Source organism: Psittacula echo (assembly GCF_963264785.1).
Source record: "Psittacula echo genome assembly, chromosome: 2".
NCBI classification, from domain to species: domain Eukaryota; kingdom Metazoa; phylum Chordata; class Aves; order Psittaciformes; family Psittacidae; genus Psittacula; species Psittacula echo.
In genome coordinates this window covers 86,861,490-86,933,578 of record NC_137737.1, presented here as the reverse complement: position 1 = coordinate 86,933,578, position 72,089 = coordinate 86,861,490, and the positions used below count along the sequence as shown (strand labels likewise).

General features: G+C 41.8%; 2 protein-coding genes across 3 annotated transcripts; one reads left to right on the top strand and one right to left on the bottom strand.

Annotated features, from left to right (window-relative positions):
- Positions 1-32,019: 32,019 nt before the first annotated feature.
- Positions 32,020-35,833, bottom strand: MED10 (mediator complex subunit 10). 2 transcript variants are annotated; one of them, XM_080611799.1, is made up of 4 exons: positions 35,687-35,833; positions 35,367-35,450; positions 34,179-34,281; positions 32,020-33,061 (listed from the first exon to the last, which is right to left on the bottom strand). In XM_080611799.1, exons 1-4 carry the CDS (start codon positions 35,812-35,814, stop codon positions 32,966-32,968), a joined length of 411 nt encoding a protein of 136 aa, XP_080467925.1. In that variant the 5' UTR covers positions 35,815-35,833; the 3' UTR covers positions 32,020-32,965. The 2 variants fall into 2 exon arrangements, with proteins under 2 accessions (XP_080467925.1, XP_080467926.1); XM_080611800.1 differs by having other exon boundaries at positions 32,971-33,092.
- An 18,420-nt stretch (positions 35,834-54,253) lies between these two features.
- UBE2QL1 (ubiquitin conjugating enzyme E2 QL1) lies at positions 54,254-70,576 on the top strand (the record flags this gene model as incomplete). The annotated part of the gene is made up of 2 exons (XM_080611078.1): positions 54,254-54,607; positions 70,445-70,576. The coding sequence occupies 2 exons, from the start codon at positions 54,254-54,256 to the stop codon at positions 70,574-70,576; spliced, it is 486 nt and encodes a 161-aa protein (XP_080467204.1).
- Positions 70,577-72,089: the final 1,513 nt, after the last annotated feature.

The window sequence follows — 72,089 nt, the reverse complement described above, 5'->3', positions numbered from 1 at the left end:
GGAGTATGAGATGGATCCACTATTAAACACATTCAAGCAATTTAGTTTGAGCTCATCAAACCAGAGTGCTCTTGATTTACTTCACCTTACTGTTACAATAACTTGAATGTGCCACAAACTATTAATATCTCAGAGGTTCATCTTACCTCCATAATAAAACTTTTCTAGAAATTAACCATCATTTTCTTACTTTTAATACAATAAACTATGATTGTTCAAGTGTTAGAACCTGAAATTTAGTCCATATCTACCGTGCAAATGAAACCTACACTTGTTGACTGCCTCCAGCGACTCTCTTGAGTTGACCACTGGAAGCTATCAAGCTGCTCTAATATTTTAGTGTGTGAGCACTTCTCTTCACCTTCTTTGATGCATTTATAGATTACTTTCCTGTGTGCTGCAATTAAGCACATGGAGTCTACGGACAGAAATCCTGTTATCTGTTTTTCCTAACTCCTGGTAAGACCCCATATCTCACATGCTTTTTCTTGATTGTTGATAGAAAACCACAGTGTGCAAAGACAAGTGGTTTGCATTCTGATTTACAGCTGGGATAAAGTGACTGACAGGAACTTGAAAGACACTTGAAGTCTCTAAGCATCAAGCAACAAAATGAGAACAGCAGTGGTTAGACTGAAAGGTAGGACATAGATGAAAAACAGCAGTTCATACTCCAGTTAACCCTAAGCCTCCATGAAGAGAGTATCTGGATTTCAGTAGTCTGTAAGGACGTTCCTTCTTGTTTCAGAAAACTCAGTCTGAACCTTTCAGTTCCCAGGAACACTACAAAGACCTCAGCCTTCCTGCAAAGAATAAAAGGTAGTCACGGACCTCGGACTTGAGTGTATCAGGGCAGGTTAGCTAGTTCTCCAACACTATATCAGCTTGGCATGTCTATTTCCTTGATTCAGTGTTGCAGGTACAGTGAATGTTTGGGGTAATTTTCATTCAGTAAATGAAAATTAAGTTAATAAAACATAACCACGTAGCTGGTGTGAGAATAAATGTTATTCCGATCTGTAATTCTGTGATGAAAACAACTGTTAAAAAAAAAAATCCCAAAACTAAAAGACATCACTAAAATCATATTGTTCTTCAAATCTAGTACCAGAATTGTAGTCTAGTATTGAATCTAGTACCACTGGGGTTCTGTCTTCCAAACTAATCTTATTTTCTTCTCCCTTATCTAAATTTGCTGCTGAAGAGCTAATGCTCAGACAGCAAAATAGGGAACTGGGACTTCTACAGGTATTCAGAAATTGTTTATAAACATACCCATGGAATACAGCTTTTACCATAATAGTTATCTTGGACTGTGATGGCTACTTGAACTTTTTTTCTTAGATTTTTTTTGCTAAGTTTTTCCACTCCTTCATTTTTAACGCAGAAAACCAAGCAATTTTACTCCATCTTTCTATTGCTTTGGTCTATTGCAGCAATCACTGCTTGTCTTTCACAACGTTTTATCATATTTTTTTCTTTTCTTGGCTGGCCCTCGTTGTGTGTCATTCTCTCCGAAGTGCTGAGTCTCTTAGAACTCATTAGCTTTCTCCTTGGCTGCAAACCTCTTCTGGCTTTCTTTACATGCCCTGGCCTCTGAGCTCCTCTTAGAATATATATACTTTGGTGACGGGGTATCACATTGGCCAGATCCTTGGGATAGCTCTGCTTGCACCTTTCCTAAAATAAACCTACCAAAAATATCCACAGGTCTTTCAATCTCTAAAGTTAGGTCTTGCGAGAACACAAACTGGAACCCAATAATTGTGCTGACATTGAAGGTTCAGCTGGTTTAGATAAGATAATTCAGAACAACTGTTTTGTAAGCAACTTTCCTCCGTTGATTGTCCAAGCAAATTTATGCCAGAAACTACAGCTATAGCAAGCAGCACCCTGTGCTCCTGGATCTGTAAGAAAACCTGATCTGCCAGACTCTTCCCGTGACACCCTGGCTCTGCCCACCCTAATGGGAGCCCCAGGACCTTTCTCTACCTCAGTGCTCACAGAAGATACTGGCAGCCCTTTCCCACCAGGGCTCCACCTGCAGCAGAGTGACAGCTGCCAGAACAAAGCAGATAGGCACTCTCTCAGCCTCCCTGCCTGCCTGCTATCCTGCCTCAGCCTTTTCCACACAAGTACCCACAGAGCAAACAGGGAGCCAGAAGGAAGTGATATTGACTGCCACGGTCTGCTTTCCCAGACATTTAACTCTCCCATGGGCAAGGGTCACATTTTTCTATATGCCTGATGAAAGGCCTCATACATGTTATTCAGAGGAGACAATTTTACATCTAAACAGATGACTTAGGGGAGAGGGTTGGCCAGCTGCTTCCAGGCTCCAGTCTCAGGGGAACAATGAAATTTGGCTGCTGCCCCTGAGCCATGCCAGGGACTGTGCTGACGATTTAGGGGTACAGATGACTATGGGTCAGTGCTTGAGTATGTGCATGGGCTCCAGTTTATTTGCAGATATAGAGGTAGTAACAGACTCTTTCTGGCAATAACAATATATAAATACATAATGGTCTCCTTATTTGTCGCTCTGCCTATGCCAGGAAATTAAACAGCAACAGGACACAAGCCTGAATGAAAGTAAATGGCAACAAAGCTCACTGGATATATGCTTTGCAGAGAATAACGAGCCTCTGTGGGACAAAGAAGGAAGGATATTGTAGTTCTCTATCTCTATCACAGGTAGACCTCAAAGAACTTCTCTCAGTTGTTGTCTTTAGTGATGTACCCCACAAACAGGTTATTGGTAAGAAAATCACCAGGAAATCTGTGCTGCCTGCTCTGGGCCAGGAGTGCTCATAAAGAGTGGGAGAATGGCTGCAATCACACTTACTTGCTGAGGCAGCCTGTCAGGGGCTGATGAATGCAGTCAGGGCCTTATCAGCCCCTGACCCAGCACTGGCTGGAGTGCTTGTGGGATGTAAACCTGGGCTGCTTTTTTTGTGGTGTCTTTCACCATGATGCCAGGACACAACATACACAGAGAGGAATTTAAAACTGCTGCCACCCCTGGATCATGCAAGCAGCTGGTACAGAGACTAAATTGGTGCTTTCTGACTCCAAGCAAGAACGTCAGAAAGAGAGACCATTCTGAACAACTTTCAGATAAGTTTTTCAACTGAGTTATGTGCATGTCTGGATTATCCCTTTTAGGAAGGTGGGACAGAAATACCTAGATTTTCAGTTTTACCTTAGTCCACTTGCTCTCAGCTGCGTGGGACCAGCCTTTCTTAGTTCCAATTATACAACCCACGACGAGGCAGACAGGTGAAATGAATGTAGAAGGACAACGTTGTGGGTGAAATCTACGACATTTAAGCAGTTCCAGCAATATGAGAACAAGCAAGTATTTCATATAAAGACTGCAGATTGACCTATATCAAATGAAAACTGTATGCAGAGGTTTTACAGAATCTTGCTGTGATGCACAGAAAGCCTTAGTCACAGCTGCCAGTGCCCATAACTCTCAGTTACACTGATGAAAGCGTGATTTGCTTATCAAACTGAGAGCAGAACCTTTAGTTCTTATAATCAATCCTAATTACTGATGGTCAAGTGTTTCGTCCTTCTTCAAACATTTAATTTTTGCTTCCTCTTGTTCACTTTAAATTTGGTTTGCAAAACACAGGATGTGTCTGAATATGCTTTTATATTAACTCATAAAATCACACAACTATTGAGGCTGGAAGGGACCACTGGAGGTCATCTAGTCCAACTCTCCCCGTGGAAAAACGGTAAACTGGAGCAGGTTGCTCAGAGCCCGATCAGCCAGATTTCATTATCTCCAAGGCTGGAGACTGTACAATCTCCCTGGGCAACCTGTCTCACCATCTTCGCAGAAAAATGTTTTTCTCGCATTTAAGTGGAATTTTCCATATTTTAATTTGTGCCAATTGTCTCTTGTCCTGTTACTGGATGCCACTCAGAAAAGCACAGTCTTCTTTACTCCCTCCTATCCAGTATTTGTACACACTGATAAGATCCCCCTGAACCTTCTCTTCCCTGGGCTGGACAGCCCCAGCTTTCTCAGCCTTTCCTGATGCTGAAAATGTTCCAGTTCTTTCATCATCTTTGTGGCATTCTGCTGGACTTGCTCCAGTAAGTCCGAACCTTTTTTATACTAGGGAGCCCAAAGCTGGACACAGCAGTGCAGACGTGTCTCACCAGTACTGAGCAGAGAGAAAGGACCATCTCAATAAACCTGCTGGTAATACTACTCCTAATGCAGCCCAGTATGCTGTTGGCCTTAGCAGGGCCCATCACCTCCACACTGGGACAAATTTGAGCTCTCCTGAACCGTATTCATCACGGTTCATGTTATCTAATGTTTTGAAGGCAAAGATTTGTCCATTCACAGCAATGCTCCTTCTGCAGTCTGCTCTACTCATTGAAAATTCCTTACAAGTTTCAGCTACCATGAAGAAGGGCTGTAAACAACATATGATGTGAATATTTTCACAGCAACACACCTCACCTTCCAGAAAAACAGTTTATCTGACAGCTAAATTTACTTTACATTTTCCGCTGCTAATGATGGCAGTTGCAAATCTGTATCATATTCATTGTTGTGACATACAAAGCAGTCAACACATCAATTTGGCAAAAGCAGTCTCATGAAATATATAGAATATGCATATACTTTGCTGATTATTACTAAGGAAGTCCCCCGCTCACAAAGAGGTTTTTTCTTATTATCATTATTATGATGATGGTAAGATTAGCTTGTGCAGTACTCTATGTCACTGTTGCATTTCTCTTGAGCATTCCTAATGATGCAATCAGATATGTGCAGTTCAGGCAGAGGATTTTTTTATATGACATTTCTTACAATGAGGAGTACAATCATGACAAAATTTTGGAGATAAATTGTTATCCTCACTGAAAAAGTAGTGGAACTAATGGAAGAAAAGACTGGTTCACACAGGTGCATCTTGACCTGCAAAACATTCTGTACATCTTCCATTCTCAAATTACAGAAACAAATTTAAGAGTGTATTAGCACACAAGAGATAGAAACAAAGCGACGTGAAAACTGGAGAATCAAAAGATACCAGGAAGCAAAAAGCACTTACTGATTATTTCTTTTTTCTTGTTCTGCCTAGGTGTTGCAGTCTGTTTAAGCTAGTTAGAGCTTCCTGCACTAACCCAAACAGCACATGCTTAAAAGAGGACTCAAATGGCTTTGCCCTATTGGGTACATTTGCACTATCACCAAGAAATAGTGACATATTCATGTTAGTTGTAAACAAGACAACTCACCTAAAAAGTAAGGTCAGATAACTGGATACATTGGTACAAAAAAGAGTTCTTGAAACTGCTGTAGGGACCCGCTGCTGACACCAGATTCAAGTGATTTATATTTGCATCTGGCCTGAGTGCAGACAAGTGCTGGGAGAAGGGGATGCATGTTTATATTAGCTTTTAAAAGTAACAAGTATTTGGACAGATTAGACATGGTTCTGACTCAATGCTTCCTCACACTTAAAAAGTTGTGGGTTTTTACTCTTGTCCTGGGACCAAAAACCTCCACTGTACTCCATTCAGAGAGTGTGGATACTTCAGGATAGACAAACCCTTATGTATCACATGTCTGCATGGGGCTCAGCTCTTCTGTTTGTTGGGGTTTTTTTTCTGTAATCTATTTGCAGTTCCTCTAAAGCCTTCATGTTCATTATTCTATTTCTTCAGGTTGTCATAATTGATCTCTTAAATTCTTTTCCTGGCTAAGGTTTCGCTTTGGCATTTAATCACGTTGGTCCAGACTTCGGGTTTCATTTTTACTTTGTTACTAAACAGTAGTATGATCTGATCAACAGATCAGTTTATGAAAATGGCTGTGGTAGATTGGAGTCCATTCTGCTCTCAAGTTTGTGAGACTCTTTCATACAGAAAACATTTTTGCAGTGGCTAAGATTAAAAAACTGTGTAAATGTCCCAGGATCCCTTCTGTGAAAATAAACCAAGACAAAAATCCTAGAAGGCTAAATGGAGATTTTATACAGCTTTGGCATTAGCTGAATTATTATGGGTATGCTATAAATCCCTGAAATCACAGAGATTAGGATGAAGATGGTGGCTTATTCCCAGCAACATGGACAGAGTGGAATACTGTATCATTTAATGATTTTGATCTACTACAATGAAGTACCTTATTTCATGCAGATTCATCAAAATCAGTGTCTAACACACAGAGATTCTTCATCTCACTTTGCTGCTCCACAATACTTGTCCTCAACTTCATCATTATGCAAGACAATGTATGAAAAAGAAATAAATGGATTGCGATCTAAATATTGTTTGAAGTGACAAAATCTTTTTTATTCTCTTTGTCTGAAGAAACTCACTGTGTATTGGGTGGTTACCTTTTTCCTTCTGCTTTAGTTGGCTGCTTGATTAAGATCCTATTTTACAATGCTGAATAATGCATATTGATTAACAGCTTTCACAAAAACTGCAAGAGTAAGATTGGCATCTGGTGGACTTGACATATGCATGAGCTACTCACAATGATTTTCTGTCAGGCAATTCAGTCCCAGAAAGGAAGACTGCATGACTAATGAGTTTTGCACCTCCTCTTCATGTGCTCATCTGCTTTCCCATTGATGTGATTTATTAGGCACTTATATGAGTCATGGTTAGCACACTGAAGTGGGAGTGGTTGGTGGCTGCCATTATAATAACCATAAAGCAAATAAAACAGAAATCAGGAAAGTGGGAAATGATGTCTAAGAAGTAGAGGACACCTGCTTTCCATTTATGCCTGCACTAAATACTTGAATTTGATTCAATAGCTACAATCAGAGTTTGCTTCTGTATTTACACTCAACTATTTTTACAAACCAGCATTCTTGCATCATTGCTGGATTTTTGAAGAGCAGAGTTCATGCATCTCTACTAAATGAAAACTTTCATAAAGACTCATTATGATGAACAGAGTAGTTTGTGTGACATCTTCACTTTAGTAAAACTTTTGACACTCACATGACCATCTGACAAACACAACAGAAAGTATTTCTAGGTTGTCACAGAGAGGCACTTCTGGGGCCTCCACACATCTAACCAAGTAGAAGTTAGGGCTCAAAATAAACTTTATGTGTTTGAGACATAGTTGAGCCATGAAGAGACACTTTGAACTGAGGACCAAAAGTCTTTGGGAAAGCAGTCATAAAAGTCTTTGGGAAAACAGTCAGAAAACTGCTCCTGTCTTCAAGGGTCAATAGGGAGCTGTTTAGTTTGTTCTTTGGAAGTGTATCAGTACAAGTGCAGTACATCACAGGTTTTTTTCTGCTTAGTCCATTGGTATTTGAAACGAACAGGAACACTGTGTTTCATGCAAATAAAACAGACTAGGGAAGAGACACTCCAGTGAGGAACACAGATTTGAGCTAGCTCAAGGCAAATAGTAGTGATGTAATTATACATAGGATTTATCCTGACAAGAATATAGAAGTAGGGTTGTCTAAGGTTGTTTAAGTGCAAGTCAGTAAGACAAGTCATGAATTTCTATTAGCATCCCAAAAGCTTTATTGCTAGAAACCCAGAAAGCTGAAGAATGCTTGTATGCATGTCATAAAAGATGGCATAATAAAGTGAATGTGTTCAGCAAGTTGTTAGGTATTTCTGTAAAAGGAGATATTTTGCTGACTGTGACAAATGTCTAGCACTTCAACACTGAGCTAATCATTAAGGAGGACAGAAACATGAAGTCCAATAAGAAGTGCAAAATACTGAATCGGCATTGGAACTGACTGCATGAACAGCAGTCCTGCTGAAGAGGACCTGGAGATAACAGGAGATGGCAGGCTGAATATAAGCTGACAGTGCAGTTTTATTGAAAATAAAGCAGATTATGTACTATGCCACATTAAGATCATAGCGAGCAAACTGAGGGAAGTTATGTTTCCTTTACTTGGTATTACGGATGAATCCCCATCTGTATGCAGATATGGGCCCCTAAGTTTAAAAGGGCTATGGAGAAACTGGAGAGGGTCCAGCAGAGAACAGCCAAGATGGTCTGGGACCATATGAGAAGAGCCAGACTTTGTTCACCTAGTGAAGAGGTGATCTAATATCAGCCTACAGCTATATAAATGGCAGTTAAAAGCTGACATACCACACTCCTCTTTGCGGAAGCTGCTGATAAAACAAGCAGTGATTGACTCGTGTTGTAGCCTGGGAAGCTTCAGGTGAACATTAGTAAAAGACATGTTCATCAGGAGGGTAGTGCAGCACTGAAACAGGTTATTCATAGAGCAACTGGAACCTCTGATTTTAAGAGGTTTACAAGACTTCATTACGTAAGACCATGTCTGACCTAACCTGGCATACCCACAGTCCTGCTTCAAGCAGGAGGTTGGAATACAGACCACAAGAGGTCCCTTTCAAACAACATTTTTACAGGTTTTGGATGGTTTTCCTATTCAAGCTGCCCCACATGACCTTGTAAGCATTCTGAAAACAGGTAGAAAGACTGAAGCCATATCAACACCACACAACTGAAAAGGCTATCTTAGAACTGAAGTCAAGGATCTGTAGAGGTTGCTTGCAAAGGTACCAAAAGAGAAGAGAGAAAATAATTTAGAACTCTGAGACAAGGCAATCTGACACAAACAGAGCTGAAAAAAACTGTTGAGAGGAAAGAGCATCTTAAGCCACTTTTTAAAGGATAAGAAGGTGAGCTGGTGTATAACAGTACTAAAGTAAAAAGCTACATTTCTAACACCATTTGCACACAGTATTCACTACAGTATAACAATAAACAATCACACTCAAAGAAGAAACAAAGGTCCTGGAGAAGAAAAGTAACTTCCTCTCTCTTCCTCAAAGACCTATAAAGCCCCAAGCCTTTCTTTGCTTGTGAAAGTCTGGCAAAGAGAGAGGAGATTAAAGACTTGAGTTATTGGAGGCACATATTTCAACTACCAGAAGCTCAACAAGGCAGACCGCATCGTTTTTCTTCCAAGCTTTGGTGAAGTACTTTCCACTTGTTAAAGGTAATAAATTAGAAGTAGAGGAATGGCTTAGGGTTCATCAATTTTCTAGAGGTAAACTTGGTGTTTAAAAAGCCAATGTAGCCATTGGTTTGAAAGCAGTTTTACTTGAAACCTGTTTCAGTTTATGCCTACATTATGTATGCACAAACTGTGTATAGACCACCATGCCAAAGTTCTGTGTGTAGAAACTAATAATTTCTTGTAAGATAGAGCTTAAATGCTGTACCTAACATGATTTCAGAAGTGGAGGAAAGCGAGCCAAGCATTTTTGACAGTAGCACAGCTGTTTACTGATATAAATCAACCAAGACACACTGTCTAAGTGGCGAAAGAAATCTATCTGCAATTATCCGAGACAAGACCGGCACAACACAGTCTTCGTGGTTCACTGGTTGAGTCAATTGTTTGATGCATTTGAATGGTACTTGATTAACTGAAACTGCTGATCTATGGATTATATTTAAATTTTTACTTTTTTAATTTGGTTACTGGGCTCATTGATGCATTGCCATTTTAGTTAAATCATAGTAACTTAGCTTAGCGTTAGTTAAGTATGATCAGTTAAGCAAATACTGTTCTGTTCAACACAGGAGAGTTGCATGGAACTAACACTGAGTCCTTAAGTAACCTTAGACAAGAAATTTGCAAGTCACTTGTCTCTGTACAGGTTCATTTCCTCTCAGCAGCAATTCAAAAAGAATTAATCCACTGCAGAATTAGCTCTTTCTGAAGTGCAAATCTTCTTCAGCAGAACAGCAGAATAAGCAGTTTTATTGGTCAAGCAATTGGGGATGACTTCTGCTTGGAAATGCTTGGAGAATTTTTAAAGTGTGAAAGTTATAACAACTTGCAACCACAGTACAGAAAGAGATCCAAGAAAACAGGAACCTGAACTGTATGGGAAGAAGCCAATGATATCTTATGACTTTTATCATTATGTTTTTAGTTATAACCTTCTCAGCTGCTGCCTCTGTTCCACTTCTGTTATTACAAATTTGAAGTTCTTAATATTCTTTGCATTTACATTTTCTCCATATTTCTGAATCATGACATTCTCTTGAAATAAAAAGATGGAGTCTCACAGCCCAATATCCTGCACTGTTGCAGTCAATCTTACGGCTTTGATAATCTTTTGAAAACATAGTTAACACCCTTTAAAAAAAAATAAAAAAAAGAGTCGTTTTCTTGCCTTGGAATGTAAAAAGCACAGAAATTGTAAAGACAAGGACCTCTCTGAAGAAGCAGCAAAACGGCAGCAAACAACAACAGAAAAAAAAAACACACTGAGAAGTATTCCAGCCTTCTTCAAGAACAGTAGATAGAAAATTTCCCTCATAATTCAGTACTCAGCCTCATTCCTTCTTCTGCTTGAAGGTGCAAGAATCAGGGAGTAGATGAACCCTGAGCTCCCTTCCAGTTCAGTACTCTAAGATTCTATGTAGCTTCTTGTCTGCTCAGAAAGTTTCCTAATCATTAGGCCTCAGGCTGTTTGGGACATAGCATCTAGGAGACAGTGACCAGGAGGAAAGGTTTGCATTAGAAGTGCCACCTCCCATCTTTGCCTTCTGGAAACGTGCACTGTTTAAAGTGGAACTGCAGACTGCTTGGAAGGCAGATGGAAGAGAGCACACTGACACATGCTCTTCCTAGCTCTGGTTGCTGCATGCAGAGACATAAGGGCCCCTGTGACCCATGCCAATACCCCAGCTGCTACACACAGACCCCCATGCATACACAGAGAGAGTAAGGAGCCCTGCATCCAGGAAAAGAGTAAGAAATGGAGTTTAATGGGAAGACAGGACAGACCACACTGGTCAGGCAGCAGGCATGGCTTCCCCACAGAACCTAATGCACTGTAAACATCATTTGTTATCGAAGGTCCCTTGTACAAACATGATTATAATGCTAGACACAGCGTCTGTATGTTGCCAGCATACAACCAGCAGCAGAACTGGATGTGGCTGCTGTGCATGGGGCATGACTGTACCAGCCCTGTTCCCTCAATAAAATATTGCACCTGCCTTAGCGGGAAGAGAACTGTTTGAGGGTTTGTACACTCTGTTTGCAGTAATAGACATTAATTATATGGAAGGCCCATAAATCTGGTGTCATGGTTTTAAAAATCATAAAACACTCTATAAGCTCAGCAATATCTTTTTGTTGTTGCTCATGTGGTACTACAAAATGGAAGATATGTCTCGTGTATTCGCTGTAAGTTTATCCCATGTTTAACCAGACTCAAAAGATTTTCTTGCAAGTCACAGCCCCACATCCCGGAAGGTGGGGCTGTAAGTCTTGCAACCCCCTTCTTGCAGCCCCACATCATGGGATCCAAATTAAGATTTTCCTTATTCATTTAGTGAGGAACATAAATGTGTGAAAAGCCCTTAAAAGCAGGTATAAGACATTAACACAGTAGTCCACAAATATTTCATTGTGCAGTTAGTTTGTAGCAACTAAATTTAAAGTAAAAAAAAAAAAAAAAAAAAAAAAAATAAATAAAAAATCCCTAAATTTCACAAACTCGTTTTAATGGAAAAGTGCAGGTGCAAGAGCAATCAGATTTGTACTAGCCCTTAAGATGATTCCTTGCATTCTTAAAAGGGATTCAGAGCCTTCTTACTGCAGGAGAGAACAAATCATCAGTTTTAGACCCTGTACTGCCTAGAATAATCTTCCTCCTCCTCCACAATCCTAATGCAGGAGACAGAAAAGCATTTAGCTAAGAATTTGCATGTATTTTGGGAGACTGGAGACTGACTTTCTTATCATTAATTGACTGAAGAATCAAGACTGGCCGCAAGTAGCAGTGCAGCATAAATGCATGAGTCTATTCTTCGTAATATGAAACATCAACGGGAAAGACAATTAAGCAAGAATCTTTATTGAATTAAATGTAATTGACTCACCTAACCTAACTCCTGACACGTGGAAGATCGCTCCTTCTCCACTTGCAGATCTAAAGCTGCAGAACACGTTCAGTGCCGTGGTAGTGAGTGAGAAGCAGAGCATCATACCTGGGGAAGCATTAGAGTTGTCCAAGCGTAAACTACATATTAGCAACAGGAGGAAATGGCAGGGGATAATAGTGGTGGGTTTCCCTTTGGGGAGGACAGAAGCCCCCATCTGCCTACTTGGCTTGCCATCTAGAACAAGTTGTTGCTTGCCAGGGGTTCAGATCCAAGATGTTGCAGAGAAACTGCCAAGGCTCTCGGGCTATTACTCCCTGCTGTTTATCCACATGGGCACCAATGATACTGCCAGGGAAGATCAGGGGCATCAAGGGTGACTACAAGGTTCTGAGAGCAAGGATCAAGAACTACAGACTGGCCAGCCTTACTGCTTCCCCTGCAACAATCATGGGCCAAGACCCCTTGGAGCACATTTCTGGGCCCATGCAGGAGAAGGAGGTGATCAGGAAGAGTAAGCATGGGTTTACTAAGGGCCAGTCATACCTGAACGGTCTATGCTGTGGTCATCCTCAGCTCCTGGGTCATCTCTTTTGTGGAGAAGCGTTGTTCTTGCTGCTTCTTGGCACCTCTTGCCCTGTGTGGTGCAAGGCAATCCTCCTGCGCTGGAGACCCCACACTATAAACAATTTAGTAATGGTCAGATACACTGCAGACCTGGATCTTGACAAAACTGGGTTTAAGTCTAGGAAGAAGGGCAAAGAAATACATAAAAAACATACAGAAATCCAAATTTAATATATATGGTGCTATGTAACCTGGAGCTGTAAACGAGGGAAGACAGAGAAAGGTGTACAGACATGTGGCATTTCTTCGCCTGTGGAAATCTGAATCTAAAGCTGGTTTTGAACATTCTCATCATGACACTATATGGCAGCAGAAGGGCTGTAAACTCTCCCCTGCTTTCAGAATAGCTGGTATCCTGATAGTATGGTACTGATTTGGCAGGGTGTTCAGATTTTCTCAAGAAAACAAGGGATGCCAGAATAGACTCTATGCGCCCCAGAGGTAGTTTTATATTCTCTAAGTAAAACTGGCCAGAAGAGACTCAAAGTTACAAATCTTGACTGCAGGTTAGATGTTCTTCTCCAACCTGGATGAAGTTGTGACAGACTTTGAGAGCAGGTATTAAAGCACATGCCCCTCCTCCACTTGTGTTATGAGCCGGGGAGGCTCTTAAGGCACTGGGCTTTCTGCAGTCTTAACCTGTAGGGAACAGAGTGCATGTAGGGAACAAGGGGATCTGTGGTTTTACAGTCCTAGGCCAAGACTCCAAAAGAAGTGTATTCCTATTCAGTCTTCAGGGCACACTAATTCAAACAAGAGCAGCAGTTTATACATGCAGATATACTCCTCACAGCTGTGGAACCAGACCACAGAAGTCAGGAGTAGATATTCTTCTTCTGGAAGAGTTCTTTACGGAAAAAAGAATCAATTATCAAATAAAGTGTTATTAATTTGCCACTACCTTCCCCTTTTTGATCACCTGCTTAAATATTACTGAAACAGAAGAAAACTCAGAAAAAAAATCCACAGAATAAAATAAATTATTATAGCAACACAGAGACAATATTCTTGCTCTCCAAGCTTTATTTCAAAATCTCAGATATGGAAAGATAGCCCCTAGTCTCAAGTCTTGAGCTTTTTGAAGTTTTATCTCTTGAAAAGCAAGACAGTTTGCAGATATGAGGTTCAGAATTCCTAAAATTAATATATTTTAAAATATTTTGTTTTGAAAGCTTAATAAATGTATGCAGTGCTATAGAATGACATACGCAGGAATAACTGCAATTTCCTTTGGTATCTGTGCTATGCTTATCTCCATGGTTGCTAAGCAATTTAGAAAAGAATAAGTAAACAATTTATCACTGCATACTTCTCTCCCTCAGCAAAATTCCTGGTTTTCTGTTGTTTGCTAGCAATATATACTGTGGTGTCCGGATCAGAAAATGTCAAGTTTAAAAGAAGTATGTTACCTAACTGAGCCACACACTATCCACAGCCCTTGAAATTTCTGTTGCTGAGAAGCTACAGTTATTCAGCCTGAGCCTGTCCAGTCTGGAATGAAGGACTAAGACTGATTATTGTATCTACCAGGTATCAACTAACAGCTCTTCCAAGAAACAGGTCTGTCAAGGCTTTCATATCACACTTGCAGCTCATAGACCCCAGCCCTGATCTTGTTTCCTTCATCACAGAGCTAGTGACTCCTGTTTCCCAGACTGGGCTTCACTCCAAAACCCAGGACTCCTTCATGCTGATGAGTAAACCAAGCCAAAAACCAACCATGTCAGGGAGATGGGCTTAATTGAAGGTAGAAGATGTGTGCCTCAGAGCCGCAGCCCTGAACACCAGCCTCACAGCCTGTCTCTGGCTGCTGGCACTTGAACACACAGGCTTGAGAATGAGATTACACAGGAAAAAATAGTTAAGAATAGGATTTAGTAAGAAGATGAGAGAGACTGTAGTCGATGCAGGACTTGATCAGACAACCATATTGACCAGCAGCTTGCTTATATTTGACTATTGTCTTTTATCCTCACTTCTCCATTTTTTCATGCTTATAATTCCTCCCACCCATCTCTATCCCTTTCTTTTTCCTCTCAAATAAACAACCCACCCCTCTTATTTTTCTCCCAGTGGTCTCAGATTTGCTACATCTGTAACCACTTTTGCTATTTCTGATACTGTTACCTATAACATCTCAGCCTTACATGGCATTATTGATATGGTAACCTGGACACTGTTTTCCTTCCAAGACCGCACTCTCCAACAGTATCCCACTCCAGTTACCTGTGGAGCTTGTCTTTCCCTCACATAGTTCCTCATAATGAACTGTGAAATCCGTCCATTTCTCACGGTGTTACGCTGTACTGTTTGTCAGCAGCTCACTCTGCTATTTGTTATGTTCTGCAATTTCTCTTGTTATGTTCAGTGTTTTCTTGCGGTCTGTTCTGTTATCCAAGCCTCTGGATGGGGCCTTGTCATTGCCCTGTGTATTTCAGTGGGGAATGTAAGCCATAAAGTGTCCTGGTGCAGAAATCACAAAAAAATGCAAATAATGTGCCCCTTGCATGCAATCAGAAAACTCAGTTGGAAAGGACTTCTGGAGGTTATCCATGCAAGTCTTGAGAACGCCAAGGAAGGAAATTCCCTGTCTCTTTGTGCAACCTGTTTCAGTGCTTAACCACTCTCACCATGGAGGAATTGCTTCTTTATACATCACTGGCATTCTTATTGTTGCACCTTGTTGCTGGAAAAGTTTTCACTTGTCATTTCACTGTGCGTATCCAACAGAGTCTGGTGCAGTGTTCTCTATAACCCAGTTTTAGTTAGTCTAAGACAATAGTTAGATTCCTTTTTAGTATTTTCTTCCCCAATATATGCCAAACCCACCCCTTCAGCTATCCCCAGCCACAAGAGCATACTGGTGGCCCTCTACCAGGCTCACTCCAAGGGGCTTCATCTCTTCCTGGAACACAGCATGAATGGTAAATTTGTTCCTGTACCATATGAAGTTCGCTTTCCCTATCCCATTCACATCAGCAATGTGTCTGGTTCAGGACAAAGACCAGGTAAATAAAGTCAATGGAAATAAACCCAGTTACTCAGTGGAAACAGAATTCAGCTGCATTTCCCCATAAATGGTTCTAAGAGAGTATAGGGACATAGAGATACACCAAATAAATTACCGCTTTCAATTCTGTGGAATCACTTCCCCCAAGTCAAGGCTATCTTTTGTGCAGAGAAACAGAAGGGGACAGTCTTGGATTTAAAGAATGAGAGGCAGGGAAGCTATTACAGAGCTTTAAATGAACGGAAAGATACTGTCAGAAATTCAGAAAAGGAACTCAATACCACCTGGCCAAGGATGTTAGTATTGTCTGAGTTGCTAAGCAACTATATAATAGTTATTCATTTCAAGATTAAGTAAATTTTGTCATTTAAAGTATGAATTACAGTCTATTCTGTGTTATCCAGAGGAAACCAAAATTTACTTTGCAGTGATATAGTACTTCTCGCTCTTTCACTTTACAGTAACCTGCCAGTAACATTTTCATAGACTGGTTAAGAAATGTAAAATCCTCAGTCAGAATATGGATATCCAGACAGAAGCAGCCTTCTTACCTCAGTTTTTTCCCTTTCCCTGGGATGTTTTAATGTCACCAAACCTGAAGCTGTTCTCTGCCACTCCGTGCCTCCTTTTTCTGCATCTGCATCTCTGTCAGTATATGACAGAAAGACATATTATAGTAATCAGTGCTCTGCTGAAGGCACAGCATCTTGTTTGATGCTTATGAGATTTATGAGCTAAAATAAGTCCTGGTCAGCACAGATGTTAACTGTTTCAAGCATGCTGCTGAAACCATCCCAGAATACTATTAAAAATAAATAAATAAATAAATGGTATATTAAAATAATTTACAACTCCCAGTTTGCAGCACTGGAATAGATGCCAAAATGTGTTCAGACATTTTTAAAGGCTGTTCTACCACACAAGATAAACAAAAGAATTTAGTGACATGAAGAGAGATGCCATAAAGAAAGCCACACAGGATAGAGAGGAAACTATTGAAAACATCAACAGATTAAATACACCTTCAGATTTAAGCATCTATTTATGTCTTTTTGTTATTTGTATCATATAATAAATCATATAATACATACTTCATAGTAATACATAGACTATAACATAACTTCTCATCGGTTAAAATTATTCTGGTTTTGATTGTGGCATCCCTACAATGATAATTGCCAACTAGTAAAAACTGGAGAGGTTTTATAGATCTCAACAGATCGATTCACACCGGTCAAGCACCTGACCTGTTTTTCTTTGTCAAGCAATCTCCCCACTTGGCACTTCCCAACTGCTCTTTAGGGAAGGAAGGTGATTTAACATAGTCCACCTGGGGATATGTTTATTTTTTTTAGTAAAAAACAGTTTCTTTTGGGTGTTATTTGAGGGTGAGCAATAGCCCTAGAAACTACTCAAAGAGCAGGTCTTAGGCACATGGTTGCATCATGAATATTTATCTGGTGGCACATGAAATCTCTGAGCATCTTGGCTGTGCTTTTCTCCTTCTGCAAGACACCCTCCTTTGTTGGGCCAGGGCTGCCATAGCAACAAAAGGCAGCAGAAGGCAACGGGGCTGACAGGCTTGTATATAAAGCAGGTTGGATTTTCAGGCTAATTAAAAGGTTTTGTGTTCTGGGTCACCTTGTAAATGAGATACGATGCTCAGAAAGCGGCAGCCAAAGCTGTTCAGCAGAAATGCACAACGGTTGAGCACAACCTGTAATTTTCATGGCAATGGCTCTAGAAAATTGGTTCCTGGGTCATCTTGCTAAACAGACAAAAGTTGTTTTTATGAGCCAGACTGTTAAAACCATTCACTCTGAGTCTGGGAAGTGATTCATATCAGTGGACTGCTACTCTCAGAATCCTTTTGATGCACTTGCTAAAATGCATTTAAATTAATTTTAACACAGCCTGAATGAAACATTTTTTAAAGGGTATATATACACATATATACATACATATATATACGTACATGTAAGTATGTATATGGCAGACTCAGACCTCCCCAGGGCCTCTTTCTTATACAGGGCAGAGATGTTGTGGGAACATGTACCTGCAGACAGGACCTTAAGAGCACTGTGGGGCCCCTCAGTTAATGCACAGCCTGACATACTTGCATACAGCACCTTGGTTTTACACATGCACATCTGCAAGCAGAATATTTTGCATCTGCTAGTGTTTACCTGGGATGTTGACAAGGACATCGGGACAGACATCCATCTTCCACAGGCTACTCCCAGCATGCCATTAACAAGGCTAGCTCTCTTACTGTTTTGGCTTTGTTCCTATCTTCCTTTAGCACTGTGGATCAGTCCTTTGCAGAAAAAAAAAACGTTGCATACAGTGAATCACTGCTCTGGTAGCTCAGATCAGGTACATAACTGCTCATAAATTTGGGGGTCATAAGGTTTAGTTTTCAAGTTGCATCAGAACCACTGTGTCTAACACCTACTTTTGGACTTTGCCTGATTTTTAGTGAAATGTTTTAACCTAGCCCAAGTTTGATAACTTAGTCTAAGCATGTCTGAGTGAAACCTTATGGTCTCCAACATTAAGAACCTCACAGGGATATATTAAGGCTGGTAAGATGATCTAGTCTCTTCTGGCCTTACCATTTTTTGTAATAATTTTTTCAAGCTTATCTTTCTTCTAATTCTTTTGGCTTAATGTTTGTATTCACTCTAGGTTTGTCATTTTTTATCTTAGTTACAATAACACTAACCACTGGTGTAATAATAACAGCTAATAAGAATTGTGTATATAATAAGAATTATTGGTGTAATAATAAGAGCCACAACTGTATAAAGATAAAATCCAATCAATTTGCATATTCTCTCCGCAGAGATGGGGCAGCGTCTTCCTTTAGGACACATTAGTCCTTTGAAATTAGCAAGCAATTTGCTGGTCAGTGCACCTAAATGAGAAACAGGCAGTAAATCAATGCCTACACTCAGGTCCCTGGGCTGGACAGTTATTGCAGGAGCTGCAAAATTAAACAAGATTCTTACTCTACCGTACAAAGTCAATTCAGACCAAGAATGGAAGAATGAGAGAATATTGTCAGTTCTTCAGGCAAATTAATCTTTCATCTTGCCCTCTCTTGGTGCTGCGTCAGAACTGTTGCAAAGACAGCTACTATAGAAATGGATCGGAATGGGCTTTTTGCCTGTCCTTCAAATTAGTATCACCTCTCCCAAAATACTGCTGCCTGTGCAATACTTTATTTTCTGTTGCTGTGTCCAGAAGATAAATCAGCTCCAGTAATTTGCAGCTGTTTAAAATCATTGATGGGTCTTGAGGATGCCTTCTTTGAAGGGAATACACATCCGATTAACCATGTATTTGCTTATTAGGACTCTCTTTAACCCCCTTTTATTTTACTGATACGTGGAAAAAAATGTATGGAAAGCATTCTGCAGTTTTTTAGCTCTTCAGTGTACCGGATCACTTGCAGAAAACAGACTAGCAAAACTGCTGTAATTCACTTCGATTTTTAATAGCTCTCTCGTGCTGTAGCTTCAATCTGTATGAAATTACTAAAGCGCTGAGTAAAGAAAGCAGCTGTTACAGTTGATGGAGCTACAGTATGACCAGACCTTTCTGATAGGTGTGCAATAATACTGCACAAAGTACAGACATTCACTTATAAAATATACATTATTATAAAATACAGAATTATAGCTCAAAAAAAGGCTCCCAGGTTCTTACATGAGAAAATTTCAGTACAGTATGGGTATGGTATTGTACAGTGTGGTATTGTGGTTATTTCACCGGAATCTGAAAGATACACACTCCGTGGTGGTGTGCAGTTGGATGACTGCATACCTGTATATTTAAATACCATTTTATATGTAATTGCTATTACATATAAATACATATAAATTACATATAAATACATATAATTACATATAATTGCTAACATTCATTTGAGGTTATTAAAATGATTGCTTGTACAACCCTGAGCCATGCCAGCTTGAACTTTTACATATTCATTTAAATGTGTCTGTGTTTACTCAAACAGCCCCAGCATGCAGTATAGATAAGAAAAAGAAATGCCAAAGCTGTGAGATAGAAATTCCTTTTTCTTTCCTTTTCATAATGCATTTGATCTAGTTCCCAAGAGATTTACATGGGTGAGTTAATATGATAAAATATTAAAATTTAGTCTATTAAGTTGTTTTCAAAGTAAGCTTAATTTTATCTCACTGCCAAGAGGACTTAGACAAAGCAATGTGATTTTATGCTGGAGGATTCCTGGGCAAAGGAGGATGTGTTTATTTCTCTTAGTTTAATATCTGCTCTTGAAAAACAAATGTACCTGATGCAGCAAAGAAGAATAAAATGCTCCTTCTTCTCCTTCACCATGATGTATAAAAGAGAATTTTAAAACATTCTATCAATGTTGACAAAAGATAATTTCATTCTTTGAAAAAATACCAGAGGATTGTACATATGAAGCCGGAACTGGCATATACTTCACGCAAATGTTTGATTAAAAGATGTGTACAATGTCTTTTCTTTAAGTGGCATGGTTCTGGATAGATAAAATGTGTGCAATACAACAGGAATCCAACTTGCCCGACAACATTTTTAATCCTGAAATGATAAGGAAGAACTTTTCAATCATTCATAGAATCACAGAAACATGGAATAGGTTGGAAAGGACCTTAAGATCATCAGGTTCCAATCCCCTCTGCCATGGGCAGGGACACCTCACACTAAACCATGCCACCCAAGGCTCTGTCCCACCCAGCCTTGAAAAACACCAGGGATGGAGCATTCACAACCTCCCTGGGCAACCCATTCCAGGGCCTCACCACCCTCTCAGTAAAGAATTTCTTCCTTAGATCCAATCTAAACCTCCCCTGTTTAAGTTTTAACCCGTTACCCCTTGTCCTGTCACTACAGTCCCTGATGAATAGTCCATCCCCAGCATCCTTATAGGCCCCCCCTTCAGATACTGGAAAGCTGCTAGGAGGTCTCCACGCAGCCTTCTCTTCTCCAGGCTGAACAGACCCAACTTTCTCAGCCTGTCTCCATACGGGAGGTGCTCCAGTCCCCTGATCATCCTCGTGGCCCTCCTCTGGACTTGTTCCAACAGTTCCATGTCCTTTTTATGTTAAGGACACCAGAACTGCACACAATACTCCAAGTGAGGTCTCACGAGAGCAGAGTAGAGGGGCAGGATCACCTCCTTCAACCTGCTGGTCACGTTCCTCTTGATGCAGCCCAGGATACGGTTGGCTTTCTGGGCTGCGAGCGCACACTGAAGCCGGCTCATGTTCATTCTCTCGTCGACCAACACCCCCAAGTCCTTCTCCACAGGGCTGCTCTGAATCTCTTCTCTGCCCAACCTGTAGCTGTGCCTGGGATTGCTCCGACCCAGGTGTAGGACCTTGCACTTGCCATGGTTAAACTTCATCAGGTTGGCATCAGCCCACCTCACAAGCGTGTCAAGGTCCCTCTGGATGGCATCCCTTCCCTCCGGCGTATCAACCGAACCACACAGCTTGGTGTCATCGGCAAACTTGCTGAGGGTGCACTCAATCTCACTGTCCATGTCACCGACAATGATGTTGAAAAAGACCGGTCCCAACACCGATCCCTGAGGGACACCACTCGTTACTCCTTTCTAAATGGACATTGAGCCATTGACCACAACTCTTTGCGTGCGGCCATCCAGCCAGTTCTTTATCCACCGAGTGGTCCACCCATCAAATTGATGTCTCTCCAATCCATCAGTTCCGTAGCCCCATCATAGAAGGCCACCAAATTGGTCAGGCAGGATTTCCCCTTAGTGAAGCCATGCTGGCTGTCACCAACCACCTCCTTGTTTTTCATATGCCTTAGCATGTCTTCCAGGAGAATCTGCTCCAAGATTTTGCCAGGCACAGAGGTGAGACTGACTGGTCTGTTATTCCCCGGGTCATCCATTTTCCTCTTCTTGAAAATGGGGGTTATATTTCCCTTTTTCCAGTCATCGGGAACTTCACCTGACTGCCATGATTTTTCAAATATGATGGCCAGTGGCTTAGCAACTTCATTCACCAGCTCTTGCAGGACTCGCGGATGGATTTCATCAGGTCCCATGGACTTGTGTACATTTAGGTTTTTAAGATGGTCTCGAACCAGATCCTCTCCTACAGTGGGCCTAGGGTCTTCATTCTCACAGTCCCTGCGTGTGCCTTCCAAGACTTGGGTGGTGCGGTCAGAGCCTTTGCCAGTGAAGACCGAGGCAAAGAAGTCATTGAGAATCTCAGCCTTCTCCAAATCCCGGGTAGCCAGTTCTCCCGATATCTCCTAGAGGGGCCCTACATTGTCCCTGGTCTGTCTTTTATTTGCAATGTACCTATAGAATCTCTTCCTGTTATCTTTCACATCCCTAGCCAAGTTTAATTCTAACTGGGCCTTAGCTTTCCTAACCTGGTCGCTAGATACCCAGACAACATCCCTGTATTCAAGGATGCTGGGGATGGACTATTCCTCAGGGACTGTAGTGACAGGACAAGGGGTAACAGGTTCAAACTTAAACAGTGAAGTTTAGATTGGATCTAAGGAAGAAATTCTTTACTGAGAGGGTGGTGAGGCACTGGAATGGGTTGCCCAGGGAGGTTGTGAATGCTCCATCCCTGGCGGTGTTCAAGGCCAGGTTGGATGAGGCCTTGGGTGGCATGGTTTAGTGTGAGGTGTCCCTGCCCATGGCAGGGGGGTTGGAATTAGATGATCTTAAGGTCCTTTCCAACCCTAACTATTCTATGATTCTATGATTCTTCCCAGGCCACCTGTCCTTGCTTCCACCTTGCATCCAGGAACAACAAAAGCAAGATTATGCATTAGAGAAAGTATGTAGTAGAGAAAAGCTAACACAGCTTTTGGCATAGGAAAGGCTTTGCATACATATGGGGAAGGTGGCTGGAGTTCTCTAAAGGTATATGTGCATTCTGGACATCAGTAATGCATAGGCAAACTTTGAATTCCTTGATGGCCTTCAGTAAGATCCCTCATTTAAGAATCTTAAAGAATCTCAGGTTTTAAAAAGACAAAATGAAAATTGGAAACAGCTCAGAGAATAGTGGAAGGTGTGATCTGAAGTACAAACCAGCTTCTGTAGAGGGAGCAGCTACAAAGAATAGCCTTCAGCCTGGAAAAAGATTATTGGGAAGGGAACATTACAGTAGGCTATATAACCACGAGTGGCATGAAGAGAGATAGGACATACATGCTCCCTATCTCTTCTAGTCCAAGAACTAAGAATTAAATTAGTGGATGGTTGATTTAAACCAAACTGAAACAGAAACCTTTTCACATAACACAAATACGAACTGCAAAACTTCTTGCCATGGGATTCTATAGATGTAAAGTTTAAATAGGTTCAAATTGCAGACTGACAAATTCATGGACAAAAAGAAAAATCTATTGAGACTTATAAAGTTCAAAGGTAATATACATTAGGATGAGGATGTCCCCATATCCTACATAAGTGGAGGCTAAGGCAATGTACACAGTCACCTGTATACAGCTATATTGCTCTGAGTCTCAACTTTCTCTGCCTGGGAATCCTCTCTTCACATGTTTATTGTGCTACTTCAGGCTGTCTCTGTTCCTCAAATAATAATAAAGGTAACAGTAACAGCAGTATTACTATGACAGTCTTTGTAAATGATTGGTCTGTATAATTTGGAGCCAAATAAATGAGAGAAAGAAGTGTTTTTACTAATTGCTTCCTTTCTTTTGCTTTCACCATCATCTCAGTGAGTTCCAACATGCAATCACAATGGTTCTTGTTCCCCCCTCCTCCCCCACCCCGATCACAATACAGTATCATTGCTGAGCAGCAAATTGGATTTTTCTTGCAATCTTTATACTCTGCAACCATAAGTATCAACCTTTAGAGATGACAGAGCTTACATGTATGCTGAGCAGCCTCAGAAAGCTTATATACATAAAAGCAGAAAGTCTGTCCAAGATAAAAGTGCATCTATGAAGATATGTGTCTTCTGCAATGCTGCATAAGAGAAATTCCCAGGCTGAATAGAAAGCAATAAAAAAGATGTCACATAATTTATGCCTATTGTACTCTGCAAACATTTCTTGATTTGAAAGTTTTTTAAGTTTCTTAATTTGAAATAAGAGCTCTGAGAGAAGAAATTTTATTGATTTTTTTCACACTTCTCTTAAATAAGATTTGTTGTATCACTGAATCCATCTTTCATTTTATTGAGTACCAGATGCCTATTCAATTATTGATTTAAGTATTGTAACCAAACATGTGATGGCCAGAAATTATATTAAAGAGCCTTAGAAAAACAGTATCTCATATTTCACCAGAGATCTCTTCAAACCCATTTTTGTCTGCTGAAAATTCTTGACTCTTGGGCTTTGACCATATAAGAAAATCTTTTATGACAATATTGGTCAAATGTAATAAAATAATAGTCTATTATTTAAAAAGTATTAGAACAGTAATAGTACTTAAAAAAAATAGCAAGATTCAAGATGGATGGCCACACGCAAAGAGTTGTGGTCAACAGCTCAATGTCCATTTACAAAGGAGTAACGAGTGGTGTCCCTCAGGGATCGGTGTTGGGACCGGTCTTTTTCAACATCTTTGTCGGTGACATGGACAGTGAGATTGAGTGCACCCTCAGCAAGTTTGCCGATGACACCAAGCTGTGTGGTTCGGTTGATACGCCGGAGGGAAGGGATGCCATCCAGAGGGACCTTGACACGCTTGTGAGGTGGGCTGATGCCAACCTGATGAAGTTTAACCATGGCAAGTGCAAGGTCCTACACCTGGGTCGGAGCAATCCCAGGCACAGCTACAGGTTGGGCAGAGAAGAGATTCAGAGCAGCCCTGTGGAGAAGGACTTGGGGGTGTTGGTCAATGAGAAAATGAACATGAGCCGGCTTCAGTGTGCGCTCGCAGCCCAGAAAGCCAACCGTATCCTGGGCTGCATCAAGAGGAGCGTGACCAGCAGGTCGAAGGAGGTGATCCTGCCCCTCTACTCTGCTCTCGTGAGACCTCACTTGGAGTATTGTGTGCAGTTCTGGTGTCCTCAGCATAAAAAGGACATGGAACTGTTGGAACAAGTCCAGAGGAGGGCCACGAGGATGATCAGGGGACTGGAGCACCTCCCGTATGGAGACAGGCTGAGAAAGTTGGGTCTGTTCAGCCTGGAGAAGAGAAGGCTGCGTGGAGACCTCCTAGCAGCCTTCCAGTATCTGAAGGGGGCCTACAAGGATGCTGGGGAGGGACTATTCATTAGGGACTGTAGTGACAGGACAAGGGGTAACGGGTTCAAACTTAAACAGGGGAAGTTTAGATTGGATCTAAGGAAGAAATTCTTTACTGAGAGGGTGGTGAGGCACTGGAATGGGTTGCCCAAGGAAACTGTGAATGCTCCAACCCTGGTGGTTTTCAAGGCTGGGTGGGACAGAGCCTTGGGTGACATCGTTTAATGTGAGGTGTCCCTGCCCATGGCAGGGGGGTTAGAAGCAGATGATCTTAAGGTCCTTTCCAATCCAAACCATTCTATGATTCTATAATTCTATGGAATTTCTTATATATTTAAATGACAATCTCTTAGTTCAATAGTATGTTTTGAAAGTGCTCCTGGGTAAAACATTTTCCCTATAAACATGGCACCTACCAGTGGTTTTGGTGATGGACAATTGTAAGCTTCTTTTTGTTTACCAGCAAGGACTGAGAATTTCTATAACAGTACAGAAGTAGTTTTGTACATATAATTTAACCTATATAATCACTGAAATTTTGAATCTTTAGCAGCATCCAATATAAAAGTTTATGAATGTCAGTAGTTAACATGAAGAGATAATGCTATTTGTGCAGTATAAGTGATATAAATATGGCCCAGATTCCCACAAAGGAACTTATTAAATCATACAATATTGCAATAATTTGTAACATATTTTCCCAGATTATATATACAAGTAGCTTCATCTTCCTTTGAGGACTATTTGGAGAAGTTTGTTAAATATAATGACCAAATTACAAATAGCAAGTAAATTAGATTCATGCCAGATCTTTAAAAATGGAATATTATGTGCTATTTCTTAGCACATAAAGGGACTTTTCTTTTGGGAGATGATAAGGAATTGTTTTGAAAATGTTCATACTGTGCATAAAGATGTTTCTCTTTTACTGTCTGCATTATGTCTTGTTGAGACTAAATACAATCTAGTTCTCAGCATAAAGTATGTCACAATACAGAAGATACAAATTCCTGGTTTGAATTAACAGTATTACAAATGCTGTTACAGAAGTATCTTGTAATGTGTTCCCCTCCATTATTTTAATTAAGAAAATACACAGAAGAATATTAAGCACATGGAAGTAACTGAAGTACACACAGCAAACACAGTGTTCTCAGAGCAGGGCAGATACTCGTGTCACCTTGCCTCTGTGCTCTGCAGAACTGGAAGGACATCTGGCAATTTCCCAGAAATGCTACAGCTATTAATCATAGTAAAATAAGAAATGACTTTGTGTTGAAACAGGAGAATCCAGAAATATTCTTGACAATGACACATCTCTTTTATTAACTTGCTGTTAAGCTCAGTATTTGGAACACTTCTTACACATTTTTAAGTCTTTGTTTATATAATTTACTTTTTAAACACATTGATTCAGAGATGTTTCAGTAAAACTGCAAGCTCAGGTAGTAGTTTCAAAGTGATCTAGTTAAAATCTCAAAGATCACTCGGGGCAAAAAGAAATAGATTACATGGTTCAGCTTCCCTATTCGGAGAGCCAAAGATGAGATTACAGAGTACCTGGCATAACTTTATTGGAAATATACAATAAGCACGTTCAATCACTTGGGAACTGCATTCATCAAAGGATGTAATTTATTAAATCATTCCAATATAAAATATTTGGGAAATCATCAAACCATTACAATCACCTGGCAGTACTTTATCAACCAACTGAATTAGAAAGGTCAATCAATGAAAATCAAACCGCTCTGCTTAGAACGATCTTTTGCATCAAGAAACATCTGGACATTATGAGAGAAACAAATTCCTTCACATGCATTGGTTCTTTGTATTACTCTGAGAACTGGCTAAAAATGAAAGTGCCTTAGTCTGCAGGGAAAAATCCTAGGAAGAGCTGTGGGTTAGATGTACAAACAGCTGATCAGATGCAGCATGTAACTCATATAACAGGTTATGTCTTTACCTATTAGACTTCACAGCTTTACATTAGGCATTCTTCATAGGAAGGTTTCAAGGGGGAAGGCTGAGCACCCAAATGCTTCTAATTCCAGTAGAAAAAAGGACAGAGAATGCTGAACTTTAACAGCTTGCAGTAAAATCCTTTGCACCTTCTTTTCTTCAACAGAAACCGATCAAGAATTTTATATTGCCTTTGTTTATCCTAAATGGAGTATAGGAGCACACTCTCCATCTTAAAGAGTCCAGCAGCATTATCTAATATATGTTCATTTGTAGCGTGTGGATAAGAAGGACAATTATTTAAAAAATAAGCAATTACCTGCAATTAGTTATTCTCTATTATTTCCAAAATCTTCATTAACTTCAAAAATATACTTTAAATTATTAATGCTCATAGGCTTTCATACCTTCCTTTTAGCTTAATTTCTGTTGCCCTGTAATATTTTAGATGCTTTGTGGCCTGACTGATGCTATGTTAATGTTATTTTTAAATAGAATTCAAGATAACCTCCATCCCAGGCACAGCTACAGGATGGGCAGAGAAGAGATTCAGAGCAGCCCTGTGGAGAAGGACTTGGGGGTGTTGGTCGATGAGAAAATGAACATGAGCCGGCTTCAGTGTGCGCTCGCAGCCCAGAAAGCCAACCGTATCCTGGGCTGCATCAAGAGGAGCGTGACCAGCAGGTCGAAGGAGGTGATCCTGCCCCTCTACTCTGCTCTCGTGAGACCTCACTTGGAGTATTGTGTGCAGTTCTGGTGTCCTCAACATAAAAAGGACATGGAACTGTTGGAACAAGTCCAGAGGAGGGCCACGAGGATGATCAGGGGACTGGAGCACCTCCCGTATGGAGACAGGCTGAGAAAGGTGGGGCTGTTCAGCCTGGAGAAGAGAAGGCTGCGTAGAGACCTCATAGCAGCCTTCCAGTGTCTGAAGGGGGCCTACAAGGATGCTGGGGATGGACTATTCATCAGGGACTGTAGCGACAGGACAAGGGGTAACGGGTTCAAACTTAAACAGGGGAAGTTTACATTGGATCTAAGGAAGAAATTCTTTACTGAGAGGGTGGTGAGGCACTGGAATGGGTTGCCCAGGGAGGTTGTGAATGCTCCATCTTTGGCGGTGTTCAAGGCCAGGTTGGACAGAGCCTTGGGTGGCATGGTTTAGTGTGAGGTGTCCCTGCCCATGGCAGGGGGGTTGGAACTAGATGATCTCAAGGTCCTTTCCAACCCTGGCTATTTTATGATTCTATGATCCATACAATCCAGGTAACAAAATGGGAAAGAGCAAAGATGTAACTTTCTCCTTTAACAAATGTCTTGAAGGTTATCATCTAACAGAGCGTACATCATCAATGTCATTTGTACATATGCTCCTTTTCAGAGAATCAATTAACAAACTAGAGAAAAAGTAGGTTCGATTTTTGTGTTTCACATGCAACTGCAAATGGTAAACAGCATTCTTGTTCTACAAAATCAACCCAAATGCACTTATTTTGACTACATTCTCTTCTCTTAAACACACATAAATCACAACAGTTACCTCTCTTCCATATTATGTTGCTTATGAACTGTTTAGGGCAGTTGCAGCAATAGCAAGATTCTGCATGGCTAGCCTAGAAACATGAGTGAAGCAAGTACAAAACAATAGAATGAGATAGTGTCACAAATTTAGAACCGGAGCTGAGCAGAATGTGGAATTTGATGGTTTAGCACTTTTTTCTGTTTGCTGGTTTAGTTTTTTATTATTCCTGATGTCTATATCCCCCAAGCCAAAAAAAACAGAATAAAATAATGTTTTCTCATACACACAGACTCCCTATAAACGCGATCCCATGATGATTCACCTATAAGGAATATTATTCCCTAATCCTCTATCTCCACTAACTACCCCAGGCACCATGTTTACCACAACCACCTAGATATCCAGGGGAAATGTATGGTCCATGCATTGTCTGTAAATCACCTCTCCCTAAGCCAGGGAAGCCTGGGACCTTCCTGCCATCAGCGAGCATGGACATCAGTGTTATGGGGTAATCATCTTCACTGTGGCCAGCACTGGGTACTTATTTTATTAACAGACAATAATAAAAAAATGCCAAAGAGCAGACATTTCACATTTTTTTAGGGGCTGTGGAGGCATTTGCCCCCCATGGCTCCCCCACTGCTCCAAACTGATCTCTAAACCCTGTGGGAAGCTATGGCCAGTATGCAAAGGCAGACTGCAGCCCTTCAGCCTTCTTAACATCTCCTGCACCCAGAATGATGTCAAAATATTCTTAAAAGTGTCCAGTAAATATGATTTGGTAACAACTAATTCTTATGAGATGAAGGGAAAAAGCAAGATGCAGACGGAAATCTACAAACTGTAGAAAATACTACCTTTTACACCACAGAATAACTGTTAAATACTGGAATTCAGAATAGAAGAATCTTTGTTAATTGGGATAACAACAGAGTGAAACTTAAAAAAAATAATAATTTTATTGCATTTTTATAAAATGGACCCTGGAAGGTACTATGATTCTGGTTATGGAAGTGTGAGAGCTGTTATTTGTTAGAATCCTTTGCCACTCCTGTGCCTTCTGCAAAATCAACTTACTCAGCAACTTTAATAATGCTGCATAATAGCAGTGAAGAAAGAATGCATAAGGCCTTGCTAGGACATTGTGTAGCTGGCACAATCAAATACATAATGTGGTGCCGATATGAAGAGAACATGGCCAAAACTGAACAATGCTTCACAAACAAATCAAATGCATAGATTTAGTCCAAGTCCTTGGCTCAGAATTTCTAGAAGGATGATGGGGTTTTAATGGTAGCAAAATTAACAGCCTTTTCCACAAAGGTACAGGAGACTGCCTAATGCAAAAGCACATTGGTATTCCTGTGGAGTGATGTGAAGGTTGTAGCTGAGACAGAAAGGATGCTCTCTGGAAAATTCAACTAATTCCAAGGGCTTCCCACACTAAGCACACCAAAGCATAGAAAATTCAAAGATTCTAGGAACACAGTTTCTCTTTCACCATCCTTTAACAAAAAGAATGTCATCTTACCTTGCCATGTGCTGCTCTTAAGAGATGGAAAGCATCAGGGTTGCGGAGAAACGATTCAGCTGCATAGCAGGCAGAGGGCAGCTGTGATGCATGGGAACAACACACAACACTTTTCTGTTAAGGAAATTTTCAGCACATGCAAAAATATGTAATATTCAGGAAGTTAAACACTGAATTCTGTTCAGGGCTTTTATTTTCAAGGAACAAATCCTCTTTCCAGTGAATCTATATGGGTATCCCTTTCCTTCTCATGCCTTCTCTTCCTACCAGCAGTAGGAGTAAATCCATTCATTACAATATTAATCATTATTAGTTTCTATGGGAAAATACAGATTGAAATAAAGGCATAGAAAGAACACATTACAAAAAAGCCATACCATGTATAGCTCATTAGCTCTGAGCTGATCAATACAGCATATAAATTGAGACATGCAATGCCAGGCTCCTCACATCTAGAATGTAAATCCTGTGATAGTATTTTCGCAGTACCAGCCAAACATTGTTATACATTAACACAGAAGTCTCAAAATTCAAAGTAATCATGTGTAAAAACTAATTTGAGAATGAGGACTACATTTTAGAATATGGTGTTTAAACCTAGACTTACAAACTGAAAGTTTTGAATGGCATTACAGCAAAGGAGTTGAATCAAAGGAGGAATCAGAATGTAAAACTAAGTATTTGGATTTTTTATTAAAGAATTAAAAAGATAAGGTCCCTCCTGGTTGAAAACTTTACCCTCATGTAACAACATTAATGTCTCTAAAGTTACTAACAGAGAAATAATGCTTAGCATGACGAATTGGAAACAGATACAGAGATGCCTGTGTACATATGTACATATAAATGTAGCGAGATTAGAAATTACTAGAGAATATGCACTTCACAGATGGAAGTAACTCAAGAGCTCCTCCAGAGGCCTCACCTTTGTTTCAAAGTAAAATTGACTTTGCATATACTTTAAACTGTTTCTGACCCCAAACATCTTTAAAACCATTTGTGATCACAACCCAATGCCTTGAAAAGCAAATTAAATAAGTCTTTGCAGCATCTCTTCAGTACTTCACCTACAGGCAAAGGTGCTAACCACAATTTGCACTACCTAAAAGAAAAGGTCCCCATGCTGGTCAGAAACCTACCACGGTCTGCAGCATACTGCAATGAAAAATAAATCAGTGTTGAGACTGAGCAGTCAAAAACCGTCCACTGTGATAAGGAAATAAAATAGTAGAAAATAGGAAATAAAAAATTTAAAAAAGGTTGGAAGGGACCTCATCTTACCTAGTTCAGCTGCCTGTCCCAAAAAGGGCTCATTTTTAAGCTATGTCTGATTGCTCAAGGATTTGTACAGGCAAGATGGAAAGATCTCTGAGGGCAGCAATTCTGCAGCCACTCTGAGCACTTGTTCCAATGCTAAACAAGCCTTGGAGTGAAGATTTCCTTCATTACAACTCAGGCCCACTGCTTCTTGTCCTTGCTCTCTATCCCTGCTCTCTTTTCAAGAAATACCTTATACTAATCCATATGGATTTTATTTTTTTTTTTAAGGGAAAAAACTATTATCAGAAAAGGACTGGAAAGGACCTCAAGAAGTCATCTTATTTCTCCCTCTGCTTTAAAACAGCAAGAACTATATCAATGTCTTATGGATGCTCTGATGGAAACTCAACAAGAAAACTACACCATTGCTTTGCTAGCCTTACACTGAGATTGTTTTTTAATGCCTAAACCAAATTTCTCTTTCATAGTGTTACTTGGCATTATGGATACATAGCTTCAGCTAGGTAACTGACAACAGCTCTCCAGGTGTGTAAACTACGGCATAAACAACTAGGAACACACCTAAATCCCATGTAGGTCTTTAAAGGGCTAAGTAAGTCTGCTATAGGATACTTGCACACAGAGCTATTTCAGAGCTCCTGCCTAACACCACTAAGTTCAGCAATTAAAACAAAGTTAATTAAGAGAAATTGTTATTTAATAATTTGCTGGTGCCAAAACCATTAAGTTACATCTGGAAGGACAAATATAAGCACAAACGGTCCAAAGTTTCACAAATCCCCAAGATTAAAAGAGGTGCTCTTGCTTCCACTATAGAACTACTCTTCTGCATACACACTACGGCTCTGGGCAGTGAGCTCAACATGCTGGTTTATGTTTGGGAATATCTCTGGTATGAACAATTGCAGATTTCACAAATGAGGTCGCAGCTGATCAGAAATGCTTCAGGTGACAATCACTGATGCCCAAAAATCTTTTCCTTCAGGCACTAAAAGGGAAGTTTACCCACAAACCCGAAATACCAGGTTGACATTATCTTCAGATATAGTCTTTTAACAGCCAAGTTCTGATATAAATTTCACTTCTATCACTGTCAATGAGGAATATGCTGGTTTTCACAGGCTTCACTTCATTCTCCAAAGAGTAACACAGAACAGAAAAATGTCAGAATTTAGATTTTTTTCTTTTTTTTTTATTCAACAACCTGCTTACAGAAAATGAACAGAATCAAGCAAAAGTTTACATTAAATACTGTACAAAATATTAACATTGTTGAGGAGCTAGGGCTCGAATAAGCTCACTTTCTATATTCTCAGCCATCTGAACTGCAGCTCATAGAACAAAACATCTGAAGGGTTTCTTAGCTGCAATTCATTATGACACACAGAAGAATCACAGCCTTTGAGAGGCTCCTGTTCAGCAGAATTTGGTATGATGAAAGCAGTCAACTGTACTGTAATAAAAACCAAAGCAGTTTACAAATAAAGAATAGTCAAATATAGTAAATACACTTCTCTTTTAACCGGCTGAAGCCACCATGCTCAAGCACACTTTTCAGAGGACAAAACCCATGATTTTCTGCTCTGGAAATGTACTTTGTGGGAAGTGCTACATAGTGATGCCCAGTAGGCAATGACATCTCCAGAAACTTTCAGGAAAGAACAGATTACCACAGGAAGTTTCAATGGCAATCTTTGAGTAAAAGTCTTCAGAAAGATTCAGCAGCTTCAGACCAGAGCCATCAGCAATCACTGAACATCTTCACAGTCCATCACTGCCATTTTTAGTACAGTTGTTACAACAGCTCAGATTCTCCCTCTCTCCAATATATAGTGGCCTCAGTTTATGGAATTGACAATTTTAGAGCTATCAAAGGCCATCTTAAGGCGGAGGATCCTCTCCTCGAATAGCTTTGTACTTTGCCATGTCTTCTGGGAACACCTTTGTTAGTTCTTGAATTAACAGACTTTTAAATTTCTGGAGAAAAAAAGCAGAACATATACACCACCTGCATAATTTATTTACATTTTCTCAAGCAATGTTACCTAATAACAGAAGTGTTTGTATACAACACTACATTTCAATGACCTAAGAGAATGGAACCCCCCAAAAAAAACCCTCAAAACCACACACAGAAACAGTTATGTTTATAAAATTTACAGAAAATGCTCAGGTGAAATCTGCTAAGAAAGCACCAGGTAAACTAAAATGCTTTCAGTTTCCCTTAAATTAACTAGTATTTTCACCTAAGAAATATAAAATAGTTAGACCTCTCTAGTAAACTCTGATGCATCAACACCTGCCTGACCTTATTAAGCAAAGCTGACAAAGGACATCCCCTTTATTTGACATGGAATCCCCTCCACCTCCAGAACTCACACCTGGCTTAGAAATACGTAATTCTTCCTAAAGCTTTTACAAGCACAAAGCATATCAAATACCTACATTCCACAGAACTAATTTTAAGTCCAGCTAATGAATGTTTTGAAACACAAACAGCCCTTTCTCAAATCTCACTAAACTTCCTTTTCTGAATGTGTATTTCAGGAGTAATTCCAGCAGTTAATCAGTGCAGCAGAATGCTTGGATTCATACTAGATGAAAGTACAGGTTCAGAAAACCCTAAACACTTTCATACATTTTAAATAATTTTATAAAGATTAACTCATGCTTATGTATAGTACATTTAACATTTTAATACTCTTAAGATCCATTCAACACTGGAAAAATACCCCTTCTGTTTTGCCTATTACTAAATTTACACACACCACAGTTAGAAATCTACAACATTGTGAGGTACTCTCTAGTGTTCAATATGAAAAACAAATGCCCTGTAATGCTACATGCAACTTTAACCAAAATAAAATCATAGTGACATCTGCATCTCCAGATGTGGGATGAGTCACACTGTTTCTTTTAGAACATGCAACATTAGCATCAATTAAGGTACAGCAATCCAGAGCAATTCCTAATACAAATCAACTAATAAGGGAGTTCAATAACCGCACAAGTGAAAACTCCTCACATACCTACAGGAAAGTAAAAACTTATCAAACACATTATTACATTACTACTTTCATTACTTCTGGTTTACCTTCATTGTGTCAATTTTTCCTTTTACTTGCTCATTTTTAGCCAAAGCTCGCTCCAGACACTCTTTAGTGTAAAGCTGAGGATTGCGGCCTTGATCTATGTATCTGAAAATAGAAAAGAAAGATACTACCTACATAATTATTCACCTTGTTGTCTTTCTGTTACTACTATTATCCGAGATGTGCATTTTAAAAAATGCATTTTAACTCAGTCATTTCCAAAAGACAGTTCAAGCAGGGAACACCTCAATCGGCAGACACAGACGTATATTTTTGCTTTGCAAGGTATGTGCCCGAGAAAGGTAAATTCCATCACTGAGCAAAGAATACTCTTGGATTTACAGATAGAGTGAAACCCTAGCTGAAGTCCTGTATTGCCAGCAATACACTAGATTATAACAAACCATAGACATCCAGACTTATACGAAACACTAGCAAATTAACTTGTCAGCTATACTGTAAAAGCTGTCTTGCATAGCTCTTGTTCTACATGCATGATTTTACTTCTAATGTTCTAATTTTCTGCCAGCAAGAAGAATGCCACTACTGAAATGAAGCATCTAAGTACTGGCCTAATGGATTTCTAACTGCAACTTTAAATCCTGATTCTACCCTAGTGTAAAAGCACATTTCCAAAATCAAAGCTTACTCACCAAACCACTAGGTTCAGCAAAATCTATATTAATATCTACATATCTAAAGTAAACGTAAGTAAAAAAACAAAACACAAAACAAAAACCCAAACAACCCAAAACCAAACAAAAAGAATAAAAAGGGAGATCTGAAAGCAGGTGCATAATTAATCACTTCTCCTACTCTCCTGCCTTCCCACAGACTGAAGGTACTTCTTACCTTCTTCTGCCTGCTCATGTTCTTGTGAGGCATTTGGAAAATGGAGTTTAAGAAACAAGCAGTCCTCAGTGAAAATACAGAATCATAGATTGGTTTGGATTCGAAGAAACTTTAGAGACCATCTCATTACAACTCCCCCTGCCATGGGCAAGACAACTCCCACTAGACCATGTTGCTCAAAGCCCCAACCAACCTGGCCTTGAACACTGACAGGGATGGGGCTGCCACAACTTCTCTGGGCACCCTGTTCCAGTGGCTCACCATCCTCAGCAGCAAAAGCACACTATTTCATATCACGCAAGTACAGCGCCTTTCCTTCTATGCACAACGTTACTTACTCAAACACTTCCAGGGGCACACTAATATCGTGCAGCTGCTGCCGGCACTTGTCGATATCCTGCAAGCCCGTCACCATGAAATTCCTGTAAGAAGAAAACGGGTTGTTTTTAACCAAGAAAGGGCGGTACTGCGCTAACCCTAACCCCGGCTGCGAGGGAGACCCCGGCGAGCCCCCCTGCCCTTCCGCCTGCGTTAGGGTGACAGATCCCGCCGGCCGCGGCCTCTGGCACCCCGAGGCTGCCGGCTGGGGGGCGGCGGCGAGGCCCGGCAGCCTGGCCGTGTAACGCAGAAGGAGCAGGCGGAGCGTCGGGCGCCTCACAGTTTCTGGTTGAGGCCAGCCTGGCTGCTGGGCTGGAAGTCGCTGACGATGATGCCGAGCTGCCGGATGTTCTCCACGAACTTCTCCAGATGCTCCTCCAGCGAGTCGAACTTCTCCGCCATCGCCATGACGGCCTGCACGCACCTACCGCTTCCGGGCAAGCACGCAGGCGCGGACGGCGGGAGGCTGCATTGGTCACGCCCCTTCCACGCCCCCAGGAGCCAGGCCACGCCCCCTGCCCCTGTTCCTCGGCCGCGTAAACCCAGTTTGTCGGTTCCCATGGCTTATGTTAATTGCGCGTCTCGCCCCATGCAAAGGTGCTCTGCCCGCCAGCAAGCGGAGAGTGAATTCGAGACAAAGTATATGATCTATAAATCCTCTTGGCACGAGTCGGTATTTGCTTTGGTCATCCCGGATTTATCAAATACGTGATCACAAGTAATGAGAAATGCTTCTTACCTTGGAGCTAATCAACACAAATTATAATCAACATCTTTTCTAAAAGCCAGGTAGTTGGAGTTTGATAACATGGATCATTCAGTAGCTCTCGGAACTGCTTTCCTTTCTTCCGTTACCATATAACATCCTTTGGAACATTTCAGTAGATCCTAGTGGACCAGGAAGCACATAGTGTGATTAATAAGTTCTTTGAATAAATTTCCAGCACCCCTTTTGGAATGGTGATATTTGAAATCTCAGTACTAACTGATATGGCCTGCCAGACACGGACTGCTGTGTCCAGATCCTGATGTGTAGAGACAGGACTTGACTTCTTAAAGACAGAGTCTTGCCAGCCCACTCCTATAAACCTGCAATAATTTACTCTCATTGTTTTCCTATCAATTACCTTTTTGTCTGTCCTCAACAAATATTAGCACATTGCTTATATTTTCAGCCTATCATTTGGAATGTCTCTGCTTTTGAGCGGTTTCCCTTCCTGGGCTGCATAGATGTAAAATCATTCCTTATTTTCAGACCCATTCAAATCCTGTGTCTGGCTCTAATTTGCTTACCACCCTCACCCTGCACTCAAACTCCACTCCTCATCCATTCTCAGTGCAGAGCCCACTTGCTTCTTGAAAACTTTCCAGAAAGGTGTCTGTGTGCCCTTTACTGTTAGGTGGGGCTGCTGGTGAGTATCCCATCACCTCTCTGTATCCCAACCAATTCTTCATTAAATTACCTCATTATCCACAGCTGCTGCTGGCTGGTAGAGGCTCTGGGTTAGGGATCATCCCTGTGAAGTTCCTAGCACCTCATTCATGGGTAAAGGTTCTACAGACAACTGGGACATAGGTAACTGCACAGATCTAAAGAGCAGATATTTTTCTGCCTGCTTCAGACCCCATGTCTAATCAGTAGATATGCTCAGTTCACACCTGATCCCACTCACAAAGGCAGCCCTCAGACCTTCCTTTTATCTGGTAACAAAAATGGAAACCCAGAGTTCAGGACACCTGGATTTCCATCTCTCTTTTTTATCTGCAAGGATCAGAGCCTACAAAAACCCTTGACCTCTGAGGCTGGGATATATTTGGCAGTGGAGTCCATTCAGTCCCTGTGGCTGTTCTACTTTGTGCGAAAATTAAGTATTGCTTGAGCAATGGGCAGAGCAGGTTTGGAATATCACACAAAAAGAAATGGAGGAACCAGGGACTGACTACCTCATAAGGGCTCTTTATCTTCCCCACCTGTCTTACATCTGGTAATTATGAGTCTTTGTCTAAACTATGTAATAAATAGAAGCAGTAATAGTAATAGAGGTTCACTTGATAACAAACAACACAGTAGAATTATCTGTGTAATGACAAAACATCAGTCTATATTAAATAATCCAGCTACTATTTTCCCTGTGGGGAAATTCCCATGGCACATCACAATAACTGTATGTTTTATAAATAGATTATTTCCAGTATGTCTGTTTTCAGGTGAATCTGAGAAGATCAGTCCAGTAACGTCAGCAGATAAGAATCTGGTGCTTTGATTCACAATGGAGGATTTGAGTGAATGTTTGAAGTTGGAACTAAACTAAAATAAATATGATATTCAATCAATATTAGATTTAACGTATTTTATGCATTTGTAGCTATAACTTGCAACCATTTCTGTTCCACAATGTGAACCACCAAAAGCAGCAATTCTTAATTTCTTGGATGCATCTTTTTATTAGTTATATTTTTCCACTTTTATATCAATGAGAAAAAAATGTAAAAAACCTTCTAACGGTCAGGTTCTTTTCTGCGTCACCATGCTAGTTCAATAGCAGCAAGTTGAGTCTTTGGTAAATATAAAGCACCGTTCAGGGGTTTGTAAGATTAAGTATGCTAACCCACAGTTAAAACACAAGTGACTGTAAAAAGCACAAAATATTAAGGAAAATATAATGCTGTACAGATGTGAAATTATAAAAACAGTCCTAGGCTGCAATGTATGTTTACTAGGCTAGTTAAGTTACATTAATGAACTCTGTTAGATAAATGTATACAGTGCCTTTAAGATAGAAAATTGCTGTAAACATATTACCAGTTATTAAATTGTTCTCAAGATCACCAACTACAGCAGTGTTTTCCTGTTTGGGGAAAAGAAAATAAACCAAGGAAAGCTGTGTTTCTATGAGAGGAGTGGGAAGAAAGAAAGGTCTGACAAATTACTCAATCGATCAATAAGCACATGGAGCAGAAAGATTTAGAAAAAATACCATAATTTATATTGTAAGTAACTATATTGCACTCCTACCCTGATTTCCATGCAGAGAGCAAGCAATTACTGGCTTGTAAGCTGGACATCTGTGCTGGGCAGCTAAGTAGGGTTTGTAATAAAGGATAGAATGAGAGGCTATGTGAATCAGTATGACCCATTTTGGAAGAGTGGCACAGATTACATAGAAGAAAATCCTTTTTTGTAAACCTGTAATAAATTTTTCAAGGGGTCAGTAATGATGCAGGTAAGACTGTTTAATTGATACAATCTACTTAAACTTCTCATCAGCTTCTGGTGAAATCCTTAGGCAAAGTCTTTCAGGGAACTAAAGCAATGGCATAAGGGGAGAAATCCTAGACTGAATAAAGAACTGACTACCAGATAGAAAGTGAAGCATAGGGGCAAACATTTAATTCTTGCAGGGGGGAATTGTTTCCAGAAGAGTTTTACAGGGAAGTGGGCTGAAAATTCTGCCATTCTGTATAGTCACAGATGACCCAGAAGAGAGATCAGCTGGTGCAATGAGAAAATTGGCTTATGAGAAAGTTATTTGGCAGAATAAAGATGAATACACATTGTAGGACCTGAAAAGGCTTGGTGGCTGGGCAACAAAATGTCAGAAGAAATTCAGACAGATAATGTAAAGCATTGCACATAGCAAGCAAAAAAACCCCAAAAACCTAGTTTCACATGAAGATTCACGGCCTCTTGACCATCACCATTCAGAAACAAGACTCAAGGATCACATTAGAAAGTTCCATGATAACATCAGTTCAGTGATCGGTGCTGGTCAGATGTCATATGGAGAGTTACGAGTTGTTAGAAAAGGAATTTGAGAACAAAGGAGAAAATGTCACTGTGCTACTGCATAAACCCACAGTTCACTCCAAACTTGAATACTGTGTGAAGTTCTGGTTCCTGGAGGAGATCTGGAAGAGTCAGAGAAGGCCTGCCAAGATGACTGTAGATGTGAAATAGCTTCTGCACTAGGAAAACATGAATAGACAGGGACTCTTCAGCTTGAGAGAGAGCCTGCTGATGACAGCTATGACTGATACATTCCTGTATTTACAAAGCCACAAGTGGTCTGGAGCCTAGGCTGTCTTTCAGCCCAAAACCTAGGGGCCATCAATTCAAGCCAGCAAGAGACAGCTTCAAAGCATGCAGAAAGAGGTGATTTTTCTCAAGCAAGGTTTAACACCCTTGTTGAACTATTTGCCAATGGATACTATGGATAGCAAAAACTTCACTGAGTTGAAGGGAGAATGGGACAAATGCTTGGTAGACAGAATCAGAGAGAGGTAGATAAACCCCACCTGGCTCAGGAAATCCCATGAACCAAAGGTAGTCCAAGCCCAGCAGAGTAGTCAGGAGTGGTCCCATAGATGTTTTTCTTATCATTACTCTTCAACATTTGGTTCTGCTCACTGCTGAGCACAGGATACTGTCCCAGATGGAGCTTTTATTTGAATCTGTGTGGTTACTGTTATGAGGTCCTGCTTGAACTGTCAAAGAATGACCTTTGCTGTGTAGGATGGAGACAGATTACAGTGTTTACTTACCAAGCAGAGCATAAAAAGATTGATTTGAGACTCTATATATGGCCTTGAGGTCTGGAAAAGCCTCAGCTCATTATTTTCTCTTTTGGTGGTATATATACTCCAGATAAATTACTTTTCCATTATAATATGGCACAACACAGTGTTTAATTACTGAAAGTGCTTGCATAGTCCTTTTTCTTCTCAGAAATATAAAGAGCAACAAATAATTTAGCTGTTTATCCATCGCTGGAACTGTGATTCTCCTCCCAGCTCCTGTTTTCTGCTGCTGGCTAATAAAATTGAAGAAGTGAACAAAGAAAATGGAACTCACTGAGTTCCAGTGCTGTATGTTTTCTCTCCTTTTGTTTTTCTCACTTTCTGTCTTTGACTTTGTTACTGTTTCCTTCGGCATGATTTTATCTAATGCACTGATCACTTCTTCCTCATTCTTCAGACCCAGAAATGGAGGTTGAAAGTTCACGTCATTAAATGGGAGCACCACCTGCCTAAGAATTCCATTTTATGAGCCAGCTACCCTTTTTATTTTAATTACAAGTGATAAGCAAAAGAGAAGCAGGGAAGATAGATGTGAGCAGCATAGAGAATGCCATTTACCTGCTCTTGATATATCAAGTTGATGGTATTTATGTTTAGGATGGTTTTTGACTCACTCAGAAGCATGCAGTATTTTCACATTTTCCTGCATAAAAATAATGTGAAAGAATAAAATAAACAACTTTTTAAAATCCCATTATTCAGCTGAATAAGAGGTCTAATTAGTTTCCACACAGATTTGGTATTTAGCAACTTTTTCATTAATGACTTTCAATCACATGTCTTGCCACAAATAAGCAGGATGATGCATTTATGCATCATGGCTGGATCTCAGTCTTACAGAAATAATCTGAATTTATTTATCTCAGAAGCAGCAGGATCAGGATTTTGTTCATACAATAATTTTTGCTCTTCCAAGTCCTGTAAATCTTGAGATGTTCTGGGACCTGATCCAAAGATAACTGAGCCTCAGGAGACTCTTTCTATAGACGGTAAAGGATATTGGATGACAGAGTCTGTTCTCACAGGTCTGGCTCAAAGGAGGTCAGCAAGACACAGCAAAGGACATCCATATGTTTCAGGATAGGAGCATTATTTCCATAGTGTAATGACAATTCACCTAGATCTGCAATACTGAAAACTTTTAATTCATAGTACTGTTAATATCCCAGAAAAAAAAATAATTCTTAATTTTGTTTAAAAAAAAAAAAAAAAGCTGAGAAATCAGAAGTATTATCTGTTGGTTTGGGGTTTTTTTCCCCTGAAGGATAAAACATATTCATCACAGTTTATATTGCATCCATATTGCTGCCATATGTCATTTAAAGCAAAATTAAGATCTATTCTTCTGAAATGCAGATTTGCTTTCAATATTTATCAAGTAGCTTCATGTGATTTTTTCCACAGCTGTGAAAAATACATATATATATTGTACTCTTAGAAAAATATTCTCCTCATTATATAATACCAACAAGTGAGGCTGATTTGCCTATTGCTGATTTTTGTTTGGTTTTTTTTTTTTTCTTTTTTTCAATTTTTGTTTTCTGTAACTCAGGCTAACTAGTGCCCTGTATTTAAAACTGGTACTCTTTTCATTACCGGAGATGCAGGAAAGAAGGCATAGGAATATCCTGTGCAATAAGATTTATTAAGACCCCCAGACCACATGTGTGCGAGCAAATTAAATGAACCTGGGACCCTTCTCTTGCAGTGAGTCCAACTGGTGTGAAGTAGCCCTTATTTGTATTCCAACTCCTGAAATATACTTGAAAGCAATTCTGGAAGAATAACGTTAGTCCAGATTAAAAAGCTGGCTGGGTACCACTGTCACAGTTAAACAGCATGGATGCTTGTGTCCCTGCATTTGTGCCCTTCCATGGCATTTTTCTAAGGTAGATGTATTATTCATGGTGTACAAGAAAAAGGAAGTAATGCTCACATGAGTTCAAACCAAAACCAATCAGAAAATCAGAAAAGCTACTTAGCATTCACAGTTCTACCCTGTTGTAAGAAGCGTTTAAACAACCAAGTTGTGCAGAGTCATGGTTACGGCCAGTACAGAGCCACCAGCACTGCTGCCTTGTGGCTGGGAGTAGTCCTGTGGCTTGCATGGGTGTTCTGCAGTAGAAGCTGGCATCAGCAAGCACCACAGAGTTCAGCCAGATCAATATGAAGGGTCTCCCATTCACCAGAACAGCCCACAAGCTGCTTCCAGTTCAAACTGGGACTACCAGGTTGTCCAAGTCACTTCCGAACTGCTCAGGTTCAAATCAATCACAGTATATGTATGCATGGGAAGTTGTAGGCAGTGAAGGGATTTTCAGAACATGGTGGGGTAAAAAGCTTGAATGCATGGCATATTCTTTTTGGGGGGGAGGTCAAGTAACTCTTCAATTTTAAACTCATTCTTCACACTCTTTTGTGCTAATATCCCACCCTCTTCACAATTTACCTGCATTGCTGGGAAAGATACTTTACCGTTCATGTCCAGCATCCAGTCTTTAAATAGGTTTTACTTACAGATGTCGCCTGCAGGAGACTCTAATTTATAGCTATTGATTCTTTCCACATCTCTGTCTACCTGATGAAGAAATGCTTTATTGTCCAGTTAGTTTTGTTCTCAGATATCTATTCTCTGCTTTAATCAAATAATTGAATCATCTCTCAGACTTCCATATGATAAATTAAACACCATGAACTCTTTACATCATTTTCTTTAATGACTTTCAGCTTTTTCGGTGTTTCAATTTTTTCAGTATCATCAGAAAAGGGAAGATGACCTGCACATCAAAATCTGGTACTGGTCTCTGCAGAGGTATTCATCCCTGTACTCCCATGCCTTGCACTGCTCTCATGTATCCTTTTCTGTCCAATGCACTGCAGGACTGCAAAATTCTTCTTTGCCACAAGATTCCACAGGAAGCTTGTGCTGACCTGGTACATTACAACCCCTAATTTCCATTACAGTTTGCCACCATAGGCAATATAGTCTCCAGTTACAGGAACTTGCACAGTTTGCTCCTAGTAAGATGATTTTGTTTTTATTAAAATGCATTTCTTTTACAACCACAATTACTCAGTTGAGCCTGCCTCTACACTATTTATCACTTCACTGGCCTTTCTGTACACTCTTTCTTAATTTTATATTTACCTCCAGATCATCAATACAACTATTCAATTATTCCAGTAGCAGTCCCCCAGGGAACTTGGCTAGCAATATGGCCAAATAAAATCCCACTCAGGAGTGGCCCTGGGAGCAGATCACTCCGCCTACCTCATTGCTCCCAGAAGTGATTTCAGAGTGATTGGACCAGCTTGATGTGACCTGAAGTGAAGTCTGGCACAAGAAATTACTCCAGAGTGCTCTTTTTACAAACTATGGATGAGATTGTGTCAGATTTGCCCTGTTCAGCACTGCCATGTCCACCCCTCTGGGGATGGCCTGGTGAGCCTCCTGCCCCAGCATTTCTTCCAGGATGTGCTTTCAGTAAGTGCAGTCAAAACACCTCTGAAACAAAATGTGGCCTAGAGACAGATGTGTCAGCAGAGAAAACCAATATGAGCAACAGTTCACTGTTGTACATTGATGCTGGATGCTGGGGACCAATGTATATTCCTTGATTCTCTTCCCTCCATGGACACTTCTGATAGGGAGCTGCAAGCTCTACCTGATCTCACTTTGGCAAGAACATACTGTTTGCCAGAGGATGGAGTAACAGAATATACTGAGTGTCCTAGGGGCCATGACAGAGAAGACTGATCATGCACAGGTAGGGAACAGCCAGGTGCCAGAAAAAGGCCAAGGGAAAAGGAAGAGACCATCTGTTACTCAGAGCAGGAGGAAATCAAATAAGATAAATTGATTCAGGAATTGTTTGGTTCCCTGGCTGCTCAAGACCCTTGGTGTTATTGGGTTGACATCAGCCCTTCCACTCTCTGTCTTCCCTTTGCCACCAGAACCACAGTGGCAGACTTGCTTACAGCCTCCTTGGATGGGTACCACACGTATAGGGATGAAGCCTTTGCCAAGCCTGATGAGACACCTTTAAAAATAAACATACCTTACTAGAACCCTGGGTATCTTCTCAAATGAGATGATACCCAGGCTGCTTCTTCTCATTTTTACATATTTTTCTGCTTTCACATTTCATGTACAAAAGCCACCACTGGCTCAGAGCCCAAGAATATGTATGATATATGGCAACATTTGTAAGGATGGGTGCAGGTAGATAAAGACCCAGTTTAAACCACTATCCAGCCCTGTGGCTATGACTCTATGCCATGAAGGCGAAGTTAAAAACCCTGCACTTGGCAGCTCTCCTCCCAGAAAATGTCCGTCCGTGTTTGGCAGTGGCTGAAAGAAGACCAAGCTGGGAAGCTGGTACAGTGGTCCAGCCTTGGTGAAGGAAAGAAGTTATCTTTAGGGTGCAGCTCCTGCCATGTTCTTCCCCTGATCTCCTGTGGTCACAGTGAGAATGACGTTTGAGCATTCAACTCACCCATGCAGTCACTGCAATGCTAGGCCTTCCATGTCCCTCCCAGTCTGGACCTCCCTGTGAGCCAAGCCTCACACTAGGTATTAGCTCTCGGGTCCTGCTGTGTGGGTTGTGTGCAACCCAGAGGCTGCATGGGAAGCTGAGGCAAATTGTTGTTTGGTCTGAGGGATAGCAGGGAAAACCCAGAAATTATAGGGGAGTTTTCTATAAACTGTTTTATGTAGGAAAGGTACTGGTTTTACAAGGGTTCATGGAGCATTGTGCATCTTGTATGTGATCACTGTCATGGATGTATGGAGAGAGAGTCTAGGAGCAGAGAAAAGAGAAAGGAGGCCAATCTTATGCTGTATTATTGTTGCTGGGCTGCTCATCATTGGTTTGGCATTATAGTAGGCAGTAGTGCTGTATGTGACTCTGCTGATAGCCAGCTATGTCTCAGTGGCTGAGTTTAGAACAAGCATTATCCATCACTTGTATTTGTGGTTTAGGTTTACAATAGACTTAATTTAATCTTCTGTGTCTTAAACCCAAGAGGATTTTGTGTTCTTATTTCCCATAACTTAATCTAAAAATAAGGGCATTTCCAAGAATACATCCATTCTGTCTTAGACAACCAGATAAAACAGTATTCTTTAGAAACCAAAGAAGTTACTGATTTCTTCTACTATAGTTAATTGCAACATACTAGCTTTCACAGAAACAGCCAGGCTTGAAACAGCCAGCTGAGATTTGCTCTGTAGTACAGCCATACCAGTCCTGGAGAACATCTTCTGAAGTGCACCCAGGGACTTCCAGGACTTAAGCACAGGTTTGGTCCTGCTGTCCTCTTGCAGATGCTGCAGGAGAAAGTGCATGTTGTTGCGCAACCTAATACAGAGAAGCCTCCATCTTTTGGCTTGCTAATGACAAACGCAAGCAGCCAATCTATAACTGTGTATACAGCTTCTCATAATCCACTATCTCCGTGTGCATCTGCACATGTTAGAACAGTGAACAGGAAAGGAGCAGTGACCTGCACTGATCCCATAGGTGATGCAGAAGACCTTCTCTTGCAACATCTGTGCTGGCAGCCAAAGGCGACAAACCATTTGGTTTTTCATGGCATATAACACAGTGCTCACTAGATTCCTCCTTACCTTGGCTTTGCAGAAGCAGCAGTGAAGAATGCAAGGAACTGCAATTTCTATTTCCAGAGTACAAAGGAGAAACTGTATTTCTGGAACCTAAGTGGTGAAGTACGTGAATGTCAACTGATGGTAAAAAGGACCAGTATTGCATGTCTGATGCCGTGCATTTAGTGCACTTGTTGTTCCAGCCATGCGCATGGATAACTGCTGACTGCGAATGCTATCATTGGTTGGTCCTGTTAACATAATACAGGTCTTACCTTTTTCCAAATTCCAAAATGTGCTTTGGGCTGGAGCAATGTTTCTGTAACTTTCTGTAGATGTGACCTCCTTCAGGACCTGCCTGTCCTTCTGGGACTTCTTTGAGTAAGCCGTGTATCCATCTCTCTAGCCTAGGACCAGTGAACTACCAGCTGGTGGCAGCAGCAGCTTCTCCAAGATGAGGGTGTGAGGTCTTGATCGCAGTTCCTAGTGACCCTTTATGACAGTGTATGAAAATACACACTCCTCACTTTTAAGAAACTGAGCCATTGCCAGTAATCTTGCAACTAATCCAACTATTTTTAAAGAATTTAGCTTCTCGAATCCTTTGTCACCCCTTTGAACTTTTTCCTTGGTAGCTTGGGATTTATAATTGGCATTGAGAAACATGAAGCTAAAGCATGCCTCCTGTGATGACGGTGCTGATGTTAAGATCTTAGGAAAAAGGAGGAAGAGTTCATTACCCATAAATGTGTTGCAATTAACCTTTCTTGCTTTCTTGCTGCAAAGAGGAACATGAGAGAATGTGGTGAGATTTAAGGGAACACTAAGGTAAAGGATTGACTGGAGTCAAAGCAAAAGTGTTTAGCAGACATCAAAGATGAGAATATACTGTGAATCCAAATGTGATCTTCTCATCATCTTATACAAAGGTTCTACTACTTTCCCATCTCTACTAAGAGTACCTCACTGAGTGCCATCTTCACTCACATTAGCCTTTTCCTATAAAGCCGCATGACTGGAGAATATTTGGCTCCACATCCTCTTTATCACTTCTACCAATACACTCTTCTTTCTTTATCTCTTCTTTCTTTGTCTGCCTCTCCAGATTTATGTAAGAATTTCTTATAATTGGCCCCTCAGCACACGACCTTCTGCTCTGCACTTTGTGCTGTTGAACTTTATCCTATTTGTGTTACTTCAGGTGAGCAGGAGGTCTGTGATGCAGCTTTAAAACTTCAGAAGCCAAAAATTATTTCGTGGCACCATAAGGTATTTAAGACTAAATTATTGGAATTCCAGCATTCTGCCTTTAAAGTTGGAGCTAAAGTTGGTCTATCTGTGTTAATCACATGTGGTTCACATTGACATCTCTCTATTACTTAGGTGACCTAGAGACTCATTACCTTTGTCTAGCTGGGGGTTTGCTGGTACCCTGAGCGGATAATAAGCTATATCTGTGTGTCCCTTTAGTGCTGCTTTCAGGCTCAGCCGCTACACCCTGACTAGTGAAACAGGTCTGGCAGCAGCCCTCACCTTCATGTGGAATGAACTGCAGTGGACGCAGGTCACCCCTCAGGCTCTTCTTGGAGTAAAGAACCACCCATCACTAGCTGGAGACTGCAAAAACGGGGCTACCTAGTGCTCAGATGCGTACTGTTTGCCCACAGTTTAAAGCAGAAGAGCTGTAAGGCCTCAATAATGGCCCTGGTTCTCTGGTTATATGCAGGAGCCCATGAGTTCACGATCTCAGACCTTTAGAAATTCTAGCCAGAAAATTCAGAGAGTCACTGTCTGTCACTGACGAACAAGAATTTTTTTGTCTGGAGTAAAGTGACCATCATACAGTTGCCATTCCTCTGTTCCATGAGATACAGCTTCCTCACTGAGCAGCTACAGAATGACCGTAAAGGTGATATTGTAAGATGAAAATGGGGCCAGAAGATATCAAGGCTGAAGGTGGAGCAAGGTGAAGCATGCATTGTACCTTTATCTCAGGAGAAATTTATGAGTGACTTTTGTGCTTTACAGTAAGACATTTCTCAGCATTACTGACCATATCTTGCATTTGTGTGTGAGTACAAGAATGGAAAAATACATGTGTGTTTATGAGATGGTCACCTCTGACACAAAGTTCCATAATTCAGAATTCCTGGATGCAAACCTCTTTTAGTAAGTAGCAATACACGAAGGTGAACACCATGAACACAGAAAGCCTCTTCTGAATATTTCCAGTGCTGTGCAGACTTAAAAAGCAGACAGGCAATCCTGTTCTCCAGGGATCTTATTTACCTCACTCATTATCAAAAGCTGTTGCTGTGATATAATGACTATTCATTTAACTCATTTATTCATTTACCCAGGTACCCTTTGCATTTACCTGGGCTTATCACATCCATGCAGTGGAGGTTACCTTGTTTATCTAGCTCAGTGAAAGAGATTAGAAATGCCACATGGACTACTGACACAGAGAGGAAGGTAATTTTGGAGGATGTGTCAACAGTAACATAGGGACTGCATGTACACTTTTACGGGCTTTTACATTCCAGGAGAGAACATTTTTGTGTCTTTCATCCTTCTTGATGTTTGTTGCTAGAAATGCCTTTCCTCTGAATATCCTTTTAAAGGTAAGTGATGCTGTCACTTTGGAGGATGAAAGGAGGCAGGCAAATACTGAATAACCAAGCGTGCCCAGTGAGATCCTAGTGAGTGTTGGGACAACTCAGTCAGGCAAGGAGGGAGAGACAAATGAATAACTTGCTTGTTGAGAAAGTGTATGCTTTCAGGTTTACAGAGAATTCACTGAATAAAACTCCATTGATTCTAGGAAGGAGGCTTGTGTCCCATGCTGTGAAGGAAATCAACGGTGCCTACCAACCTGATCTAGGTAAAAAACTCTTTTTGAGTACCAGATCTAGAGGCAGGTCTAGTCAAGAGTATACTAGCAGGACACATAAACCCTAAAATTTTTAATGCCAGCTATAGCAACCTATCTGCAGACTTGCAGAGGAGAGCAAAAAGACCAGTAAAGGACAAGTCGTGCATCAAGAGGAATAAAATAAAATCTTTCCCAAATTCAGTGGAAGCCCTGAGGCATGGAATTATTATAAGTATAATGCAAATTGACACTGATCTAATCTATTTTCTCACACATTTGGGGATACTGACACATCAGATGCCCAGGGACTCATAATATAAACATAATGAAAACTTTTCTGTCTTTAGGCATCTGCCTATTTGATTGTGCTGTACAATTATGTGCAAAAGCTTCTCGGGCTCCATCTTACAAAACCTAAAGCTACAGTTTCCATTGCTCAGGAGAGTATTCAAGCCCTTAATTCATCACATAGCTGGAAGCCTTTGGATTTCAACTCTGAATGTATTCAGGATTACTCACTGTACAGCCATTTGGCCACGTGATGAAGTCAGTATCTCTCTCTGACATTTACTTCTCAAATATATTTATAAAGTGTTACCACACCCCCACTCAGTCTTTGCTGGGCTATACTAAACAAGTCAACCTCTTCTAATTCTCCTAAAAGGATGTGCATTTTGTTTCCCTAGTCATCCTAGAAATGCTTTTTTACACTTGTTCAATTTAAGTGACATTTTCTAACACATGCGTGCCTTAAAATTCTGCTGCATTTAAATGGAAGCAAACAATACACCTCTGAGCTTTTTGCTGAGCCCCAGGTAACTCTTTTGCAAACTCAGTAAAAATGAGAAAATTACTGGCCAGTATTATCCTGCTAGAAAAAAAGAAGTGCCTTCCTGTAGCCCCAAACAACACCAAATTTGTATTGCAATAGGAGTTCAGAGCTTTGAATCTCCAGCTACTGACAGATGCCTCTCTACATCAGGAACAGTATGAGATGCCCTTCATCAGCTGCAGTCTGCTCTACGGGAAGCTGCAGGAAGCTGGTAGACCTGAGCATTGAACCCCGTCCTGTTTTCACTAATCAGGGTACAATGGCTCAGCCTGAAAGCAACTCTCCAGCTAAATATGCAGGAGAAATATCTTCCAGAGGTCAGTCTGGTTTTCATACCCAGATGCCCTTTTACCTTTCTGATTCTGAACTTGTTGCATCACTTTAGGATGCCGTAAATGGATCAAGCAGTCCTGCTCCAAGGCAAAGATAGGAGGGCTGTGTCTGTGAGTTGCAGGCTAGTTCAGTTTGGCTCCTGCACCTGGCAAACTGGTGAGCGTGTATAATGAACAGGGTTAATAGATGTGATTCTACTGTGTATGTTAATATGGAAAAAGAGTTGATGAAGAATCCGTACAGAGTTGTTCAGAGTTTTCTGTCAGTCAGTGAATTTGTGGATAAGGACAATCTGGATAATACAAGAAGAGTCTCTGCTGCAAGCTGTTCTGCTCCCCGTTTTGCTTCAAGGCCCTAGATTTGCAGCCATCTGGAGTCCATCCTGGGCTAACCAATTAATTCCGTCGCTGAGGAAGCCAGGGTATGGAAAACAGTTGACTACATCATTTCAGCTTTTTGAGGGGCTTCTTGGCTCTGATGTTCATTTACAGAGACCTTGCTCTTTTTCATGGCTTCACTTTTGGATAGGTACCTCAGCAGTTATATGAGACAAGTAAATAACTTACATCATGTTAAATTCATGATAGCGGCTCCTGCTGCCAACTGTCAGAGGAACATCATGCAGAGACCTTTCAGTTTGAAACATTGATGTGGCCAACGCAAAGACTCGAGTTGCTAATTGGCATTCTGGTTCAGTTCAGCATACGTGCCCCATGTTGCACTGGATATTCAGCCAGGGACAACCACTGAATGCCTTATTCTGCATGACGGAGCACTAGGACTGAAGCTACAGGTGAAGTTTCTGTGACTTCAAGCTTTTGCACCAGAGCAGGAGCATCTTTCCAACCTGTCCCATCACGTTTCTCTGCTCCACCTGCTAACAAGAGGCACAGAAAGTTCCTTCTGTGCATTAGCTTCTCCCGCTGCGAGTCTTGCTCATGTCATTTGCCCATCAAGCACAGATTACTTGTTACCTGGAAGCATCACACACCACAAAATGTCTGCAGGCAGTCTGTCTGTACTCCAGAAATTTCCCAGCTCCATGGATGGGCCATCAATAGTTCAGTGGGGGCAGTGTGTCTGGAACTCCAGAGGGTTACCAGGAGAAGGCTTGGCCACACTTTCCAATAACCTATAAATGGGAGGCTCTGCATTTGCTCAGGCACGGTGGCCTATGCAGAGAAAGAAGGTAGGAAAGGAATATGAAAGGGACAGAACATTCCCCAAAAAGCAACAGATGCTTTAGCCACCGCCACGTCCCCGTGTTCAACAGGACTTCTAGCCTCCCGGAAAACACTCTGTCAACAGTATTTCACATGCAGCTCTTGTCAGGGTAGGGAATTAGCAAACACCTGCAACAGACACTGGGGATCTACACACAGGGAAGGATCAAAGCAGTCCCAAGGGTTATCATGCTGACAAGGCATTTGGCCTCGGCAGGAGCAAACAAGGACAGCGCTGTGGCGTCTGTGCATCCTGAGCCATCATTTACAACTCTTTATCCTAGTCCTTTTCAAAGCAGGCTAATGAAAGATGCACCAGGTATCACATGTGGGTCAGCTCCACTAAGAGACTCCTGACATTTCTCTAGGGGGTCTTCCAGGAGCAAGAGGAGAGGGCACCCACACCTTGCTCCCCTGAAGGATCTGAAGACCTGTGCCACCAAGCCACCAGTCCCAGCGTACCATGGTGGAGCCAACAGCAGCCACAGAGTTGTGCTGTGCCTCCTCCTCGTTTGTGCCATGCGCCCCATAACTCAGTTTTGCATTTGTTGTGACCTCCTCAAATACAGATTCCATACAGTAAATTTTCTTGCTTAGTTATTAGGTAAAATCTAAAAATATATAAATACTTACTTCTCTGTGAGCATTGCACAAACTGAGAAAATAAATTATGAACGACCTTGTAGTAAGAAGTTTTCTCAACAATTATATTAAGATTCAGAGCCTTTAATGATGCCATGCTTGAAAAACAAAATAATTCTACTCCTAGGGTCTTGATTTTAAAAAACAGCAAGCTTTTTAATCCCTGGTAAATCAGACCATCTACCATTTGGGTCCATCTGTAAAGCCTGGCAAAGAGAATACATTTCACGCTATGTAGTTTGACACTCAGGGTCAGTGGCAAGTGGTTACCTGCTGAATATGGACCTGCTGGTGAAAATAAGCAGTTTAAGTCACAGGAAAACTAAAGGGGAAAAAAGCTGAAAAGTGAACAGACCCAAACACTTTTTTAGAAGCAGGTCAGTTACAGAGTTTTCACTGAAAACATAACATCTGCTTTGCAGACTGCATCTAAGAAACCCAGACAGTTTTTGCTGGGCATCTTTACAGATATGCACAGCAGCCCTTTTCCAGCATTGGCCACTCCTCAAAATCACAGAAGAGAGTGGTTTAGGCCTCTCTCAGGGAAGGGGGTTTTCGGCTGGGGAAGGTGTTAAAGGACATAATGCTGTTACATGCACACACTGCCTATCACTCTAAGTTCTCTGCTCAACAGGTGTAACAACACTCTGGGCCCTGTCTCCATCACTCCCGGATCCAAAACATCTTTTGTGTTGGTTTGTCTGGGTTTATTTCCAGTGTCTTAAGGTAAAAAGAGGTGTGGGGACAGAGATTTTCAAATCAGCTTCTCCTTCCTGTGTTGCACACAGAGTCCCAGGGAGATGAACCTACCCAGTCTGGAGGCGAGCAAGTGTAAGAGGTATAGGATATGGGATATCTACCTCTGCTGTGCTGAAGAAACAAAAGCTGTCACATCGTTCCTAACGCAAAAGACACAGGAACACACACACACAATTATATGCATGTGTATGTATTTGTACCTGTTTTTCAATCAGGTTTACATATTGATTTTTATAGGTGTTTTATGTATGTCATTATATATGCTTAGGTGGGTAGATGTCTGCACAGTAAGTACATATGTATCATCACAGACTGGTTTGGGTTGGACAGGACATTAAGGATCATCCTGTTCCAACCCCCTGCCATAGGCAGGGACACCTCACACTAGAACCAGGCTGCTCAAAGCCTTGTCCAGCCTGGCCTTGAACACTTCCAGGGCCATATATATGTAAATATATATAATATATATATGCAATACAGAGGCATTTAAATGCAATTACGTCCATGCACACGACCATACAGTTCTTCTGTACCTGCATTACATATGTAATATGTAACATATATGTAGCATATACATGTGCATACATGTGTGCCAAACTCCACGTATGACAGTACATAACTTCACAGCCGTGCGATCACTGGCACGCACACATATGCGTGCAACACCGACCCCCACACGCACCCGTGGGTCCTGCCTGGGGGTGGTGGCTACCAGCGCCCCCGGCCCGCCTCGCCGGCAGGGCCGCGCTGCCCGTGCTGCCGCAGCGCGGGGCGAAACGGGCCCCCGCCGAGCCCCGCAGCGGCAGTACCGCCTGGAGCATAGGCAGCGCTGGGGCTGCGGCCGGGGGAGCCCCGAGCGGCCCTGCGCCCCCTCTCCCCGCCCCGCCGGAGCCTTGCGGCCCGCCCGCGGGCGGCGCCGAACAAAGGGCCGTAGCGCGCCTCGCCGCTGCGGGCGGGCGGCGAGGCAAGGGGCTGCCGCTGCGGGCCTCGGCCCCCCCTCCCCGGGAGGAGGTGCCCGGCGCGGCGCGGGGACCGGCCCGCCGGGGAGCCGCCGGGGATTGGCTCGGCCGGGTGAGAGCCGAAGGTGCCGGGGAAGCCATCGGCAGCCGAGGCGATTCCGTCGCCGCCGCGCGTTGGGGGAGGGGGCTCTCCATTGCGGCCCGTTCGAGTCTTTTTTGATTCCTTTACGTCCTCCCGCCCCCTATTTTTGTCTTCTCCCTTTTCACGGGATCATGGCCACGGCGGTGGGGCCGTGATTTCCCCGGGAGCAGCCTCGCTGCTGCTGCAATGCTGCCCGCAGCAGCCCTAGCGAGGGGAGGCGTTTGAGCGGCGGCCGCACGTCCTCCCCGCGGCAGCGCCGCCGCCTTTCCCCGCGCCCCGTGCGACGAGACCGGCGGGAGCGGGGCCCCGCCGCCCGGCAACAGCGGATCCGCCGAGCGGGGCTTTACATTTATCATCGCAATATTAAGAATTATAAAACCCCACCGACCCATCAGGGCGAGAGGGAGAGCGGAGCCGCGCACAACATGGCCACTCTGCTGCGGAAAATCGGGCTGATCCGGCTGCACAACCGGGACACGGAGGACCCCAAGCACCACCACCACCGCAGCAGCAGCAGCCAGCAGGGCTCCTCGCTCAGGGGCAGGGGCAACCAGAAGAACAGCAGCAACAAGCCGCAGCCCCAGGGCCCCCCCGGGGGCGGCGGCTGCAGCAGCAGCAGCAGCGAGAGCAGCCCCGGGGTCCACAAGAACAAGAAGGCGCCGGAGCTCGCCAAGCAGCCCCCGCAGCCGCGGTCGGGCGGCGGCAAGGAGAAGCCACGGGAAGCGGCCAGGGAGCCCGGCGCCGGTAAGGAGGTGGCGCAGCGGCCCGGCCCCGGCCCCGGCTCCGGCTCCGGGTGCGGGTCGGGGCCGGCGCCGCTAGTGCCACTGCCGTCGGGGTCGGGTCCGCTGGCGCCCGCGGGCCGGCAGCAGCACTGCACGCAGGTGCGGACCCGGCGGCTGATGAAGGAGCTGCAGGACATCGCGCGGCTCAGCGACCGCTTCATCTCGGTGGAGCTGGTGGACGAGAGCCTCTTCGACTGGAATGTGAAGCTGCACCAGGTGGACAAGGACTCGGTGCTGTGGCAGGACATGAAGGAAACCAACACGGAGTACATCCTGCTCAACCTCACCTTCCCAGACAACTTTCCCTTCTCGCCACCCTTCATGAGGGTGCTCAGCCCCCGCCTGGAGAACGGCTACGTCCTCGACGGCGGAGCCATCTGCATGGAGCTGCTCACCCCCCGCGGCTGGTCCAGCGCCTACACCGTGGAGGCCGTCATGAGGCAGTTTGCAGCCAGCTTGGTCAAGGGGCAGGTAGGAGGGTCCGGGGGTTCTCACTCTGCGAGCGTGTGGCAGGGGGGTGAGAGCCTGTGCACATGTTTGGATAGGGACCCCAAAGGGCAGCGAGTCAAGCCTGCCTGTGGCTGACCTTGACCAGGCCTCGGTGACAGCTCTTCCCGAAGGACTTGGTGTCACTGGTGGGAAGGAGGCAGGGACACACATGTTCTGCTCTGGGGTCCCTTCTCTGTCAGGCACAGCAGAGGTATTTATGGGGCAGCTTGAAGGAGCAAGGAGCACGTGTGTCCCTCACGTCCTCCTGCACGTCTTTTGTCCCTGTGCTTGGCTGTGCTGCGTGTGGCACCAAGATGTCATGCCTTTTGCTCCCAAGAGGCATCTCCCTCACCCCAGAGCAGATGGGCTCTTCAGGCTGCAGTGGGGTTTGGGATTCAAGTCTTCCACCTCCTGCCCTTCGCCACCTAGTCAGCCATACTTGCTGGTCCCCTCCGTGAAGAACTGCCGCTGGCATAGGGCGCGACAACGCCGGAGCTTTGTCTGGTGCTGTCCTGAATAGCATCCCCTCAGGGGAGAAGAGGCAACCCTGGGTTTGGGGCTTGGCACACAGGGAAGAGATGTGGCATGGGGTTACATCTGGAATTTCTGCCTGAGCTGCCGGCAAAGTTGTGCGAGTTTGTAATCTCGCTGCTCAAAAAGAACAAGTCATTTCGGGCACGTACTGCAGCAGCCAGACTGTTCTGCCAGCTGTCCTCTCCGGAGGAAGTGCCTGGTTCCCCCGGCAGAGGATCTCACCTGAGCTGAATCAATGTGGTTTATGCTTTTTTTTTCCCTTTCTCTTCTACAGAGTATCCTTGGAAGTTTTTCTTAAGCCGTTTTTATTAAATGGGTAAATATTGCTGGTGAAACTCATAGACTGTCTATTTGTGGTTACCATAGTGGCCAATATACACATGGCTGTGACAGGGTGATTTTCCTGTTCACTTTGTGAATGCCCTTGAACCCAGGGGACATGCACAGCTACACATCTGTGAATAAATGATGCTGAGGAACTTATTAAATTCATCTCTTGGAAAGGAGGTGGGGGGGAAGAGTAAATAATAACATATATTTCATTTGCTTAAAAATGAGGTTACTCCTCTTTGCTTCTGTGGAACTACTTGCATGAGCAGAAGAAAAAGTTTGGGGTTTTTTAAGACTGAGAAGTAATTTTTGATTGTTTAAAAGACCCTTTTGTAAATGGCTGTCCTTTTTTCTCTGCTTGATTTGGGCCTACTGCACCTATTTTTAATCAGATAGTATTTTTCTCTGCACTTCATCTGAAGAGGTCAAGTTTCCTAGGTCACCTTGGGATATAAAAAATAGGGGGAAAAAGAAGCACCTTAATTTACATTGAGCCTGGAGTATGTTGAAGTTCTGTAGCTCCTCTTACTGCATCTCACTATTTGTTAACCCATGTCTTTTTATAGAGATCACGGTTGTCATTATTTTAAACAAGACTTTAGAAGGACAGTGCTAAATTATCAAAATTTTATATAACAATTATTTAAAATCTTTATAACCATTCAGCATATTGCTGAATACTCAGTCTGAATGTTGAATGTAAAAGGGTTAAATTAAGATTTACTGGGATCATAAAAAGGCTCAGCGAAGAAAACCACTGAATGGTTTTATTGGTAATAAATACTAAGCTCTATAATCTGACAATTTGCTTCCTTAAACCACTCAGGAGGTTTCCAGAAAGCAGTAGTAATTTCTGATAACAGGGGATGTTTATGTGTGCATCATTAATAAACACATTTAAAACACAAGACTTTCGGTAACATCCTTCCAGAAGTTTATGAAGTTAATTACAACAAAAGGAAATGAAAGGCAGAAATGAATCTCTGCTAATAACTTAGTAGTTAAATAGGTGCAGTGTGAATGTTTCAACATCTTGGATTGTTCATGCCAAGTGGAAAGGTTAATAGGTAATACTGGCAGTACGCTTAATTTCTGGATTACAGAGATGTCTCCTGTGACAGGTTGCCAGCCTGTCACCATAGCTGGGCTCCGTGTCATGGGAGCCACATCTCTGTAATCGCACTCCCCTCGTTATGTAATCTCGACTCCATTGCATAATAGGACTCAAAATACGACAGGCGCTCCCCCTGTCCCCGTTTCATCTTTCATTTGACAGGTAGTCTACTTTTGACTGGTTTAAAAAGTAAAGCTGGGCCGCCGAAACACGGAGAGCTGCGGGGCTGGGTTTGGGTCACTCTTGACGTGCATTGACCTGCAAGGAGCCATCCTGAGCAAACAGCGATGGCTTACACCAGGTTAATTGTGCAATTGCTGTAAGCAGCCTGCATCCTGCAATAGCATGGAACACTCAGCGCTTCCTATTAATCAGAAAGGCTGGAAGAGCGAGGGCCATTCTCCACCGCCTCAAAATGACCCTGCTCGAGCAAATGGAGGCTGCAGCGAGGCCAAGCAGGAGATGGGACACTGCTGGTGCCGGTGGGTGAAGGGGAGCTACTGGAGAAATGTCACTGATTCGCAGCACCGTGGTTTGGCGTGAAATCATGGTGAATGCTCGAGCCTGTGACGCATCTGAGTACACCTCACTGGCGTGGGCCTCTGTGCAAGTAGGCAGGAGAGAAGTTCCCGCCAGCGTGCGTTCCTCCTTTTGGCAGTTTGAGTGATAAAACCGGGGTGGCTGATGTCACTCGGTGTTTCTCATCAGTCCCGTTTTGCTGTGCTGACTGTAACGCTGCTGTTCTCTGCCAGTTCTTTGAAGAGAAGCGCAGCACTTCCCAGTCTGTTGTTTTGTCAGAGCTAACTGCAACCTATGGACGTATATGACCTTCTCCTTTTTGACAAAGCAGCCGAAAGGCAGACGAAACTAACACTGAAAATACATTTTCAGGCAGTCAGGATTCTTGACAAATCCAGATTTTTAAATAGATATCACAGACCTTTTAGCAGAGTAAAAGAAAAATTGAGAGAAGTCATTCTGACATTTCAATGATGAAACATTCCACTCAGGAGCTATGTCAGTAAGGAGATGTTAAGTGTGCAACACAAAAATTCAGAAGTAGCACTTTTCTGTTAGAGCATTGCCTTGTATGCAGAGAAACCTGAGTCCAGGTTCCCAAACCAAAGCATGTCTCCCAGGAACTGAATTTTAAAGCAGGGTGGTTGTTTCTCCAGATCTCACCAAGCAGGAACCATACAACTCAGGTGACCTTGCTTGAGAGATGTCCTGCCTTGTGGGATGCCTTTCTTCCTGTCATGAATCTAGTACTGCCTTTTTTGTCTGGGGAAAAAAAAAATCAAAGGAAGAGAGACAGTTTCGGTTTGAATGAAACAATTCAACAAACCCAAACTATGCTTTTTTATTTCTTTTCCCTGTTTTCAAGGGGAAAAAAAAAAGTTCATTAACAAACAAGTTGGGATTTGTTTGGTTGGTTGCTTCAGCTATTCAGCTGAGAAAATCAATTATTCACACAGCTCTAATCAGTATCTTGAGGGGAATTCTCAGTACATCAAAGGCCTAAGACTGTTTATCTGTCTAGGATCCAGAATCTTTATTTTTTAAAACTTGGTGGTGTCCTTAACTCAACTGTAGCCTTGGTTTTAAGGGGATGACTTTGTACTTGCTTTGTGGACAGTCAGCTGCTCGCTGGGTCCCACCACCATGGGTGAAAGCATGGCCCTGCCAAACCTGTGAAATGGTAGCCCTGAGCCCCTGCAGAGCTGGGGTGTCAGCCAAGGAGGTGGGGTGATGCGAAGGAAATTATTTAAATACCAGCTGTTTGTTGTCCTGGAGGTAGCTGTGCCACATGCCTATCTAGGCAGAGCCTGCCATGTCTATCTGTCTATCCAGGCTGGGGAAGTGGCCCTTTCAGTATTATTCCTTCTTCGCGGCAGCCTTTAAAATGGTTTACTGATAACTTAAGAGAGATTTAAAAAAAAATCTGTTGCTCTCTGCTTCCTGATAACTGAGCTGTTGTCATGATAATACTAATAACTAAAGGAAAGAAGGGGGAGCAGTGCCAGTGGTAGAAGAGTGAAAACAGCGGGAGGTTCGTCATGGCTTTCCTTGAGTAATGCACACGGCTGAGGCCAGCACCCATGTTTCTGGGAGGAGCTTGTTTGAAAACATGGTGGATGAAAAGGACCAAACTTTGTCCAAAAGTAGGACAAGTAGATTTTGTGTCATGTAATACACATGTTGTTTCTCACTGGGGAGGAATGATTTGGTGCTGGTTTGGTGGAAGTTTTAAAGAAGACAAAGCTATGTATGCCAATGTCTAAATAATGCATCAGGAATATTCTTTTATGTATTTTTGAGAACAACTAGCACAGATGCATCTTAGTTCCTTCGGGATTTTGGGCTTAAGATTGGTGCTGACCAATATATCTGCCTTGTTCACCTGCTTTATGATTCCCTTGTTCTCTCCATTGAGCCTGGGGACAGGACTGCTAGCAAAGGGCAGCTGTCAGTTAACTGGTGACTGCATATTATATCAAGGAAAAAGTTGCTTTGAGGAAAACATTCCCTTATATTTCCAGTGAACAGAAGGAGCATAAAGATTTTGTGAGGACATACTAAAATAGGAATGAGGAACCCTAGTTACAAGTATTCTTGCTGTGGTGGGCCTCTGATTTAAATTAAAAAAAAAATGTAATTTGTAATTAGAACTTATTTTTCTATTGGGAAATTTCCCAAATTGAAATAAAAGTTGTTGGTATATAGTACTTTCATCACTCATATTATGGTGTTAGAAATACCTTAATGGATTCCCTCTAAGTTTGCTTCGAAGGGTATGTGCCTTGTATGACTGTTGGACTGATCTATCTTTCCATTTTAAAAATATAAGTATCCCAGCTGACTTCTACCAGAAAGAAACAGGAGAAAAGGGCTTATTTTATGAAAGCAGACACAGAAGGTAGCTATTAATCATAGTCTAAATTACTCCCTCTTCATCCTTTCAGACAAAAGTATGACTGAGCAGATAGCAGATGGGACATGTGTGATGTCCAGGAGGTCAACACACTCCAGGTCTTTCAAATACATATAGCAGAAATTAATTGCAAATCCTTGGGTTTTCATACTCCAGATGCTGGGTTTGAGGACTGTAGCCATGAATAAATCAATAAATCGGCTAATCTCAAAGGCTGTAGAAATGTGTAGAGAACGCAGTGGTCTCTGAATTATTTGGAGCCATTGTATCCTATCAGGGCCTTAAAAAATAAAACTGGCTTGCTTTTTGATTTCGATTAGTTGCCTGAACAAATGAGGCCAGTTATAGTCAAGGAAAGAAATGCTGCTCTGGCTCCATGGCTGAAAAACACATTGACTCATACAAAAAGATGACAGAGGAGACAAAGGATGTATTATGGGACTTGTTCCCCATGAAAAGGTATAAATGCTAGGCCAAAGAGGTAACAGAGTACTGTTTAGCTACAGAGGAAAATTAGATATATTTGCCTTCTAAGATATCTTCTCTATTGCAATTGAGAAACCTAGGATTTTCAAGCTGAAGTTTAAGTGGGAACATATATATTTGCTATGTTGAGATGCTAGGATTGATGAATGGGCTGGAAAAAATACTGTTCATGTGTATTCTGATATATTGCTGTTCTGACTATCCACTGTTATTATGCAAATGTATGCTACTGAGAGGAATGAAGACACAGGGATTCCAACTCATTGAAGTAGGAGGTTGGTTTAATTCTTTTAAAAGGCAGGAGGAACATAATCTCCGTTTTATCCCTTCAGAGCATAAAAAGGAAAATTTTAAAATACTTTGAACTATCATTCTTAGTGTTAAAATAGACATCAAATAAGTTAAAACACTAAATTGAAACAAACTACTTATGTTAAAACATGCTTTTGTGGCAGGTAGAACTAATCCTTCCTGGCAATACATAGCTGATCTCCTAAATAAGAATTTGAAAGAATTGCTGCTTTGGATAATAAGAAAATTGAATATGCTCAAAAGAGCATGATTCTTCTGCCCTGAATTATAAAAGAAGTCCTCATTTTCTTCAGTGGAAGTTTTCAGATAGAACTGTGTAGCATTTGGGTGTTTTGTCAGGTACGACTTTGCTAAAGAACTGTATTTTTTCAAATGCAGAAAGCCTAGTCTCAAGGGGTGATGTTGTGTCCTCCTGGAAGAGTAACCTAAATAATCTAGTTTCTATTGTGAGGAAGATTTACTCTTCCTTATACAGGCTAGCCTTGAAAATACGCAGATTTCCTAGCATCTACACAGTACCCAGGAATTTCCATGCATGACCGGACACTTCCAGATCAAAGATTTGTGACTCCGCAGTAATTCTGGTCCTCATATCACCAGAGTCTTATTGCCAGGTGTAATCTGAGGCACGTCCCCTGAGTGAGCATCTGTTCTCATGAAGTGGGACGTTGGTTAAGTAACATAATACTAGCTGCATTTCTTTTTCCCATCTAAGCTCCTTTTGGCTGATGAGAGTCAGGGAGAACTTCAAGGGCTGCAGTGGTTATGCTGTCTGAATGGCTCAAAATACATCTTAAATTTAATGTGTGTAGGATCCAGTTGTCTCAGTTGTAAATGGAATACTTGGTTTCTGTGAAATACCATCCCAGAATATCATCATGTTGTTCCAGTATTTAAAGCGTGGCTACAAAGAAGAAGACTCCCTGTTTACAAGGAGTCACATGGAAAAGACAGAAGGGTAATGGGCGCAAGTTACCTCTGGGGACATTCTGACTGGACACAAGAGTGAAATTTTTCACAATGAGGATAATCAGGCATTGGAATACTCTCCCCTGGGAAGTGGTGTATTCCTTAACACTGGATACTTTTAAGATTCAGCAGGACAAGCAGGTGAATCATCTAGTCTGGGTCATGCTTTCCCTAGAAAGGTTGGACCAGATGATCCTTGAGGTCACTTCCAACCTGGTATTCTGTGATTCTGTGATCATAATATTTTTGAAAAGTGTGTGGCCTGGGGCTGGTCATACTCCACAGAGTCATTTCTAGAGGGTGCTGAGCACTCCACACTGTTGGTCTTTAACTCTGGATGGAAACATCAGTAATTGAATAGATCGTGGAAGCTACAGGACAAGCCGCGCAGGAAGGACATGGTGCTGTTACCTAACCTAGCGAGCAGTAAAACCAGCACTGCGCTGGGAATCTAAAGAGCATAAGCCAGGGAGAAGCATGGGTGTGCTTTGATGAAAGTAAATTAGCAGCCCTTTATTGGTCTGCACAAAACAGGTAAGTGAGCACCACCTTTATGATGTTCAGGTTATTCCCTTTCTGAAGCAAGGTGCAAGTCTGATTTGGCCCGTTCCAGTCAAAAGTCAGCCTGAGGAGTGGTACATCACTTGTGCCTGTCCTCAGTCACGTGTGGCAGATACGCGTCTCCCTCATGTATGTGCAGTCTGTCCCTGGAAAATGTCTTTTTTTTCTGCTTCATGATTGTTAAAATATTGTGTTGTTAAAATTGATGATCCTCATTGATTTAATCCTCTTCTGTGCAGGCTCACCAAAACCCCTGGAACGTCTGCGTGACTCCTTGATAGAGTTACAAGCCAGTCATGGTTCCAAATCTGCATTCAAAGATGAGTCAAAATAAACTGGAGAAAGGAGGAGTAAGCCTGCTTTATGAAATGGTCTGGAGCTCAGATGCTTCTCATAGTCAGGCTTTATGAACTGTGGAATGACTAGATATTTCTCCTGTTTCTATGTTTGTGTTACAGATGGTAACAAACTCCGAGCTGCAGTAAGAAGTATAGGGCTTATTCCCATAATAGGCACCCATAAAAATACCTAAAGCATCACATGCTGTTACTGATTTTTCACATTTTCTATGAATTTCTATAAATGGTAAATTTTCTATAAATTTGACAAGATTATTTCTATTAAAATATACCTAATATTGAAGTGTTCTATAATTATTATGTGGAGGAGGATGCTTCACAGTTAGAGCTCCTAGGCTGAGGAGAGGTGATCTGAGTCTAGCTTCCAGGTTTTGCTACTGACTTCAGGTGAAGTCATGAGCAAGTCATATAACTTCACTATATTCCTCTTTCCCACCTGTGAAGTACAGGTAATCCTCTTACCAAAGGTCATATGAGGATACGTGCTTAAAAGTACTCAGAAGTGGGGTTCTATGAGTAGATGTCCGTGTGCATAGTATGAAACACGTAGTCAAGAGATTGACACATTTGTATAAATAGGAGAAAAGCGCATTGGCTTGTGACTCTAATCTTACTAAGTTTGATCTTAACTAGATTAAATGTTCCCCGAGGTAACCTGTTTTTTACTCCTGGTTGTTTTAGCATTGTGAAACTTTGGTAAATTTGGAGATAGACATTATTGTCTGAGATGTTTGTCTTTACAATCTTTCTTAATGGATGGATTGAATTGCTTTGATTTGCTTAGGTTTACATCCATGGTTGTGTTTAACTTGGGTAACTACTTCAGGTTACTGATGTGGAGGACCTGTGGGCTGAGGCAAAGACAGGTTGTCATGCTCTCAGTGTTTTCACCTGGACTCACTGTCGGTAACTGCTGGTACCTGATTCGACAGAGAGGTAGTCCAGGGAGCTCAGCGGAAGACTGAAAATGTCCCTTTGTCATTAGACTAGCAGGTGCCTATTTGATGGCAGGGGACAGGGATCATCTCTTTTGACAGACACCCACCTTCTCCCTGGAGATGCTAGAGGCACCTTCCAAGAACGTGGTTGGCTGCCAAAATTTTCACAGAATCGTGGAATGGTTTGGATTGGAAAGGATGTTAGAGATCATCTAGTTCCAACCCCCTGCCATAGGCAGGGGCACTTTCCACTAGACCAGGTCACTCAGAGCTCCATCCAGCCTGGCCTTGAACACTAACAGGGATGAGGCTGCCACAGCTTCTCTGGGCAACCTGTTTCAGTGACTCACCACCCTCAAAGTAAAGAACTTCTTCCTCATACCTAATCTAAATCTACTCTTTCATATTAAAGCCATTCCCCCTTGTCCTGTCACTACTTGCTCTTATAAAAAGTCCCTCTCCAGCTTTCTTGTAGTCCCCCTTTAGGTGCTAGAAGCTGCTCTAAGGACTCTGCAAAGCCTCCTCCAGGCTGAACAACCCCAACTCTTTCAGCCTGTCTTCATAGGAGAGGTGCTCCAGCCCCCTTATCATCTTCATGGCCATGTGCTACAACAGGTCCACATCCCTCTTCTGTTGAGGACACCAGAACTGCACACAAGACTCCAAGTGAGGTCTCACGAGAGCAGAGTAGAGGGGCAGGATCACCTCCTTTGACCTGCTGGTCACGCTCCTTTTGATGCAGCCCAGGATACAGTTGGCTTTCTGGGCTGTGAGCACACACTGAAGCTGGCTCATGTTCAGTTTCTCATCAGCCAACACCCCCAAGTTCTCCTCAGGTCTGCTCTCAATCAGTCTCTGCCCAGCCTATACTTGTGCTTGGGATTGCCCCAACCCAGGTGCAGGACCTTGCACTTGGCCTTTTTTCTTGTTCTTTTGCCAATGTAGAGTTTGTCCCACCCACACAATGCAGGAGGGGAATTTCTTAACCCTCATCTGTACTGAAATCATGCTGCTTGCTCTGTACTGACTTGAGGGAAAAGTGAAGTGCAGTGCTCTGTAGCTGTCAAACAAGGATTGGGGCTGTAAGTGTTTGTATCGATTAAGAGCTGCTTGCACCAGACTGCACACAGACAAGTGAGTGTTAATAATTACTCAGCTGGAACTCAGATTTTTTTTTTCCTGGACAGATAACAGTCAACTCCCAGAAGGAGCAATTTAAAGGATGCTTTAAAGCTGGAACTTGCTGAGTTTTCACTTCTTTGTGTGGATTAATCTTAAAAAGGAGACCAAAAAAGGCGTGGAAATACTGCTTTAGAAATTACACATTTGCAGGAAAACATCCCATTTTTAATTCACTTATGCTGCATCATTAACAGTATTTGTCTACATAATTTTCTATACTGCTTTGTTTTAGCTATAGCTAATAATTATATATAGTGTAGTATAAACTGTGTGCAGTTTTTGAGGCATGATTAACTATGCCTCATCAGTACATCAAGAAAAAAATATAAACCACATAATTGGTAGGAGAGACCATGTATATTGCACTCTTAACAGTGATGTTGTGACACACAGAAAGCATGACAGTAGCTTGCTTTAGCATGGCTTTACTTTTGAATGCTTCCCTAAAGCCAGTGGAAACATTTTTCTCTGAAACTTGTTTAAATATTCTAGAATTAGACTGGTTCAGGCTTAAGCACTGTATTCTTCTGTTACTTATCAGAAAATACTTGAGTATGTTTGCATAGTATGCGGCTCTGAACAGTTGAGGCCCAAAGCTATTAGTCTCTGGCACTTTAGTAGAGTACATTACGTACTGGAGACTCAGTGTGTGTTCCAGCTCTTAGAAAATCCACCGGTACTGCATCATCTATGGAGAAGCCTGGACAACAGACTTGGAAAATGGGCATATCCTTGTGGGTCTCTTTCCTGTCCTGGAGGGCTCCCCACGAGTGTGGTGTGTGGCACAGTGACTTCCAGCAGTCTTTTATGTACCTCTCTAAACCTTTGCTTGTTTTCCATCCCTTGACATTTACCTAGAAGTGGGTCACTAAAGCCTGCTATAGAGATCTCTTAAGAGAGAAAGAGAGAAAATGAAATTGTACCCATAAACCATTATGCTGGCTTAAACAATGGGCCACATTTAGCCCCATGCACAGAAGGCAGGTATGGCATCCCTGCCCATGGATGGGGGGTTGGAATTAGATGATCTTAAGGTCCTTTCCAACCCTAACTATTCTGTGATTTTATGATTCTATGATTTGCCCTTGGAAGACCAACCTTGAGTTATTTTCATATCCAGGACTAATGAAAGCAAAGCAGAACTGAGGAGCTTGTGTTAAGACCAGTGCTAACAATGTGATAGCATTCCTGCTTCGGAGTCTAATAGCTGTGTATTGTTTGCAATGAATACATCTTTTTGTTAACCAGTCCAACAAAAAAAGTCTAGAAGTGCCTGAAGGGTTTGCTGTGGCATCTTAGAGATGTGTAGCACAGAGGCTTATGCTGTTTCCAGAATAACCTCATTCTTGTAAGGGCTGATGACCAAGTGCAGTAAAGCCTGGAAAATATGGGACCTACTAACACAGGGATCATCAGGATCTACTAACACGTGCCACAGCTGACCTGTGTTGGCAGTTCAGCTCCAAGTATCCAAGTTGGACTTAGAGACCTCCAGAGATCCCTTCCAGCTAGTACGTCAGTGGTTGTATGATCCTGTGAAAGAATGGCCACCATTATGTAGTGCTGTCTTTCCAGGTAGTGCCAAAAGTGATTTGACATGGAAGCACACCTGACACTGCATGCTGTGCCAGAACTGTTGAATTGCTATGGTTGGTTTGAGAGAGAGAGAAATCCCTTCATCACTGCCAAAGAAACGCCATTGAGGCCATCCTGATTCTGGAAATATCAGAAAAAAATGTGAGGACTGTTTTTCATGACACAGAGGCCAGACGTGGGCAGATACATGGTTGTAGTGGGATTACGGGGCTAAAGAACTTCAGGCTTCATTCTTGGTATCCTAGTACAGGACTTAACTCTGTCTTTGCACCACTTCATGACATGGTGGTGTTAGGGAAGAAAAGATACGGTGCATCGCTGATAATGATACTGAAGGACATTAAAGAGCTACTAGATGCTGAGTTGAATATTTTTGAGGATGCACTTCGGTGTCACATAGCCTTCGCAAGGGAAGGACTTGCTGATGGGTTCACGATTGTGGAAAAAATGTGTAGACTACTGTGGCATCACTGGGAAATAGAAAAGTTCCCAGATTTGCCCACTAGTGGTCTGTAAATATGGGTGCCAAATACATGTGAGATTTACCTCAGGTCTTTTGCAGGGACTGTGCTCCAGGAAGGCTTTCTCCTGGCAGGTATCAGGGTTATAGACTGGATCCTTATCAGCTGTTTGTTCAATAGCATTAGTTCAGTTACGAAGAATAGGTAAGTGGCATGCAATTGCTCACTGTGTCATGCAAACCAGCTGCAGTAAGATCATGAGTGAATGAGGAGGCTGAGTGCTGCACATATTCTTCTGCATTTCAGCATGGCTGTGTAAACCAGTTGGATGCTATGGCATTACTTTCACCTTTCATATGTTTCTAGCCTGTTAAAATTATATCTTGAGAAGTACATGAAGTCACAGCAGATGGCAAAATCTGAAATGTTCTCTCCAACTTTTTATCCCTTTATGAAAAGCACTCTGTGAGCGTCTGAAAGTATTGCAAGTATTTAAATAAGCTCCTGGTGCGACTTCTCAGAGCTGAAGTCGACATTAATATCTTTATGAAAGGCTTTCTTGGGTTTTCTCTGTTGTTTTTAATCTTTCTGGAATGTTTTGATCTTGTTCAGATACTGGTGTGATATCTTTTCTTGATCCTGTGCTGGGCACATCAAAACATTGGCCATGTAGATGATCTGTATTCCTTACCACAGCAGTAGTGACGTGCATGGTTTAGAGATTGGTCAAAATGCAGTTGTGCGCAATGGAGCTTTGGCCAGCATTGTGTTTACATACTGCATTTACTGTATTTATCATATTTACAGAATGCAGCAGCTCATAATTTCCTGAGCAGAGTTTAAATGACTGCATGTTTAAGCAGCAGTCTGAAAATAAACTGTAGTCAGGGCTGGTAATGGTGCCTGTTAATGTGTTTGATGCTTTCGTTTGTAATTGTGTCCAAAATGCCATTTTTTTTCAGTTAAACTTGGGAAGAACTTTGTGGGACTGACAAAAAGCTAAAAATCATTAAGACAGTAGATGCCAGCGGAGTATAGACTCAAAAGAGTCTGAACTGTTGGCTAAAATTCCAGCCTTCTTTCTTTATACCTCAGGTTTGCTTGAGGCACCAAAAAGGGAAACTTTCAATCCACAAGGTTAAATTTTATCCAAATTATAAACATCTGGCAGGATATTGGTTAATAAGAGCCAGTGCTAACCATGCCACCCATAGTTTCTGTGTAAACGTAGAAATACATGGGCTACATTGGGGTAGGATTAGCTGGTCTTTGATGGTACAGTTTACATGCAACCTCCATATGTTACCAGAACGGAAGTGGATTTAATGATCTGTTACATTAATAACGAAGAAGTATGAGAATAAACTCATGGAATGATGCTAATTTAATCTGCTGTGGCTCCAGTAACATTTTAGGTGTTGTGATATTCACTGCGTTATTGCAACATCAAAGAATTCTTACTTAACTTGTTTGAAAGCAGTACGTACCTGACACTGAACATGAGCGATAGGTGTTGCCAATGCAAAGATCCTATTTCTAGGTACTAATTAGTATTAGTACTTTGATAAAGCTGGGGAAGACATGGATCATACTGTGCTATGAAGGTATCAAAGGTATTGAAGCCTATTAAGTTACAGAAGATAATATGTGTAAGACAAGAAATAGCAAATGAACCTAATCCAGAAATTAACTAATAGAGTAAGTTTATATTTGCTTTTGAAAGTATTCCATTGGTGAGATTTTGAGGACAGTATTTCCTGTGCTGATTTAATCTTCTGTTGTACTTTATCTTTTCCTTTGTTTCTCTAATACGCTTCCAAACAAAAGTTCAGATTAGGAAGAAAATACAAAACATGTTTTGTACAACAAAAACACTCCTGCGGGATATGTAAGATGATTAATTAGTCAATGAGATTTTAAAAATATGTTACCCGGTTTTATTTAATTATTCCTTTTGTCACAAATAAAAAGAACATTTTCTAAGAAAATGTATTGTCTGGGTTAAATCAAGTACCATTCAAATCATCCTTATTTGGGAAATATTAATTGCCACATTAGTATGGGGATGGGGAAGGTGTCTTGCTGGTTAGCGTGTCAAGGGGTACTTAAAGAGGAAATGCATTGCTAGTGTGAAAATGGCAACTAGGGAGAAAGGCAAGGAAAAGCATCGAAAGGTAAAATAGATATTTAGTGAAAACCAGAAGGGTATAAATTAGCTGTGAGTAAATCGAGGTGGGAATTAGAGGCTGTTCCTAATCTTTAGTTAAGGTAGGCTCTGAAAGAGAAGTCAAACCGCACAGAAAAATGACTTATTAAAACAGGAGTAGGAAACAGATCTTTTATCTCGTGTCCATAGTTTTGTTACAATAGGGATGTTGCTGCACACAAAAGCCTATCTGTGCAATATTGTGACGACTTTCTAGAACAAAATGATTTGTCCACACTGCAGACTAATCTTCCTCATTTTAGTCCATAAAAATAACTGTGATGCTTCATAGACAGAGTTTGGGGTTTTTTTTCCTTTTTTCCACCTCTATAAACCTCATTATTTTGTCTGTATTGTTTATTGCATGCAATTACAAATGACAATTTTTTGCTTAAATTCCAAATTAACAGTAAAATATGGGAGGCAAATGATGGCCTGATGCACCCTTTTGAGCAAAAGAATGGAAAAAATGAGAACATACTAACTTGGTTCGTAATAATTGTAACACTGTAATATGGGATCTCCTCACCAAATACCATTTATTCTAAAAAAGACTTTCAGTGAATGTTGTGTATCAAAGAGTTATTAAAATTATTAGACATGTGATTTTAATAAACTTCTATTTTGTTACAAACCCAGTAGACACAGAATCTTTAAAGGGTGCTATTGCTGCAGAGTGGAATAATTCTGCAGCTCTTTCTTGTGTCTCTGTTAGTTGGTAATTGGCATGGGCCAATGTGAAAAATAAGGTAACCTATTGATAACTCAGTAAATGTCTCTGTTTCCAGACAAGGTTTTGAAATTATATACTGCCCTGCTTTTAGAAGGGATATTTGATTGCAAAGTAATGAAGATGCAATATGTTTAAATTTGCGTATTTCCATTTATTATTGAACTTGTCAGGAAGGGGTAATAAATTAGAGTTTTTCATGTAGGTTGAAAGCAAGTTGGTTTTAAGGTGCTCCTGCCTTTAAGAAATGCCAGAGCTATTCATTTCTCATGGGTCAGGTTAGAAGAATGGAGCGTGTTTTGTGGGATGGATGTAATTTTTAGTGACATTTTACGTTGGCAGTGGGGTGTGGGAGGTGAGATACTGGGTAGCCCTGAGACATAGCGTGCAGAAACACTCTGCTTTATGATCGTTCTCCAGGGCTGCTGACTAGACCATATTACAAGTGTGTCATCAAAATTGGTTTGAAACTTCTTTCCGCCCCCCATCCCCAAGCTGGTACCTCAGCACCATTTGCAGCCTGCCTCCTTCTCCACCCAGAGCTGCTGACCCTAGGGGACTAGAGTGGGCTGGGGAGCCTCCTCCTCTCCCACGGCTGAAAAGGGCTGCTGGGGATGCTCACAAAATCTTCCTGTCCCCAGGAGCCGCGTTGCTGAGGCGCCTTTGCTGTGGCATACTGATGTGCTCCTCTCGTTCCCTGTCTGCTTAGGTCTGCACCCCTGACCATGTGGGTTGACACACCAAATAGTTTATGGTAGAGGTCCCTTAATTTGTTTGCAGAGGTCCCACACAGCAGAGATGGAGGCAAGCCTTGTGGCACAGCCGCAGCAGCCGCCGCTGGTTGCTGCATGCAGGGCAGCATGCCAGCACAGGGGCTTGCTGGGAAGAAATAAGCCCAGCAGTTGTCTCTTTCTGGTTTTTTCCCTCCTTTACTGCATATCATTTTTAATCATCTCTGATAATGAATTGGCTGCCCCAATTTGGGCACTCTCTGCTTTCTGGTACCCATAAGTGAATGCCTCTTGGCCTGATGCATTGAAAAGTTAAGCTGTGGTTTCCAGCTGCGTGTTCACATGTTTAATGAAGGTTTTCTTTTTTGTTTGGTGCAGGGCCGTATCTGCAGAAAAGCTGGCAAATCAAAAAAGTCATTCAGTCGAAAGGAAGCTGAAGCAACATTTAAGAGTTTGGTGAAGACCCATGAAAAGTATGGGTGGGTCACCCCGCCGGTCTCTGATGGCTGATGTTAGCAACCTGCACTTGACAAAAATGCTGAACAAAAGTACTGTGACATCTCCTCAGTGCTGTACACCGCCCATCCTTTTCTACTTCAGCTTCAGTTACATACCATGAATGTCAAGGAGACATCTAAGTTATTTATGAACAGATGTGTTTACAGAGGGAGAGGGAAAAAAAAAATTCTGTGTAGGATTATGTTTCAAGACTGGAGAATGGTCATCATTGAAGTCACTTGAGCGGATGCTGAGATTGCGTCATTTGCCCCCATACAGCCCACATTGTCTTCAGCTTCTTTCCATGACAGCAGCACCAAACAGCAGTACTGGAAAGTCTGTCCATTACTGCTCAGTTCATTTAAATGTAAATGAAACAGTTAATATTTAATAGGGAAGCAGTGCATTGCAGGTACATGTTTGCTGTGCTGTTTATCTTTGTCTCCTAGCAGGTCAACATAACTTGAAGATTTGTCTTTATGTGGAACTGTGGTCTGCTGTGACGAAATTTAGACCTCATTTGTGCTCTATATAGGACCTTTAATTCATAAATGAAACCAGAATGAAAATGCTGAAAGGTCGTAGTGTTGAAAAATTACGTGGAATCACCCAACCGGTTACAATGTGCTATCTATGCTGATATTGTGATGTGCTGTTCAGAAATAAACCAGTGCAGTTAGCTGAAGGTTAGGTGGTTTTTTAAAACGCATCCATGCCAGGGCTCGGAGTGGTTGGTTGGTGGTAGCAGAACCATTATTACCCTGCCGGTACCTTCTGCAGTAGCATGTGGCCTGTCAGTTCTTCAAAATGGCAAAACAAACGAATGGAAATGGACAAAGCAACCTTAAAAAAAAATAAAATCTGCTTAATTTTAAAATGAGATGCCAGTAACAGAGTAAAAATTTTCAAGTCAAATGAAACATGGTTTGTGAGATGATTTGCATGACTGGAATTTTCTTTTTTGTTTTCACTCAATAGGCATTGTATGTACTTAGAGCCCAGTATCTGAGAAAACCCACTGATGTATGTAAATGTCCTCTTATTTAATCATGAAGATTTAAGTTTCTGGTAAACAAATCGAAAAAGAAAAAAAACAACCAACTTTTTAAGCAACTCCATAAAAGCTGAAGGTAATGTTTAGAATGGTGTAAGAAAAGCATTGAAAAATGTGGATTCCAAGTGGAAAATCGTATTGGACACATGCTGAATAAAATCACCAGTGTCGTTTCTGTTGCCTCAGGAATTTAATCATTTTGGCCAACTTTTGCATTCAGAGTAATAGGTTTTCTATTGTGAAATTCTAGGTACCTCGTAGATAATACCTGTTGTGGTGATACTTTAATTGAAAGCAGGACAATATAGATTATAAAACCGATTTGGACAGGGAAGACAGTGTGTGTTTAAAAACACTTTCCATTATATGGCTAACACCAGACCAAATTGAAATGGTTGACCAGTTTCTGTGTATTACAGCAACACTGGAGACTGTGCAGAGAGCTTTGGAGGGTTGGAGTTTGATTTAAAA

Bases quoted from the DNA above. Each gene is read 5' to 3' on its own strand.
- MED10 (XM_080611799.1), bottom strand. From the start codon at position 35,814: ATGGCGATGGCGGAGAAGTTCGACTCGCTGGAGGAGCATCTGGAGAAG. The intron at 35,451-35,686 runs GTGAGGCGCCCG...TTCTTCTTACAG, and splicing joins GCTGGCCTCAACCAGAAACT to GAATTTCATGGTGACGGGCT. The intron at 34,282-35,366 runs GTAAGTAACGTT...TTCTATTTTCAG, and splicing joins GTGCCCCTGGAAGTGTTTGA to ATACATAGATCAAGGCCGCA.